Raw genomic sequence first — 72,089 nt, 5'->3', positions numbered from 1 at the left:
GATGACACTGAGTCTCTTGGTTGACAAGGTACAGAGGGTAGGAGCTAAATAAAATACGCTCCCGTGGACAAAGATCCCCTTAATGGGTTGGTCACACTAACTGACCTAGCAAGAAGAAGATCGTTCTCTGTTGTAACCCAGTGGGAGTGTCCGGAACCTGTGTCGTAGTTTCCGACGACGCAGGCCACGGCTGATGTGAGCTTGCTCTGCCTTGGTGTCTTGGTGGCTCTGTCTTGGTGTAAGTTACAGCAGTAGATCGGGAGCCAGCCACCTCGGGCCTTGATCAGGGAGTACGCAGTGAGTGCTAGAGATGAAAATCTTCACCGCCCCGAGCGAGTCTAGTCCGTCCGTGTATTCCGGGACTGGCTAAGTATCGGCTAGGCCCCAGGGAACTGGGGTAGGAGTACTATCTCCGAGGGTACACCCGTTCCTAGTTATGACAACCCGCTCCACTCCGTACGATGCGCTGGTAAATCAAAAAAGTATGAGTAACCCACAGAAAACAAACAAGAGTGGAAACGGGCTACATGCCCAACAAGCAGCGATTGAAACGAGCGCTGAAATGAAGCGGTCACAAGCGTTGGAACGCCTAGAGAAACTGACTAGCGAGTTAAATGTTTTCGTTCAGTCAAAGGTCAACATCTACAAGGAGATAAAAAACAAGACGACTAGTGTAGCGAACGCACTTCAACGTTTCAAAAAACTGGACGAAGAATGGCGCTGATCATTACACCGCACCCCTTGTGCTACATCGGAGAGAAACAGTCAAGTGGTCGTTGAAGAAGCGATGGACACTGGAGCCGAAGGTGACGGAGAATCAGTCACTGAAGAAGAAAGTGAAACTATCACAACGGCAGAGACTGAATCCTTTGACCAAGACGGCCGCAACCTGAGGAAGTTGAAAAGAAAAATTCGTTCTTCCGAAGGCGGAGCTTTTCATACTCCCAAGAAGCTGAAAGACCTTGGACCTGGTCATCCCATTAAGAAGCAGGAAGTGGTTAAGGATCTTCCACAAAACTCTGGTAAACAGACTAAGAAGCCAGGCTGGGAAAAGGTGCAGTCCAGAAAGGACAAGAAGAAGGAGCGCAGGAAACTGCCCCCAGAAAAACCTCTGGTGCCTCCACCGAAGCCGAACCAGAAGCCAAGAAGAACAGCAACGAGACCGGAGGCACTTATTATCCGTCCAGCGAACAAAGATAAGTATTCTGAAATACTTACACGGATCAAGGCGGACGTTCGCCCGGATCAGGTCCGCAACACAGTCGAGAAGATACGCAGGACCGCGACAGGGAACATTCTCATCACGCTGTCGAAAAGCAGTAGTGATAGAGGTAAAGACCTGCAGAAGACTATCGCGGGAATACTTAAGGAGGACGCAAATGTCATTAGTACAGGACCTGAAGAAGACCTGGAAATTCGCGATATTGACGATACTACAACTAAAGATGACATTCTAACAGCTTTACAAGAGGTAGCTGGAAACGATTGTGGTATAACAGTAGAGGCCATTAAAATTCGTAAGGTCTTACGTAGCAGAACACAAATTGCGTCGGTGACTCTGGCAGCAACGGTAGCGCAGAAAGTGGTAGGAGAATACGGCAAGATTAGGATCGGCTGGACCAATTGTCGTATTAGAACAGTACTAAGACCAGTCCGATGTTATAAATGCTGGCATTTTGGACACCGTGCGGTTCAGTACACAAGTGAAGTCGACCGCTCCAAACTTTGCATTAAATGTGGAAAAGAGGGACACAAAATCGCCGAATGTAATAAGCCTGCTAAATGCGCACTGTGTGCGGATCAATCCAGTACAGAGAATAACGCCCATCATGCCGGCACAAGCAGATGCCCAGCATACCAAGAGGCACTCAAGAAGATAACTGATAAACGAAAATGAGAATACTGCAGCTAAACATCAACCACTGTGAGGCGGCACATGATTTGCTCATGCAGACAGTACGTGAACAGAAGCTTGACCTTGTGCTTATATCGGAACCGTATAAACACCTCGGCGGCCAACCATGGGAAACTGAATGTACCACAAAAGCTGTCATATGGTACTGTCGCAAGCTCCCCTTCCAAAGTGTCGTTAACAATGGCAGCGCCGGCTTTGTAGCAGCATCGGTAGATGGCATGCGCTTTTACAGCTGCTACGCACCACCTAGCCTCACTATTGTTGAATTTATGGACTTTCTGGATCGACTGACGGAGGACGCGAAGCAGTACTACCCAGTGGCAATAGCTGGGGACTTCAACGCCTGGGCAGTGGAATGGGGCAGCAAACACACCAACGCTCGAGGTAAAGAACTACTGGAAGCTTTTTCTACGTTAGATGTAGTATTGTTAAACAGCGGCGATGCGCCGACGTACACTAAAGGAGACGCAAATTCTATTGTGGATCTTACTTTTGTCAGCAGCAGCCTTATCAGAGGAAACTACGACTGGACGGTGATGGAGATCTACACGGCCAGTGATCACAATGCGATTCTCTGTGAAGTATCAAAGGACCAGAATCCTAGAAGACCGGCTAAGAAACTTGACATCGTTGGGTGGAAGGTGAAATCCTTTGACCCAGGTGCTCTAGCAACTGCCCTAAATAGTGAACCGCTTACTACTGGATCTGCAGAAGAAATGACCAAGGACTTGATGAAGAGAGTGACCCAGGCTTGCGACACCTGCATGCCCCGTAAACGGGGCATGAACCAAAGACCTTCGGTGCACTGGTGGAACTAACCTATCAGCTTCCTACGGAAAGAGTGTCTCAAGAAAAGAAGAATATCTCAGCGTGGTTATCGGCGGCCTGACTCAGCGGAACTAGTCGCAGAATATAAGAAAGCTCGTCGACATTTAAACAAAGCCATCAAGGATAGCAAGAAGAACTGCTGGAAAGAGCTAATCAACGAGGTGGACAAAGACTTGTGGGGTAGACCTTACAAGGTAGTCATGGCACACCTGAAATATCAGCCAATGCCGTTTCCTACGTGTCCTCAACTCTTACAGAAGATCGTGACTGCGCTGTTTCCACGACAGCGCGTTTTCAACTATCTGTTGACACAGGACGAACTGAATGATATTCCACCTGTCACGAAAGAAGAACTGATGGAAGCTTGTAACCGCGTCGGGAATAATAAAGCACTGGGATTGGACGGAATCCCTAATATTGCCTTGAAAACATCTATTAAAGCAGCGCCAGCGTTATTCCTCGACGTCTACAACATCTGCTTGAAGGAAGGGATTTTTCCTCGGAAGTGGAAACAACAACGGCTGGCACTACTTCCTAAAGGGAAAAAGCCACCGGAAGAACCGTCATCTTATCGTCCACTCTGCATGCTGGATACAGCTGGTAAGATACTAGAACGTATAATCCACCAAAGGATAGAAGCAGTTGTCGATCCACTCTTAGCAGAAAATCAGTACGGATTTCGGAAAGGACGATCAACCCTGGACGCGATCAACCTGGTTGTCAGTATAGCCAAAGACGCAATCGCCGGTACCAGATGGAAGGGGGGAACGAAGAAATATTGCCTGGTGGCAACTTTAGACATAAAAAAATGCCTTCAACTCCGCCAACTGGGATTGCATCATGCAAGCCCTTCAAGAGATGAACGTACCAGGATACCTACGAATGTCATGTACAACGGATTGCTGAGACTGAAACTACCAAGAAATATCAAACTGGTAGCGTACGCGGACGACGTAGCCGTAGTAATCATCGCCAAGCATCTTGATGAGATAAAACATATGTTCGCTATCACCTTTGAGCGAATTAACCAGTGGATTGACACAGTAAATCTACGACTGGCTAAACAGAAGACCGAGGCTGTACTTATCACTAGCAGGAAAGTGGTGGAAACGATTAATCTAAACGTCGGAGACCAAGAAATCACATCCCAACCATTCATTCGATATCTGGGAGTGATGCTCGATGCCCGACTTAACTTCAAACAACAAGTTGAACACGTGACCGCCAAAGCATCAGCAGTAGTAGCCAACCTAATACGATTGATGCCCAACATCGGTGGCCCGAAGCAGACAAGGAGGTCATTGCTATCATCAGTAGTTACATCGGTCCTCACACATGGGATATCCATTTGGGCCGACGCACTTGAGATCCAAGAATCATGGAGGAAAGCATGTCCAGTTTACCGACTGAGCGCGCTAAGAGTAGCCAGCGCTTTTCGAACAATATCAGAACAAGCAGTGTGTGTCATTTCCGGAACTTTGCCGCTCAGAGTCCTAGCTGAGGAAAGACGGAACCTTTACCAACGAAAGAGGACAACCACACTAAGTGCCGAAGAACTCAGAGCTAAAGAACGGCAGAACAGCATCGCACGATGGCAATCGCAGTGGGACGCTGCGACAACAGGGAGATGGACACACCGTCTCATACCGAAGATCGACGTTTGGCTGAACCGAAGTCATGGCGAGGTCAATTACTATCTGACGCAGTTGTTGTCAGGACATGGATGTTTTCGGACGTATCTTCACCGCTTCAAGCATGATGATTCACCGGAGTGCCCGTCCTGCCCAGGAATCAATGAAGACGCGAAGCACGTTTTCTTTGAGTGCCCACGATTTTACCCACAGCGAGATGAGCTGGAGATGATCCTAAAGAAGAAAATCCAACCAGAGACAATAGTAGAAGCAATGTTGTCATCAAGAGCCTCCTGGAACGCCATCAGCACATTTGCAACAGAAGTCCTCATAGACTTGCGTTCCATCGAAAGAAGAAGAGCAAATGACAACAACTAGAAAAAAGGTAAAATAACACCTTAGCTACCAGAAGAAAGAGCAGTAGCTAGATCCTCCCCTCACGAAGTAATGCCTAACGGCGGTTTCCATGAGGGATTAGGGGAAAGAGGAGAAGGGGTTTAGGGTTTAGTGGGTAGGGGCGCTAGCGTCGAGTTTGAGTATGACACTGCATCGAGTCGCCACATATCCAGGCCAAACAACTATGCCTAGAATCCGTAAAAAGGATTCCCCCCCCCCCCTTAAAACAAAAAAAAACAAAAAAACACACACATACATACATACATACAGACATAGTGACACACTCGCGGGGATAGTCACGGAAGCTTAATGTGACCTTCAAACGTCGAGATCTGATGAAAACTGGATTTTTGTAAAACGGGGTAAAACCAATAACTTCCAAATTTTTGAAAATCTGAGATTTTCTTAGCGGGAAGTTAAAAAATTAGGAAGACGGTTGACCCTAAAGGCCATACCTGCAATTTCCCGCTAAGTCCATACCTAAACGCTTAAAATTCCACTGATTTTTGTGTTATTTTGAGCTCTCCGAGCTCGAAAGGATAGCTATTCTATGCTTTTGAACTCTTCGAGCTCAAAAGTCCGATGAGACTTAGATACAATACTATTTCTGGAATTTTCAAACTAATTTTTAACAAATTTTTAAACTTTTGAACGGATCAACCGATTTTCACGTGGTTGGCAGCGATCAATGTTAATTTTTAAGCTCTATCAAAGATTTGCAATGATGAAAATTGATCTGATGAAAAGTTTCGCACTTATTTTGAAAAAACACTTCTTTCGAAATTTTTCGTTTTCGATATCTCCCGACCGAATCAACTGATTTTGACGGGACAGGCAGAAACCGACGTGGTTTTTCAAGTTTAAGAGCGGATTAGTTTTTGGGATTGATCGGTGCAGCCGATTTTTTTGGAATAACTTTGTTTAGAAGTTATTCCAAAAAAACCATTCTTTGAAAATTTTATTATTATTTATTTTTGACATTTCTCAAAATTTAGCAAACCTAATCGATTCAAATTTTCACGAAATTTAATGACACACACACACACACACACACACACACACACACTCGGGGCAGAAGAGATACTGCTACCGGGCGCGTCTCCCCGAGCGGATGGGAGAACGCTCGCTGTCCTTGGATGACACTTAATCTCTTAGTTGATGAGGTACAGCGGGTAGGAGCCAAGCAAAATAACCAAACAATATACGCTCCCGTGGACAAAACTCCCCTTTAATGGGTTGGTCGCACTAACTGACCTAACAAGACGATCGTTCCCTGCTGTGACCCACTGGGAGTGACCGGAACCTCGTGTCGTAGTTTCCGACGATGCAGGCCACGGCTGATGTGAGCTTGCTCTGCCGAGGTGTAAGTTGCAGCAGTGGATCAGGAGCCAGCCACTTCGGGCCTTGATCAGGAAGTACGCAGTGAGTGTTAGAGATCGGAATCTTCACCGCTCCGAGCGAGTCTAGTCCGTCCGTGTATTCCGGGGCTGGCTAAGTGTCGGCTAGGCCTCAGGGAACTGGGGTAGGAGTACTATCTCCGAGGGTACACCCGTTCCTAGTTATGACAACCCGCTCCACTCCGTACGATGCGCTGGTGAATTTAAAAGTATGAGTAAAATTCAGGAAAACAACAATAGTGAAAACGGGCCTCATGCCCAACAAGCAGCGATTGAAGCAAACGCTAAAATGAAGCGGTCGCAAGCGTTTGAACGCCTTGAAAAGCTGACCAGTGAGCTAAACGACTTCATCCAATCTAAGGTCAATATCCACAAGGCGATTAAGACCAAGACGACCAGCGTAGCCAATGCCCTCCAGAGATTCAAGAAACTTGATGAAGAATGGTGTTTAACAGTACGACGCACTTCTCGCACTACACTGGAGAGAAGCATTCAAGCAACTGTCGTGAATGAAGAAGCAATGGACACTGGAGCCGAAGGTGACGGTGAATTAGTCGCGGAAGACAGACTCAGAACTAGCAGCAAGTCAACTAAGAGAAAAGATCGATCTTCTCCCGACCCAACGATCTGCCAAGTTGTGAAGAAAAAGGACCTGAAACCAAGCCCTCCGAAAAACACGGCAGTGCAGAACGTCGGAAAAAAAAAGGTGACTGAATGGCAGAAGGTCCAATCCAAGAAGGAGAAGAAGGAGCAAGCGAGAGAGCGGTTACCAAAACAACCGGTGAACAAATCTCGGCCGGAGCCTAAGCGGGAAAAACCGCGAAAATTCACCAAACCAGATGCCTTAATTATTCGACCCGTTGAGAAGGCAAAATATGCCGAGATACTGCGTCGGATTAAAAAATGTCCCACCAGATCAGACCCGTGACGTCGTTGACAAGGTTCAAAAGACAAATGATGGGAATATGCTCATTACGCTTTCCAGAAAGACCGCAGACAAAGGACAAGCTTTGCTGAAGACCATCAAGAGCATCCTTAAAGAAGAAGCGCAAGTCATCTGTAAAGGCCCAGAGGAACAGCTAGAAATCCGGGACATTGACGACGAAACAACTAAAGACGATGTCCGGAAGGCCTTACAAGAGGCAGCTGGAAATGACTACGAAATACCTGAAGATGTCATTAAAATTCGTCCGGCCTACAGAGGTACTCAAACTGCTTCGGTACGATTGCCAGCAGCAATAGTGCAGAAGATACTTGGAAAGACAGGCAAAATAAGGATTGGCTGGGTAAATTGCCGTGTCAGAGCAATTAAGACACCACTACGATGCTATAAGTGCTGGCACTTTGGGCACACTACTGCCCAATGTAAAAGCGAAGTCGATCGATCTGGGCTTTGCATCAAATGTGGGCAAACAGGTCATTAAGCTGCTCAATGCCAAAATAAAGTGAAATGTGCGTTATGTGCGGAAAAACCTGGCTCTCAGGACACTGCTCACCGGTCTGGTTCTGGCCGATGTCCAGTCTTCCAAGAAGCACTCCAGAAGCTGACAAATAAACGAACATGAGGATACTGCAGCTTAACATCAATCACTGCGAAGCTGCGCATGACCTGCTTATGCAGACAGTACGGGAATTAAAGCTCGACGTTGTGCTTTTATCGGAGCCATATAAACATTTAGCTGGACAACCTTGGGAGACGGATATCACCACGAAAGCTGTGATCTGGGCTTGTGGTAAGCTCCCTTTCCAAAGTGTAGCTACCAATGGCAGCGCTGGCTTTGTAGCAGCATCAGTAGATGGCATCCGTTTTTACAGCTGCTACGCACCACCTAGCCTCTCAATTGCTGAGTTTACTGACTTCTTGGATCGACTGACCGAGGACGCGAAGCAACATCATCCAGTGGCAATAGCCGGAAACTTTAACGCCTGGGCAGTGGACTGGGGCAGTAAGCAGACTAATGCACGAGGAAGAGAGCTGCTAGAAGCTCTTTCTACACTAGATGTAGTCTTGCTCAACAGTGGTGACACGCCGACCTACACCAAAGGTGACGCAAGCTCGATTGTAGACGTCACTTTTGTCAGTACCAGCCTTGCTAAAGGTAACACTAACTGGAAGGTACTGGACATCTACACTGCTAGTGACCATTATGCGATACTCTGGGAAACGTCGAACGACCAGAACCTCCGGGGGCCTATCAAGCAATTTAACACCGTCGGTTGGAAGGTGAAATCTCTTGACCCAGAAGTATTGCTAACAGCCCTCGATAGTGATCCGATAGAGACTGGATGTGCAGAAGAACATACTAAGGCTCTGATGATGCGAGTAACACAAGCTTGTGATGCCAGTATGCCTCGCAAACGTGTTATGAATTCAAGACCTGCGGTACACTGGTGGAATGATCATATCAGCAACCTCCGTAAAGAGTGTCATCGAAAGAGAAGAATATCACAGCGTGGCTATCAACGACCTTACTCTGCAGTGCTGATCGCAGAGTACAAAAAAGCTCGTCGTGAACTTAATAAGGCCATAAAAGAGAGCAAAAGAAGATGCTGGAAAGAGCTCATATACGAGGTCGACAAAGACGTGTGGGGTCGGCCGTATAAGGTGGTCATGACGCACCTGAAGAAACAACAAATGCCGTCACCTACGTGTCCCTAACTCCTTCAGAAAATCGTCACTGCGCTGTTTCCACAGCAACACAGTCTCAATTATCAGTCAACGCAAGATGAACTGGACGACATTCCACCTGTCACTGAAGAAGAATTGTTGGAGGCCTGTAATCGGGTAGGAAATAATAAAGCGCCGGGATTGGACGGAATCCCTAATATAGCCTTGAAAACCATCATAAAGGCAGCACCAACATTATTTCTAGACGCTTACAACGCATGCCTCAAGGAGGGGACTTTTCCTCGTAAGTGGAAACAGCAACGGTTAGTACTTTTACCTAAAGGAAAGAAACCGCCAGAACAACCGTCATCTACCCGACCACTCTGCATGCTAGATACGGCGGGTAAAATATTTGAGCGTATCATCCATCAGCGAATAGATGCAGTAGTCGACCCACTCTTGGCAGACAACCAGTATGGATTCCGGAAAGGACGATCAACTCTGGACGCGATCAACCTGGTTGTTAATACGGCCAAAGAGGCAATCGCAGGAACTAGATGGAAGGGTGGAACGAAGAAGTACTGCCTGGTGGCTGCCTTGGACATCAAAAATGCTTTCAATTCCGCTAATTGGGACTGCATCATGCAAGCTCTCGACGAGAAGAACGTGCCATCATATCTTCGCAGACTAGTGATTAGCTATTTTACAGATAGAGTGCTGAAATACGATACAAAGAATGGTCCAAAAGAGTATGATATAACCGGTGGTGTGCCACAGGGCTCTGTTCTTGGTCCACTTCTGTAGAATATCATGTATGACGGGCTCCTGAGACTGAAGCTTCCAAGATGTGTCAAACTGGTAGCGTATGCGGATGATGTTGCCGCAGTGATCGTCGCCAAACACCTCGACGAGATTCAACATCTGTTTGACATCACTTTTGAGAAGATCAACCAGTGGATGCATACAGTGAACCTACAACTGGCCAAGCAAAAGACCGAAGCAGTGCTTATTACCAGCCGAAAAGAAGTTGAAACAATTAAGATTAATGTCGGTGACCGAGAAATCACATCACAACCTCATATACGATATCTGGGAGTGATGCTTGATGCCCGACTCAACTTCAAGCAGCAAGTGGAACACGTCTGTACGAAAGCGTCAGTATGAGAGCTAGTCTCGCACGATTGATGCCGAACGTCGGAGGCCCAAAGCAGAGCAGGAGGCTACTAATGTCATCAGTAGTCACATCGGTGTTCACCTACGGAATATCAATTTGGGCTGACGCACTAGAGGTGCAAGATTCATGGAGAAAAGCTGGACCAATATATCGTATGAGTGCCCTACGAGTTGCAAGCGCCTTTCGAACAATATCAGAAGAAGCAGTGTGTGTCATTTCCGGAACTCTGCCGCTTAGAGTTCTAGCTGATGAAAGACGGAACCTTTACCAACGAAAGAGGTCAACCACACTAAGTGCCGAGGAACTCAGAGCTGAAGAACGGCAGAACAGCATCGCACGATGGCAATCGCAGTGGGACGCCGCGACAACAGGAAGATGGACACACCGTCTCATACCGAAAATCGACGTTTGGATAAACCGGAGTCATGGCGAGGTCAATTACTATCTGACGCAGATGTTGCCAGGACATGGATGTTTTCGGACGTATCTTCACCGCTTCAAGCATGATGATTCACCGGAGTTCCCGTCCTGCCCAGGAATCAATGAAGACGCGGAGCACGTTTTCTTTGAGTGCCCACGATTTTACCTACAGCGCGATGAGCTGGAGATGATCCTGAAGAAGAAAATCCAACCAGAGACAATAGTAGAAGCAATGCTGTCATCAGAGGCTGCCTGGAACGCCGCAAATACGTTTGCAACAGAAGTCCTTATAGACTTGCGTTCCATCGAAAGAAAAAGAGCAAATGACAACAACTAGAAGAAAGGTAAAATAATACCTAGTTACCAGAAGGAAGAGCAGTCGCTATATCCTCCCCCCACGAAGTAATGCCTAACGGCGGTTTCCATGAGGGATTAGAGGAAAGAGGAAAGGGGTTTAGGGTTTAGTGGGTAGGGGCGTTAGCGTCGAGTTTTAGTATGACGCTGCGTCGAGTCGCCACATATCCAGGCCAAACAGCTACGCCTAGAATCCGTAAAAAGGATTCCCCCCCCCCAAGGGAGAACACACACACACACACACACAGACGTATGGACATCATCGTCAAAATAGTCAGGAAAGCTTCTTAGGGCTTCAAAACGTCGAGATCTGTTGAAACCTCGATTTTTGCAAAACGGGGTAAAACCAATCACTTCCCAATTTTTTTAAAATCATTGATTTTCTTAGCGGGAAGTTGAAAAATTGTTTTCGTTTTTTGCAACTTCTAAATGAGGTAAAGTTATGCAAATACATAGTATTATAATTTTGAGCATTAAAAAATTAAATGCACGATATGGAAATATTAAAAAGTAAATTAATTTCAACTTTTTTTTTTATTTTTTGGACATATATAATCTTAGTCATCCTTAACGCATGATATAATTCATTATTTGTCCTTCCTTTACTTCATTTAAAGTTGTTGACGCCAGTTATCGTCTTATTAACATGGAATTAATTTGAAATTTGAGATTGAGAAATATTAATGTGCAGAAATTTGAAAGTAAACATGTATTCGAAAGAACGAAGAAAAGTTGATATTCTCATCACATTATTTCTGATTTTTATTGAAAATTAATGTCTGTTTTAGTTATTTGTCGTTAAAAACTGTTGTTGAAGTGAAGTAACGGACAAAATATATCATGCGTTTAAAAAATAAGAAACTGTATCATGCGTTAAACCTGACTTTAAGATTATGTTCAATAAATAAAAAAAAGTTGAAACTAAATTATTATTTAATAATTCCAGGTCGTGTATTGAATTTTGTAATGCTCAAAATTAATATACTATGTATTCGTATAACTTTACCTCATTTAGAAGTTGCAAAAAACAAAAAAAAATTTTATTCTGAATTCGAAAATTTAAATTTTTGAAAAAAAAAAAAAAAACAGTTCTAAAAATTTTAGGGTCTTTTAAGGTCAGTACAAAGTGTTATACAAAAAAAAATTTAGCCAAAATGTTCATGTTGATCGTCATTTTTGACGATGCTCAAAAATGCAAAATTTGGCATTTTTCCAAAATATTTATTTTTTCAATAGCCCCAAGTGTCCCTATCAAACAAACAAAAGTCTATTACTGTATCTATAATAACGTTCGAGATATTACAAAAACAAAATTGAAAAAATCGCGAAAACTTGAATTTGCATATCTTTTGAAAAAAAATTAGGAAAACGGTTGACCCTGAAGGCCATCTCTGCAACTTCCTGCTAATTCCATACATGGATGCTCAAAATTGCACTTATGCCGTTTTTGAGCTCTTCGAGCTCAAAGAGATAACTTTTCTATGCCTTTAAGCTCTTCGAGCTCAAAAGTATAATGGAAGTTTGATAAAACACTATTTTTTGAGTTTTCAAACCGCAATAACTTTTGAATGAATCAACCGATTTTGTTGCGGTTGGCGGGATTCGACGCAGTTTTTTAAGCCTTATAAAGAATCTTTAAGTTTGAATTGATCAAACTAGAAATTTCGGAGTAATTCCGAAAAAACACTTTTTTCGGTTTTCTTTCGTTCACGATATCTCTCTAACGAATTAACCGATTTTGACCGGACTGGTGGCGATTGACGTGGTTTTTTAAGGTTAAAAGCTGATTAGTTTTTGAAGTTGATCGATAAAGCCGTTTGAAAGTTATTTCAAAAAAACCACTTTTGAGAAAAAATTTTTTTACAGTTTTTTTTCAGATTTTTCGAAATCCATGGGTCCGAATCGGTCCATTATTATTATTGTTATACCTATAACTTAGTGAAAAATATCCCGATTTGGGTCTTTTTTTTCAAAATTCGTGATTTATAACGAATTTTCTAAAACATTTATGATAAAAATTATTCATGAAGCATTTAATCGTTTTTTTTTATTTTAAACTTAAAATAGCGATTTTAAGATTGTTTCCGACCTTCGATTTTTTTTTCAAAATTTTCAAAAATATTACTTCCCAAAACACGAATTTTGAGCCTAGTCTCGTAAAGAGAAAATTAAGGGTTACAATTTTTTTTTAATTTTGAAATTAATTTTTTTTTTTTTTTACTCTCCATGTATCATTGGCAATTTCCTACCGAAATTTTAATGTCAAAAATAATATTTGATAGTATCCTAATGTGCCAATTATATAAATTAATTATTTTTTTCTAGTTTATAGCAATAAAAATTTGTTTTTCATTTACTTTTTTTTTTTTTGGCACACTAGAATAATATTAGTTATTATTTTTAACATAAAAATTTCGGGAAAAAATTTTCAAAAAACTCAGATTTATGATGTAAAAAAGACGAAAAAGTGAGTTAAAGAATCGACGATATTTGAAAGAAATATTTCAACAAAGTCAAAATGAAACGGTAGTTTCATCAGAATTCATCAATGAATTTTGTGAATAAAGAACAAAACTTTTGCCTTATGCTTTTATTGCAAAATCGCAAGCAATATTCATGCAATGTCTCAAAGAGTCTTTTGTAACCGATGAATTTCTTGTAGTTTGTGATTTTGCCGAGAACTACAAATTCGTTATCCAAAATGCAGTACCAGGATTCCACTGGAATAATGATCAGTCGACAATATTTCCAGTGGTTATTTATTTTAAGAAAAATAACGAATTATTGCACACAAGCTTAGTGATCATATCGGACTGTAACATACATGACTCGACTGCAGTTAACGTCTTTTTCAAAATCGTTACTGATTTTATCAAGTCCTTGTCCGACACTGCTAAAAAGATCTACCACTTTTCCGATGGAGCTCCGCAACAATTTAAAAACTACAAAAACTATGTTAATTTATATTATCACACAGAAGATTTTAGATTAAATGTTGAATGGCATTTCTTTGCCAGTTACCATGGCAAAGGACCTTGTAACGGTGTAAGAGTAACACTAAAACGAGCTGCAGCTAGAGCTAGTCTTCAACTACCATTTGATAAACAAATATCAAACCCCCAAGAATTGTATCAATGGGCTGTGCAATCAAATAACTCGCCAAGAATCGTAGTAAAATATTCAACTACTACAGATTATGAAAAAGCAACGGAGACTAAAATATACGTTATTCTAAAGCTAAAACTATCACAGGTGCACAAAAGTATTATTGCGTTATGCCAAATACAGATTAATCTCTTACAATGAAATTGATTTCTAGCTCAATTGAGACTTATTCTTGTAAAATATTTAAACTCCAAAAAAAATAAAAAAACCTTGTAAAAGTTATAAATACAATTAAACCTAAAAATTCAAATTTTGACTTTAATTGCTAATTATCGTAATGTATGGTATTTTTTCAGATATCATCTCATAAAACCGCCAATAATACATAAATAGTAAAAAAACAAAAAAAAAAAAACAAAAAAAAATTTGATTTCAAAATAAAAAAAAAAAATTATAACCCTTCATTTTCCCTTTACGAGACTAGGCTCAAAATTCGTGTCTTGGAAAGTAATATTTTAGAAAATTTTGAAATCTTAAAATCGCTGTTTTAAATTTAAAATAAAAAAAAACTATCAAATGCTTCATGAATAATTTTTGATCATTTAAAAAAAAATCTCCGAAATCTTACAAAATTCATAACTCTTGATTGGGTGGATAAAAAAATTTGAAAAAATTCATAAAAAACTTTTTCGAGGGGTACAAAAAAGTGTCCAAATTTCAGCGAAATCGGAGATCCAAAATCCATTGGTAGGACGAGTTAGTATGGAATGCCCCATATACATACATACAGCCGCACGGACACCATCACGGGAACAGTCAGGACAACTTTCTAGGACCTCAAAACGTCTAGATCTGATGAAAACTCGATTTTCGCAAAACGGGGTAAAACCAATAACTTCCCGATTTTTTAAAAATTTTCAATTTTTCTTAGCGGGAAGTTAAAAATTTTGAATTTTTTTCCAATTTCTCCACAAAATAAAAATAGTTATTTTCGATACATATGCACAAAGGTAGGGGGTTCTGTAACAGTTCAACCGCGGACATGTCAACCGCGACATTGCAATCGAAGGACAATTCAACCGAAGAAAATTTCAACCGTAAGACAATTCAACCGATGACAGTTTAACTGCAGTTTTCCTGATGAACTGATCACGAAATGACGTGAAAAATTACGACCGGACATTATGAAAAAAACGGAAAATCAACACCTTTTACAACTAAGGAGCTGCAAGACGTGACTAAGTCTTACAAGACAGGAAAGGCATCTGGCCGTGATGGCATTCCGGCATCGGTGTTTAGGACTGTAGCTCTGGAATACCCAGAGAAGCAAAAATGTTTTCTTTGTACACTGGACAGAGATGCTCAGGATGGATTATGCCATATTTATGACTCCGGGGCTTGTAAGACATTTCGCACTGCACCTGCCGAAGCTACAAGAGGGCAAAAATGACGCGCACACTACAAGGCAACCTGAAAAGGTGCGCTTTGGCGCAAAAACTGCTGCGTCGGCGTGTCTGAAGATAAAATCAACGTCTGCTTTATTTGCGAGCAAAATCTAAACTTCCAAGGTAGAACATGGTTCGCTGATAAATCCGGCGCAGCAGCGATCTGGATATTAAATTCGAAGAAGGTTACCGTCAACAACAATGGAAGCGGAGCAGGCTTCGTCTGGATTAAGATCCCCACAACCTACTTAATGACCGAAAGGTACACCTTTCACCTAATGAAGGGATCAATGTGTTCCACCAGAAAATGGCAAACATAAACGATGTCATCGGCAAGCACGATGGTGAAGTCATCGTAGTTGGTAATTTCAACGCCAAATCAGCTGAATAAGGAAGGCGCTGATTTCTCTGACCTTTAGCAGCGCGACTTGGGGAGATATTTTAGACGCTTGGAGCACAAATTTGACGCGGATCCAGAAAATCTGAAAATAATCGATGACTATCTCGATGAAAGGACGCTGATCACAGAAGCCTCGGAAGGCCCACAGGAACATGATATAGCAGCAGGCCTACCGCAAGATTTAATTATGGGGCCTGACTTATGGAACGCGGACTACGACAAGCTCATAGGAATCCCGTTGCCGAAATAAGTAGAGCTTACGGGCTTTGCTGACGACATCGTGGCCACGATAGTAGTAGAAGCGCTGTGGAAGCAGAACTATTGGTTTGAGAAACTATTGACGCCGTCGAAACCTGACTCGAAAAACGCCACCTGAAACTCGCCAAGTGTAAAACAGAGATAGTTGTCCTGACTCGAAAAAAATGGTTTCCTAAACCTTTCGCTGTGGACATGGGCGAGAAAACATTGACGTCAAAAAAGGCACTGCATCAGTTGGGAGTAGTGATAGACAAGAAGCTGTCTTTCTGAGAACACCTCGAAAACGCATGCACGAAAGCAAACAAGACAGTATCCAACCTGTCGAGAATCATGGCGAATACGAGGTGACCACGAACCAAAAAGAGGAAAGTCCTTTTGGAAGCAGTCCATTCAGTAATACTCTACGGAGCGGAGATATGGGTAGGAAACTCTACGTGACTGGCAGGACTGATGGACATCGAGGGAGACGGGCAGATAGACAGCGCGTCTGATTCCAGACATCAGCTTCTGGCTCTCTTGGAAGCACGGGGATACGGACTTCTTCCTTACCCAGCTATTGACAGGACACTAACAGTTTAACGCCTATCTCTCCAAGATGGGTCTGCACTGCACGCTGACGTGCAAATACTGCCCGGACAAAATCGACGACGCCGAACACACGTTCTTCGAATGTGTACGGTGAAAGGACTACAGAAGCAGCACCGAAGAAATTATAGGTACCATGCTCTCCCCCGCGAGCTTGGTGACCTGCATGCTCAAACAAGAAAACAAATAGTCAGCTGTCGCAGCCTACGCGCAGCGACTCTTAAAAGAAAAAGCCACCGAAAGGGACCAGTAATCAAGAGCAGGGGTCGTGAGACGCAACACGTACTGGATTGAAATAATGCTAACGTGGTTCCGATCCAGTCTTCTTCGCACCCTTTGTTCGAGGAACATTGGCTTCCACCGCTGACATGGTCAGCTGCCCTCGGTGGGCTGCCACCCGTACCGTACTCTGACCAGGTACTGACTCCCGGCGAGGTCGGTCAATCCTCGTCGGAGCCAACCAAAAAAACAAAAAATGCCAAAAACGACATACCGGTTCCAGAGCCTCAGCCAAATCCCTTATACTGGAGCGCTGGCATTACAGTCAGACTTATAGTTCACCAGGAGTCTCAGAGGGCTAGATTTCTAGCATCCACGAGGCCGGGTGACTCCTAGGTCCCGCTTCACGACAACGCGAACTCGTCCACAAGCTCGAGACGCTAACTTACTTTACACTTAACTTTAACCTTCTACTTGAACTGACTCTTCCAAAAATATAAAATTCTGAAAGAACAATAATAGATGTAGCATAAACAAAGCCTTTAATACAAACAAAACTGTACCTAAGATGGCTGAAAACGAATAGTCGCCAACGACTCTCCGCTGTATACTGTAGCATACGACTATTCGCTGCGAAACCTATAGCTTTTTCCAACTACACTCGGCAAAGATTGGAACGTGAACCTTCTGTATTCTGCAAAGACCGGAACACGAATCTTGTTGCTGCGCGACTATACCAAGTGATATTTACTACTACACTGTATCCCTACCTATAGCCTTACTTGATTTCCGGAATACCTGCTTTATCCACCACTGTATTATCATAATATTATCAATTATGAACTAGAACCAAATAAAATAATTTTGAGTTATCACTAGAGGCAAGAAAAGACAGCTTATAAGACTGCGCTTTTGTGACGTTTACTTAGCGTAGACCCCTTTAAAATAAATAACGTCACAACGGATATATCATGTATAAGATTTGAATTACTGGAACAAGTTTCAAAGATATCTTACCATCAAGGTAATTCATTGGGTCAGCAGCTAGAGGATCAGTTTAGAGAGTGCGAGATCTACGGTTCGAATCCTGCTCGAACTCGGATTTATGTTTTTTTTTGTAGATCTTGCCTGATCAAAGATAAACAGGCCTGTTTAGGTGTGATTAGACCTGCTCATGCCTGGTTATTTTTCATGTCTGATCAGGTCTGATGACTCATACCTGTTGTAACGGAGTGATCGTTACCCGTTTAAAGTCCTTTTATCCGTACTCAGTTAGTTATCGACGGATCACAGTGCGCCGTGATCTTAAGCCCTCGTAGTCATAGTTTGAGACTAGTAAGTGAATCCCCAAGGTGGAGACGCCGGCATAGTGGAAGTGGGGAGAGCAGAGAAAGAAAGAAACGCACCGACAAAATTCTTAAGAGTTATTGTGACTGAGCTTTTGCACCAAGCTTATGCACCAACAGAAGCGGCAAGCGAATATGATATCGAAGAATTCTACACTACAATCGAGAAAGCCTTGAACACAGCACACACAACCACAATACTAATGGGAGACTTCAACGCCAAGATTGGAATTCCTAAATCCGATGAATATTTGGTTACTAAAAAATACGGATACGGCGAAAGAAATGATAGAGGACAGAGACTGGTAGATTTTGCGCTCTAATATAAACTAATGATAATAAACATTTGCCTTAAGAAAAAACTAAGTCGAAGATGGACCTGGCGATCCCCTAACGGACAACACAGAAACGAAATCGATTTTATTCTGTCAAACTAACCAGGAATATTCCAAAACATAGAGACGCTGAACCTGAACTATCATTCAGACCATAGAATAGTCAGATCTACAATAACACTAACCAAACGAAAAATATCTAGAGCCAAAATTACAAATAGCCAAATCAGTCAACTTAAAAGCGAAGAATAAATAAACAAGTACAACAAAAACCTAACATCACAGTTATCTGCAACTCCAACTATATGCATAAACAACTCGGTACAATATTACTACGACAGGATAGAAAAGGCTAACACTTTTAATTTAAAACAAGCCCGCCTAAAGAGTAAAGAAAATAAACAACACAAAATACTATCAGCAAATACAATAAGGCTACTAAAAAGAAGAAAGGAACTACAGAGTACTAAAAACATATTACGAAGCAAGAAAAATGAACTAACCGCACTGTATAAAGTAGTCAATAAATACATAAAAGCAGATTACGCAAAATATAGACAAGACACAATAAATGAGCATGTACGAAGCACTGGAAGTACAAAGAAGGCCTATAAAAAACTCAGAACTAATACAACATGGATAGAAGGACTGAGAAAAAAAGACTCAGAACTGTACACCAGAGGTGACATCATTGATACTGCAACAGAATTTTACAGAAACTCATACAGCACCAGACCCAACAAACATAATTTTCGACACAGAAATAGATGACACACAAGAAAGAAACATTAAACCAATAGATGCAACAGAAATAATTGAACCAATAAAGAAACTAGAGCTAGACGAAAGCCCTGGTTCAGATAATATTACAAACGAAGCACTGAAAAAAGGACACATAACTTTGGCTGTGCCATTAGCTGAACTATTTAACATGATTCTGCAAAATTCTGAAACACCGTTAAAACAGTTATACCTTAGCAGATTTCGTGACCCCCTAACCAAGGTATACTATTTCGCGCCAGAGATGATCTGGACGCCACCAGGAGAATTTATCGATGTTGAATTCACTCGGCCTCCTGGAACCGAGTTACTTCAGCCAGCTTACACTCAGGGAGTGGGTAATCCAAAACTTGATTCGGTCACAGAATATAATTTAATTAACTAATTATTACTAAGTGAGAGGAAAGAGGCTCGGTTGTTGAAATTATTGGCACAGATATAACAATAAAGAAATTTATTTCCAATGACTCGACAATTAACTACTTAATCAAATTCAATAAAGGAGAAGGCTCGCAAGGAACCCCTCGGATCTACTCCTCCTTTGAATTTACGCGACGACTTTATTTTTAATTAACAAACAAAGGATTTTATCAATTTAGTTAACGAATTTAATAACAATAAAAACCCAAATAATTGATTAAACGAAGTTAAGGCAGCTTGCGTCGCGGTTCCGTGAAGTTAAGTCGTCCTCAGCGGGTAGGCTCTCCATGAACAATCCCTAGAAATAGAATAAATTAATTAATTACCTGGTCTTGGCCATAGCCTGATTAACACACAACTGAACAACTTTTAGGATGCTAACCAGTTAGCTTGCAGACCAAAAACTAACTGAACTAAACTATCACTAACTGAGCCGACCCCGTCTTCGCTAATACAACTCGCTCCGTCTGGATAATGATTTGCCTTTGACTACTTTGGAGATTCTAAGAGTTGGACGCTCGAAGATCGACTCTAACGACTCGCTCAACTGACTGGAGCTAGGCCCCAAGCTCCCCACTCCGAGAATTAAGACTAGCGACAGCGCCGCCGATTGGCTAAAAATGAAACTGACGAAGGCCGGTACGCAAGGCTTCTGCACGAGCACGAGTATATCAAAATGCACTGGTACACCGTCCCAACAGTCCGAATCCAACATCATATTAATATATAAAAAATCTGGAAAACAGTTGACCCTAAAGGCCATCCCTGCAACTTCCCGCTAGTTCCATAAATAACATAAAATTGCACGTATGACGTTTATGAGCTGTTCGAGCTCAAAAATATAATTTCTATATTATTTCGAGCTCTCCGAGCTCATAGAGTTACCTGTTCTAAGCTCTCCGAGCTCAGAAGTCTGAGAGAAGTTTAATAAAACAGTATTTTTTGAATTTTCAAACTGCAATAATTTCTGAATGAATGAATCGATTTTCACGCAGTCGGCAGTATTCCACGCAGTTTTTCAGAATATATGATATGCTTTTGAACACAAACTGATCAAACCGAAAATCTTAGAGAAATTTGAAAAATTCACTTTTTCCAAATTTTTCGACAACGGTAACTCATGAACCAATCAACCAATTTTCACGTTCTTGGTGGCGATCGACGTGATTTTTTGGGCTCTAATAATTATTTTGTTTTATCGAAAACAATCCAAAAATAAATGTCGAAGTTATGTGAAAAAAACATTTTTTTCGAAATTTTTCGTTTTCGATAACTCTCGAACGAATCAACCGAATTTGACGGGACCGGTGGCAATCGACGTGGTTTTTTAAACTTAAGAGCTGAATAGTTTTTAAAATTGATCGGTGAAGCAGTTTAGAAGTTATTCCGAAAAAACGATTTTTTGAAAATTTTATTTTTGAGATTTCTCAAAATCTAGCGAACCGAATCGATTCAATTTATACAAAATTTAATGGCAATGATACTCTTTGAATCGTTACCAATTTCGATCCGATCGGCTGAGCCGTTCAAAAGTTATAAGAGGCTTACACACACACACACACACACACACACACACACACACACACACACACACACACACACCGTGTCGGGCAGCTGGGCCCCGCATCGGGCGTCTCCCCAGGTGGCGGATAGGGGAATGCCCGGCAGAAATGTCAGGTACCGAGGAAATAAAATACTCGGGGTGGACCAAACCTAGCCAACAACAATATGGAAATGTCACAGGACTTTCAAAAATCGTTTACCACACAGGGGAGGGATACCTCAGTGCCGGCGAGGGAAGGCGTGCAAACGGGCCTGAACTTGTCGTCATCAAGCGACCGTTTGGACAGTAGGGTGGACCCCATGGCTCTGCTGTCTAGTAATGCTACAGGGAGTAAGACAACTACCCAGATGGAAGTAGATGGACAGCTATTAAAAGTTCCTCCAAAAAGTGGAGGATTTTTTGCTCCCGTCACTATGCAAACCTACCGAGAAAGGATTAACTCTGTACCGACCGTCACTGGCCAACAGTCACCAATGTAACGGTTTGGCAGCAAGATCGAAGAGTTAGCCGACTTCATCAAAGACAAGAGGAATCTCCACCATGAGATCAGGAAATTAGTTACCTCTATCACCACGGCATATAGGGTGGCCAACAAATCTCCAGGCATGTCGGCGTCAACGACTCAAACAACTCCGAGTCTGACCAAAAAAACACAGCCACTCTTGGTCACTCCTAAAAAAACACCACAGCAAGGAAAAGACAACAACAAGAAGAGGTAGCTGTCTACGCCCAGCCCTTCTTCAGCAATTGACAAGCCAGCACAGAAAAAAACAGCCCAGGATGATACCTAGACCAAAGTGACTTGGCAAAAGAAAAAGAAGCAAAGTGAACAGGAGCCAGCGGCAAAACCTACTGAAGCTCAAAACCAGCCAAGTAAGGTGTTCAACCGATAGAAAAAACATTCAATAGAAATTTATATGAGGAGTTGCGCCTTCGGGCTTGATCGCTCCAACTCGTGTAAATTCGTGTCACACCATGGCTGTCGCTCATGCGCGCCTTGGTTAGCGGGAGAGAAGCCGGCTCGCGTGGCCGGCGGAAAGCAGTTGTGCTTGGACGCTTGTACTAGTACGACTACTCTGAGTCTATCGTTTCTGATTCACTATATATACTACGCATTTACTATAAAACTAAAGATATTCATTAAATATTATTAATTTCATTAATTTCAATTACCAATTAAATTCTCGAATCATTAAATCTCATTAGTAACTATTCAGTGAGTTAAATAAATCAAAATTAATAAGTGACGCCACGCGGTTATTGCGCGCCATTTTGAGAAAGGATTGCATCAGCCACGCGGCTTTAGTCAATCCATAGTTAATACGCAATACTTATAATAAATTACATTAAATTCATCGTTAGACATTTAACCATCATTCTATCAAATCAAATTTCATCAACTATTTAATTCTGACATCAAATTATCTAATTAGTTCCTACACTAATAATTATAATCTATCAGTATTTACACTGACGTTGTACGTCAATTAATTAGTATTGCACTATTAATCGACTCTAGTTAACTTAAAGGTTAGCGTCAATTCACGAATTCTGAATTAATACATTTTACGTTTCTAAGAAGGTTGAGCTCACCTCGTTGTGTTGATTGCGACGGCAATTTACACATAATCTTATTCGCACTACACGCTTTGCGTTCTTACTTGTACACTTTTTCATTCGAGGAGGTTTTTTCTCAGTGCAACTGAGTTTTCCTCCTCTGGGGATAAATAAATCTTCATTTTATTCCCCTACAAATCGACGCACAATTTATTTAATATCCTAATCCCAAATTAACTATAATTTTTAAAACAATTACGGAAACTATCCTAAGTGGATAGTTTTCGACAAAACATAAGGGTAGTCCAAAGAAACCAAGGAAGAAAAAAACAAGAACAAAGGCTGTGCTTGTCCAACCAGCTGAAGGGCGAACGTACGCCGACCTCCTCAAGGAAATTAAGGCCAAAGTTAACCCGACAGAGACTGGAGTAGACACGGCTGTTTTCACGGCTGCGATAAAAACAGCCACCACTAAGATCGGTACAGTCAGAACGCTCACACCAAAAAAACGATCAAGATCCTTGACTTGGATGGAATCTTCACCGAAAACGACGTCCGTGAAGCACTCAAACGTGACTTTACCGACAGCCTGGAGATAAAACGTGTTAATTCGACAAAACCTACACCAGGAGGAAATCGGGCAACCTTCTGCGAGATAGATGAGGCTAGCGCGATCAAGATCCTTGACAAGGCCCGTATAGTGATCGGATATGTTAACTGTCGCATACGCCCAGTTGCAAAAGTAACCCGATGCTTTAAATCCCTTGGTTTTGGACACCAAACAAGAAAGTGTACGGGACCGAATAAATGCAAATGCTGTTATAAATGTGGCGGAGAAAACCACAAATCTGCAGACTGCACGGAGAAGCCAAAATACTTCCTCTGTACACCGGACAAGGAAGCTCAAAATGGCTTATGTCACATTTCTGGCTCCGGGGCTTGTAAGGCATTTCGCACCGCACTTGCCGAAGCTACGAGAGTGCAGAACTGACGCACATACTACAAGGAAACCTGAATAGATGTGCATTGGCGCAGAACTTACTTCGCCAGCGAGTCTTTGAAGAGAAGATCGACGTTTGCTACGTCTGCGAACAATATCTAAACATCTAAGGTAAAACATGGTTCGCTGATAAGTCTGGCACAGCGATCTGGATAGTAAACTCGAAGAAGATCATCGTCAACAACAACGGAAGCGGAGCAGGCTTCGTGTGGATAAAGACCCCTACGACCTACTTGATGGGCGGGAGTAACTATGACTCTCTTAAGGGAGTGAGGGCGAACTTAAGAGAACATAGTTAAGCAAGCAATTCCCTTTCCGTGGGTCCCGCCATAAGTAAGGTAACATTGAAAGGCATCCCTCGATGCGTTACCCCAAACCAAGAATTGCCACTGCGCTTTCGGTTGTAGGTGTTACCAGCTCCTACAACTTAAATAAACCGGTCAGGAAAATACGGCAAAGCCTCGGATAGGTGACGCTCCCACGTTCGGTGGTCACCAAACTCTTTCGACCGTTCGACGGAGCGCCAGAGTAGCCAACCGCGTTTCTCCGAACGAGCTGCTATCTGACGCTCCCGTCCATCGCCGGCCCGCGAATTCGGCATCGCGATCGCGTTCGTGTAAGCTCGCGGAAGCATTGCGTATAGAACAGCTAATGCCTCTAGCTACGCGACCCTGTTTGGTTAAACTCACGCGATTGAACCTAGAAGAGGTAAATCCAAGTAGAAGGGGGGTTTCCGAATCTTACTCGCGAAGCATCGACCGGCGAAGATGCCTAGGGACGACTAAAAACACCCTCAGAGGGTCCGCGAACTCGGCAAACTTAGATGGGCTCGCGCCGGGCGTTAGGTCGAATCGAAAGTCTCCGCACGCGACCCGGGGAATGGAGGCTGAAGGTTTTCGGGTTTTGCAGGCGAATTTGCGGAACGACAGAGCAGGGACCCTGGAGGCAAGTCAGTTGTGGGAGGAAAAACGTATTGATGTTCTCCTCTTGCAAGAGCCATACGCAGCGTACAGTAAGAATAATAATAGTTTCAAGATACCTGGGTTCGGTTGCGGCATACAAGTCGCTGCCGAAACCAGGTCCAGGCCATATGCGGCTATTTGCTTAACAAATCCTAAGTACCAACTGCTGGTTCTTTCACAGCTTAGTACAACTCACTGCGTATGCGCTCAGATCGTGGGACCTGACACAACGTTCTTCGTAGTCTCAGCATACTTCCAGTATAAAGACGAAATAGAAACACATTTGGAGCATTTAGAAAAGGTGGTCCGAGCACTGAGAGGGAAACGGGTCTTAATATCAATGGACGCGAACGCGAAATCCGAGAGATGGGGATCCAAGACTGACGACGCGCGTGGCGAAAAGTTAGAGCAGTTTATTGACGCACACGAGTTAGAGATAGTCAACAACGCGAGGGAGGGTCCGACGTTCGAATCAACAAACGGGAGTTCGTATATCGATGTGACACTCGTCACGCCTAAAATCGCGAGTAGCATTCTAAGCTGGTCCATTAAGAGGAGTTGGGTGCAGAATACTGACCACTACCCGATTGAGATCACTCTGGGGGCTAAATCGGGGGAGGAGGATGGCGTACAGGCGGACCCCAAAAGGTTTAACTTAACGTTGGCCAATTGGGAAAAGTTTGACGAAGTCCTCTTCACGTGTGCATGCACAAACCTTGAAGGCCTTGGAGTGGAATCAGTTGAGGACGTGGAAAGGTATGCCTCTGCGCTTGGCAAATCAATTTTAGAAGCTTGCGAAGCCGCGATACCACGTAGAAAAACCCATGTAAAATCATACCCATGGTGGACCAGAAAACTAACACACGCGAAGAGGCTAGTGCACAAAGCTAGGCGGGTATACCAAAGGGAAAGGGACGAATTAGTCAAAAATACCCTAAGCGTCAAATACAAAACATTACGGAAACAGTACTCGACAGACATAAAGCGAACGAGAGAAAGCAGCTGGCGGGACTTCGTTACAAAGAAAGGGAATCAAGAGAAGTGGGGTCCTGTTTACAGGATCTGCGCTGAAAAAGTTAGAGTCAAAAGTGCAATGTGCACACTAAGTCGTAACGGAGTATCCTCGGAAAACTTTAAGGAAACAGCCAAGTGCTTTCTCAACACGCATATCGTAGACGATGACCAAGACAATGAAACCCTCGATCAGGAAAAGATTAGAGCCAACACAATTCTACCACCTGACACCGCGGACGCCGAACCGTTCACCCCGTGCGAACTGGACAAAGCCCTAAAGACATTAAAGAACAGGAAGGCCCCGGGGCCGGATTTGATAGAAAACGAGGTAGTTAAACGCGCAGGGGTTATCCTTCGCGATCAGTTTTTAGAATTGTATAATGCCTGCCTGGCACAAGGAGTATTCCCAACAGAGTGGAAGAAGGGGGCAATAATAATGTTAGTTAAAAGCACCGACAAAAACGCAAATGACCCTAAATCTTACCGGCCAATTTGCCTCCTTTCGGGGTTAGGTAAAGTTTTCGAAAAACTTATTAAGGCGCGATTGACTACCACAGTCTTAGCAGAAGGGAACATTTCGAGCCGGCAGTTTGGCTTCACAGCCAAAAAGTCGACGGAGGATGCAATCGTGGAGATGCGCCGACTTGTAGACTCTTCAGAGAAGAGGCTAGTGGTCGGGCTTCTCTTCGATATCTCGGGCGCTTTTGACAACGTGTGGTGGCCGTTAGTACTCGAAGGTCTCAAGGCCAGAGGCTGCCCTAGAAACATATACGAGGTTATTAGGAATTACTTTGAGGACAGATCGGTCGCGCTGTCATGGGGATTTGGTAGTGAGTCGAAAACGCCGACGCGAGGGTGCCCACAAGGATCAGTGCTGGGACCATTATTTTGGAACGTGATGTTCGACGCTCTCCTTCAGAGACTCGAACAGACAGAACACGGGAATAAATTCGTTGCATTTGCTGACGATTTGCTCGTCATGATAGAAGGCTCCTCAAGAAGTGAACTGGAGCGTAAGGGTCAAATAGTAGTAGATATGATACTGGAATGGTGTAATTCCGCAAAGCTCGAACTGTCGAAGTCGAAGACTGAAGCCATCTTCCTCAAGAATAAGCTTGTGTATCGCGGTCCACGAAAGGACAAAAAGAGCCCGCACCCCTATGAGGCAAAAGGAAAACAGAGGAAGCCCAAGTACGATAAACCGCCAAAAATTACGATAGGAGAGACCAACATTAAATTCAAGAAAAGCGTTAGATACTTAGGGGTGCACTTCGACGAGGGCCTTAAAGTGAAAAGTCACATCAAAACAAGGTGCGCGAAACTGAGTAGGGTATTCGGGCGCATGCGGCGTATTGCGCGAGCGGAATGGGGGTTGCGATACCCAGCTATGTCCACAATATACAGGGGTTTCTTCATGCCTATCGTCACGTATGCGGCGGCGGCTTGGAGTGACCGTTGCGATAAGGAGGACTGGAGACATCTTCGTGCACTACAGCGTCAAGCGCTCATAGCAACAACTACTGCCTACAGGACAGTGTCGCTTGACGGAATTTGCGTAGTCGCGGGTGCGATACCCATTCAACTGGTAATAGACGAACGGTGCGCTCGATACAACCTTCGTATTGGCAAACAGGCGACCCTAGGAAACGTTACCGTGCAGCCTGATGCGGAGGATCGCCTTGGAACCCTTAGAGCTGAAACCATACGTCGGTGGCAAGAACAGTGGAACATATCAGAAAACGGTCGCGAAACTAGAGTCTTTTTCCCAGACGTAGCAGAACGTCTGGCAAACAAATGGATCAGTCCAAACTTTTGGCTGACCCAAATCCTAACTGGTCACGGTTGTTTTAGGGAATATCAATTCAAATACGAACACACGGAGAGTAGGTTCTGCGACGAGTGTAGGGAGAAGGGAAATGGAGAAAGGGTCGACAACGTGGAGCACTTAATGCTCGAATGCCTTGAGTACGAGCCTCAACGCGAGGTGCTCAAGGACATATGGGGTGGGAACGCGGAATGGGTGAATGTTGCGCGTGCGATTGCCACATCCCAAAGTAACTTCAAGCTTTTAAAAGATTTCAGCAAAGTAGTAGTATGTTGCAAACTCCAGACCCAACTAGCTAATGAAAGCGCGATTAGGGACGAAGCTCAGGCATCCACCTAGGTAGAGTCGGAGCGCCTAGGCAAAAGCGATATGCTCCACACAATTGTGAGGATAGTATAGAGCTTTGGATGACTGCCGTAGAATAAGATAGGGAACCAAAAACTACACAAGTGCCCGGGCACCCCACAGACGCAAACACTTACTCGTAAAGTCAATTTACACACAACACACTACACATACAACACGGTCTTCTATCGACTCCGCCTCCCCGTGGTCCCCGCTGGATACTGCTCATATTCTGCGGGTATATTTCGATGTACCCACAGGGAATGGGCTGCCAGAGGAGTCGATGAGAGTTGCACACATTTGCAATAACACGTAACTCTCAAATGCTGTTCAATGAGTGTGTGCAAACACAAGAGGACAGCGGTTTTTCCTTGTCAGCGCTCTTGGTTGTGTATTGGTTAAGGTGAAGGTAGGACAAATATACGTGCGTGTATAGCTCTTTTGAGCCCAGGAAACGGCCTCTTCGGAGGTAGGCGAAAGCCTCACCATATATTCTTCGACCTACTTGATGAGCGTCTATCTTTCACCTAACGAAGGGATTAATGTGTTCCGACAGAAGCTGGCAGACATAGAAAACACCATCAGCAAGCTTGACAGTGAAGTCATCGTAGCTGGTGATTTCAACGCCAAAGCGGTGGAATGCGGTGCTGACTTCTGTGATACTAGAGGTAACGAAGTAGCAGACTTCGCAGCAAGGCTTGACCTCATTGTACTGAACACTGGAACAACCATAACCTTTAGAAGACCGGGGTACAAAGAATTCATCCTTGACATCTCGCTGGCAAGTCCAAGGATAGCCAACATGGTTAAGGACTGGACTGTATCCGAAGAATACAGTGGTAGTGATCACCAGTATGTAACATTCTGCGTTGGATTGGCACCTGTTTCGGCTCCACAACGAGTCCTCCAACAACGGAAGTGGAACACTAGAAAGCTTAATCCAGAAGAACTACGAATGTCACTTACACGGAGTTTCCTGCGGTCTGGAAGTGGCAGAGATTGGTTCTCTAAGACAAAGGTAAGGGAACCCCCATAACACCTTCGTGGTTTAGACCACTCTGTATGCTAGACATTGCTGGAAAACTGCTCGAGAAGCTCATATAAGGGAGACTTCGCAACGACATAGACCGTGCTGGAGGTTTTGCCTCCAACCAGCATGGCTTCCGGAAAGGTCGTTCGACAGTCGGAGCGATCGAGAAAGTCATAAAGACAGCAACACAAGCATGGTCTGGTAGACTCAAAGCTCGTAAAGTATGCATTCTCCTCACGCTAGATGTCAAAAACGCATTTAACAGCGCGAATTGGGAAGATATCCTAGACGCTCTGGAACACAAATTTGACGCAAAGCCAGAGAATTTGGCACTAATCGACAACTACCTCGAAGAAAGAAAGCTCACAGCGGAAACTACAGAAGGACCACAAGAATACGCCATAACGGCTGGCGTGCCGGAAGGCTCAATAATGGGGCCTGATTTATGCAACGCGGACTATGACGAGCTTCGTAAGATTCCGTTACCAAAGCATGTAAAGCTAACGAGCTTTGCAGACGACGTCGCGGCCACGATAATAGTAGACAGCGTAGAGGAGGCCGAACTACTCGTTTGGGAAACCATTGATGCCGTCGAGACTTGGGTCGATAAACACCACCTGAAACTCGCCAAGCACAAAACCGAGATGGTCGTTCTGACTCGTCAAAAATGGTTCCCAAAACCATTCGCTGTGGACATGGGAGGAACAACACTAACGTCAACAAGGGCCCTGCGCTATCTAGGGGTAATGATAGACGAGAAGCTGTCTTTCCGCGAACAACTCGATAGTGCATGCAAAAAAGCCAGCAAGACTGTGTCTAGCCTAGCACGAATTACGACCAACACCATGGGACCAAGAACCAAAAAGAGAAGAATCCTTTTGGAAGCAGTCCATTCATTACTGCTTTATGGAGCGGAGATATAGGCAAACATATTAAAGCAGAAGACCTATCGGCGAAAGATGGCGGCAGTACAGCGGCGAGGTGTCCTCAGGGTTGCATGTGCCTACCGCACGGTTTCCGAAGCGGCTGTATTGGTCATTGCGGGAGCCGCGCCCACCGACCTATTAGCGTTCGAATGAGCAAAACTCTATGACGCCAAAGATAGTGACGAAAACATGAAGGACGCAAGAACGAGTATAAAGGCGGAAACGCAGCAAGAATGGCAGGACCGATGGACATCGGGAGAGATGGGCAGATGGACGGTGCGCCTGATCCCAAACATCAACGTCTGGCTTTCTCGGAAGCACAGGGACACGGACTTCTCCCTGACCCAGCTATTGACGGAACATGGGCAGTTCATGCCTATCCTTTCAAGATGGGTTTGCACAGCACACCAACGTGCAAATACTGCCCAGACAAAATTGACAACGCCGAGCACACGTTTTTCGAGTGTGATCAGTGGAAGGACGACAGAATCAGCACCGAAGAAACAATAGGCACCACGCTCTCCCCTTAGAGCTTGGTAACCTGCCTGATTAAAAAAGAAGAAAACTGGACAGCTGACACAGCCTACGCGCAGCGCCTTTTAAAAGAAAAAATCGCAGAAAGGGATTAGAAACTAGTAGTAACAAGAAGTAGGTGTCGTGAGACACAACATGGACTGGATTGAAGTAATGCTAATGCGGTCCTGATCCAGTCTTCCCTGTAATATCTATGGGGAACGGAGAGAGGAGCCTGTTTAGTCGGTATTGTTGCAAAATAATATTGACTTCTAAGTCCGACATACCCAGACAAACACCTAGTCCTGGCACCAACACGAAGTCCTGGCATACGTAAATGTATTTTACCTCCTCTATAAAAAAAAAAACACACACACACACACGCGCACACACACACCCACACACACACACACACACACACACACACACACACACACACATATATATATATATATATATATATATATATATATATATATATATATTTATATACATATATATACTAGGGTGTGCCAAAAAAATCAACTAATTTTTTTTTTCAAAAAGTTCTTGAAATTTCGTTACAAGATACCAAAATGAAAATTCAGTCAAAATTTGAACCCTTCATATCAATATTTAGAGGTCACGAACTGAATTTTTCGATTTTTCATTTAATTAACACGAAAAAAAATTTCTAGAAAGTTTAGATTTTTATTTCTCTTGATTGAACTAACTCCATCGAACGAACAATCATTATTCTTACAGAAAATTGAACGCTGAATAAAAAAGGTCTCTTATCATTTTTCGATAAATTCAATTCTCCGAAAGTTATTCAAGGTTGAAGTAAAGCTTATTGGAAATTTGTGGATTATTTCGCTTTTACGGTAAATTTATTACACCGGCACAGAAAAAAAAATTTGTTTATAATTTTGACCGAACCCACCTACCAACATGTTTTTCAACCCGCTGAATCCAAATTTGGAGTCCGTTCCGCCCGGTCACCGTCTAGATTTGAGTAAAATTCAAAAAAACCAAAAAAAGACAAACAATTGCAGTCACAGCGATAAAAAAATTTTTGAGGATCCGGATCAAGTATGATTATTATGTACTTCAATTCACTGAATCTGAATCTAAACGTTAATTAGCCCGTTGAGTCGTTAAAATTTGAAAAAGATTGCGAAAAACCGAAAAAAATTTCAATAAATCATGAAAAATCGAAATTATTGATGTAATAAATTTTTTTGATTCAGATTGAGTATGAGTTTGAATCTTAAGTTTTTTTTATGCCAGTAACCTTTCAAAATCTTAAAAAATCGGGAAAATTGCAGTTATAAATATGAGAAATTATCAATTAAACACGATTGTTAATGACTTTCCGGGAAAAAATGATCAGATCTGATCAGATATGAACTAATCAGATAAGAACAGGCATGAGTCTTCAGGTCTGATCAGATATTAAAAATGACCGGGTCTGATCAGACCTGGCCAGACATGTTCCTGTCTGATCAGATCTGTTCATGTCTGACTCGATCAGGTCTATAAAAAAAAAAAAAAGATTGGTAACGGCGGGGATTCGAACCATGTACGTTGCGCTCTTTAGACTGATACTTTACCTGTTGACCCAATGACTTATCTTAACTCTAGTGTACCTTTCAAACTACTTTAAGTAATTTGAATTTTATACATGAATTGTCCTTATAGTTAAAGAAGTTCTATACTTAATTTATTAATTATTAATAATTAATTGTACACAGTAAAAAATTTCGCGTCATTGCGTCAATAAATTTTGTGTTAAAAATTTTCATGTTAAATATTTAACACTTTTTTGTGTTGATTTAACAGAATAAATGTTAAATTTATACATAAAAGTGTTAAATATTTAACACAAAAATTTTTAACACTTAGATTTTTGACGCAATGACGCAAAATTTTTTACTGTGTATATAAGAGTGATTTATTTGGGACGGCTATGTATTTTTTTTCACTCCATTTACATATGGTTCTATGTAAAGTAAAAAAAAAAAATTTCTTCAAGGTTTATTCCGTAATTATAATTTTATTGTTTTCTTTTAAAATTGAAGTTTTTTTTAATTAAAACGTATAGGAAATGAAGAATTATTTGTGTGTTCTACAATTTAGCAGCTTTTGACACTACTGCAATGGACCAAGGCGTAGCTTAAGATAATAACAGACACTTTGAAAGGACTTATCGCCTATCGATATCAACTGATATATTTTGGTATTTTCATGCTATCAAACTCAAAATTTTATTAAATAATTTTATTTTTTGCGTATTCAATGGAATACAGTAAAAAATTTTATGTCATTGCGTCAAAATTCATCGTTAAAAATCTTCGTTTTGGCATGGAAAATTAAAAAGTTCATGCTTATATAAGTCGAAATTTTTGATGAAAGTTGTTCATTTAAAATTTATAAGGGGATAGAAACTGATACGTCATACGGAACAAATTAATTTTAAAAATAGAACTGCAGTTTATAGTTCGATAAAATTTTTCTTCCAGACTTAAAATATCATTCAAGAGGGCAAATCATGCATGAACAGTTCTTGTCAGCTGATAAATGGAGTTTTAATCCTTATCTATTTTAGGCTAGATCAGACATGATCAGACATGGACAGGTCTGACAGGTCTGAGCGTATTTAACGCTTCAGACATGAACAGGCATGGACAGGTCTGATCAGGTCGGAGCATATTTAATGCTTCAGGCTTGATCAGGCCTGATCATACATGAACAGGTCTGATCAGGTCGGATTTCAGGCCTGATCAGATATGAACAGGTCTGATCAGTCCGGATCATTTTCTCCCGGGTTGAGCGTATTTTCATGGATTGAATATGATCTTAGAATTAAAAAATTGACATTACATATTTTACGCGATATAACCAGAAAAATTAATCGATTAAATCGGAGACTTCACTGAGTACAGTCCAAAAATAATTTAGTATACTTTGAAGGATATTGACTATAGTCTGAAATTTTTTTTCACTACAAATACCACGGAGTATACTATACGAGGATGTAAAGTGGGTTATTGTTCTTTCCGTGCAGAACATGGTAGAAACTCTACACCTAGCTAGTATAAAATTGGGACTAGAAATGAATATTACAAAGACTAAGACAATGACAAATAGCTTGAAAAAGCCAATAATAGTAAATAGCAAACCATTAGAATACGTTGAAACGTATGTCTACCTGGGCAAAACTATAAGTTTCGACAGAAAAAATAAAAACGTAGAAATTGAGAAAAGAATAAAATCAACATGGAATAAATACTGGGGTCTCAAGGACATCTTTAAAAGTAATGTACCACAAACCATTTAAACAAAAGTTATGAACTCAAGCCTCTTGCCATGTTTGACATATGGTTGCCAGACATGGAAATTCACTGCTGAAACAAGAAAAAAGAGGGGTCTGTCAGAGGGGACTCGAAAGGAGTATGTTGAAGATAAGGAAGCTGGATAAAATACGACACACTGAAATAAGAAAAATAACTAAAGTAACAAACGCTCTAAGTTACGCACAAAAATTGAAATGAAAGTGGGCAGGACACGTTGCGCGGCTAACTGATCATAGATGGACCAAAATAGTAACATTCTGGAATGGTCCACAAGGCAAAAGAACAAGAGGCAGAGTTATATTTATAAATATAAATAATGCTGTGAAGCGGGAAAGAATAGGAGTTACGGTAATTATTACGTGAAGCGTTCCACATTCACGTAACAGGATATTGGTAGGAAAGGATTGAGAAAGGAATGTGGAGAGGATCATCTTAATGTGAGTTTATAAAATATGCGAGAAAAAATTATTAGATAGCTCGGACTGGGATTCGAACCCAGAACCTTCCGAAGACATGTCGGCTACTCTACCATTTGAGCTATCCGGTCTATACTAAGTTTCCTTTCGCTTATTCTATATACATTAAGCCACACCGTCCATCTTACGGTAAGCATTTTTACAAACATAAATAATGCTGTGAAGCGGGAAAGAATAGGAGTTACGGTAATTATTAGAGCTATAACAAGATGGGAAGACGATATTAAAGCAATAGCTGGTCAAAACTGGGGACAAGTAGCTGAAGACAGAGACAAGTGAGCATCAATGGAGGAGGCTTTCACCCATTCTGGGGTTCTAGTAGTTTGAATTAGAGAAAAAAAAAACTAAGTAACTATAAGTACTACGATATAAATACATAAAAATGCACATAAAAATTATACTGAGCAAGAGATAAATAAATAACAAAGAATAATCTAAACACAACTAACATATATATATATATATATATATATATATATATATATATATATATATATATATATATATATATATATATATATATATATAGTTCTTAAGAAATGTATATTTAAGGTAAAAGCCCCAATAGATGATCACGTACCAGTATATGATCACTCCATGTATTTGTATACCTATATTCACAAATATAGGTGTACAAATACATGGAGTGATCATATACTGGTACATGATCATCTATTGGGGGTTTTACTTTACTGGAAATAAAAAGGCTTTTTATTATTTATTATTTTATTATTGTGACTGAGCAGCCCAGCTGAACAACAAGCCGAAAAATTTTCAATCAAGGTAATTATTTATTTACAACACCTGCTCTGGAAGTTGACTCGCCTACGGCTCGTAGCGACATCTACCACACTCGTCTTCATACGAATGCCCCATAAACCTTACGCTCATGTCGCAACAACACGACTGTCAGATTATTTGCTACTTATCCCACATGAAGCATAAATAACTATTATTTCGCTCCACCAAAGTGGAACGAAGTGATGAAACTTTATTGGCTTAATTGCTTGCTAGGCCATTATGTTAGCTTGCTTAAATTAATCTTAATTTGTCATAAGTTCTAATGCCAATTTGCAGTTATAGGAAAAATAATTATCAAGGCATACAAGACGCGGTGACCGAAGTTTTTTCCGCTAACCAAATATATCTCACCGAGGGAAAATCTATACCAGCACCTGAGACAAGGAGTTGCAGCTCACCGAGGGAGTGCAAATAAAATTTATAAAAAAACTCTAGGCACAAATATTATGTCTGAATAATTTCTCGGGTGTGCGGCATCAGCCAGGCCGTCATGTCGGCTGAAGGTCACCGCCATTTCGCGATCGGTCACAATCACTAGGTTTAATAATATATTTAGAATAATTTTAAGATTAAAATTCCGGATAAAATTTAAGAATAATTTAGAAAAAGTCAGAATAAAATTAAGAATGAATTTAAGTACAAATCAGAAATAAATTACTAAATTATTAATTAATAATACCAGGAATGATTTCGGGTTATTAACTATACATGTAGGCAGAGTCTGGATTAATATTACCAGGAACTATTTCGGTTTATTAATTCATGACTTCAGTGCCATGTGAAAAATTGCCGATTAATGCAAAGTAAGTATTAAATATTATTATCCGAGTTATTCTACTAGAATTGTTTCTCAAACTTTGAACACGTTTTTCTCGAAACTACTTTTTTTGGTTGACATAATCAATATCATAATTTTTTAGTAGTACTCAGCATTCATCCTAATATCTATATACTTCTAATAGTCCAAGAGCTAGTAACACCCGTTTCATGACGTGTTTGATGCACAGTGAAATTTTCATATTTCATTTATATCCGATTGAGAGGTAGATTTACCTGTGTTTGCCTGACCCAGCCTGGGACACCAGGAACTGCGCATAATTAACAGGTATAAAAAAATTAAACCTAAAAAAAGTGTTTGATTCAGAGGCCAGCAAACAAAAATTGACAGTTTAGAATATTTTAAAAATAAAATAAATCGAGGCAGACTTTTTCGAAGGGGTTGATATTGGATAAATTCACCCCAAAGTTGATTTTCTTTAATTTTAATTTGGAGTGTTTGATTCACGCTGCCATTTTTTTTAACGTTCTAATTAAATATAAAAAAAATTATATGCAAAAAGCCAGACACTTTTTCCGGGGTTTAATCACTGATAAATGCGACAAAAATGTTTCAAAATTATAGAAAGAGATAGGTTGCGAGCAACCGTCGGTGTGAGTGAGAGCGCCGATCGCTTTACGGCGGCGGTCCCTCTCTACGCTCTCATTGGCTGTTAGTCACGTGTTCATGTACAGCTGTACATTTAAAATTATATTTTGGAGCAGGATTAATAAATATATTTATCTTTATATATATTTTATTTTTTAAGGTCGAAATGGAGTATAATATCGAAAAGAGAACATAAAGGTTAAAGTATTTATTTCTAAGTATAATATTTAAATAGTTATTAAATCGTTTATTCAATTTTCATCTTCATCGCTGCTGTTATCTGATTCTTCTTCTGTCGAATCATCACTTGAAAACATGTCTTCATCGTAACAATCGCGTTCATCAGCTGGAAAAAACAATCATGATTAATGATACGAGTAAATATATGTGAAAAGAAAATAATTAGTAAATACAAACCTTCGTTAACAGAATCTTTTTCTGTGGATGAGCCGGTTCTAATAGCATCCAAGACAGTTTGTGGCATACAATCACCCTCGAACCATTTAAATTCATAGGCGTCATCTTGCAAAATCCAACCATGGGTTCCAGGGAACAAATATGTAGGAGTACATAGATGAGCGTTTCGCCAAATACTCGTGATATATTGAGTTCTTAAGAGGTGTTGGTGTAATTCAGCTTTACACGGTGGTAAATTTGAAGCGTCGTATTTCATAATAGTTTTTTAAAAAGGTTCATTAACATCCTTTGATTTATACGTAAGGCAAAACTTCTCGTAACGTACTTTATTTATATCCGAAATGTTCTTGTGCCCGTACAATTCACATACAAATTTTTCAAGTGTCGCAAACGTTTCATACGGTAATCCAGGAATTTTTGAATTTCCAAGATCAGTTAGCGCTTTCTGATAATCAGGATTTTCTCGAATCAATTGAAAAGGCCTTTTTTTGCCTTTTTTGAAAAAAGATGGATTATAATCGCACCCCGTAATTGCATGAAACCCGGGTAAACTTGAACAAACAGTCGGACCTAATTCAACGTAAAGTTGTGTCAGATTTAAAGTTCTTTTTTTGTTTGCAGCTCCATACTCCATGTAGATATTCAAGCTATCGCATTTTAGGTTGTCCATATTGCCAAGCATGATAATTAGAATATCAGTATTACATGATTTAATGAGAACGTTGGTAGTTGATTCAGATTCAAGTTGACAAGCATGGTAAACTAATTTGGTATCAGCTTCTTCATGATTTTCACAATATAAATTATCATCTATTGTTTGACTAATATTATTGTTTTCCAGCCTGTAGGAATAACAAAAATCATAATTCAAATTTATTATAGTTTGGCCAATGAAAGGCACCATTTCAGGTTGACGCCAATGTTCGATTAAAAAGGTTACCAAAGCCTGTTTGAATTTTATATTCTTTAATCCTTTATTAAAATCAGTTGGTCGAACTTGCATTGGTCCACTTATATTGAAATCGATTGAAGTTGTTTCATTTCTTAAATGACGTTCATAGTCTTTAATTGAGGGAGACTTGTACTGATCGAAAACGATATCAACTCGAGGAGCTTTTGTAGTTGTTAAACATGACATGATTTTTTTTTATATATTACCAAATGTTGCTGGAACATCACGTAATGTATGTATAAGGAAAAATCCATCAACTAATACAACATCAAAAGTATTAGGTATGTCCCCTGGTTGGTGATCCTTTTCAAACACCGCTACAATTGCCGATTTCTCTGTTTTGCAAATTGTACCATCGAAATGGCACAAAGACATTGGTACTGGTATTAAGGGATAACATAAAATTTCTTCAATATTTGGAGAATGATCGATCGATAATCCCAGCATTCTTCCAAATAAATCTCGCTGCATGGTGACTTCTTGAACTTTTCCACCGTTTTTAATAGTCTTTTTAGCTACTTCCGAAGAAAAATTCAGTATTTTTAATCTCGGTATAGGTTTCTCAAATCTTTCTTCAGATTCTAAGCATTCTTTAATTTAATTTTTTACGTAATTCATCACCCTTAACGTCAGCGTTTAGTAAAAACTGTTCGACTTCAAGTGAAGCAACTTTTCGAGTAGAAATGTTGAACAGTTGTTTGTCATCAAAACCAGAATCGAATGGGTTCACAAACTTGGAGAATCCATCGATAAATTTTTTGAGTTGTTTTGCATTTTTTTCTATACGATTATTTTCCAAATCAGCTGTAACATCTTGACGTTTACGTAAACCAGTTATCTCATAAGCGTATGAAATAATAGTTGATCTTATCTGATGACTTAAACTCCAGCGCTGACGAGCTGAAATTGAATTAGTAAAATTTATTATCCCAACTAATCGTTTAGCTGCATCCGCGTTAATCGTTTGTTCGAGTGTGAGATCAATCGGTTGCCTTGAAAATGATTTTTCTGTGCGCTGTATGCCAAAGTATCCTTTTTTTAATTCTTCCATTATCTCGGGATTGATTGTATCAGCATTGCATAAGTTATTATGATATCGAACTAACCATCAAGCGTAATTTTGTTGATTGAAAGCAAAAAATAAGTTAGTGATGTTGGGCATTATATGCTTATACAACGAGAAATCTCCGGTCCTGATACTGCGACTTAGCGTTAGGTAGTATTGATGAAGAGAATGTACATCATATAGTATTGCGCAGTTTTTCCATACTCGCCATTCACGCAAGCTTCTCGATATTGCATGTAAGAATCAATCAGTTTTGATATTTCAGGGTTGCCTAACAAATCAGAAAATGACAGTTGACCATTACCAAAATGCATCAGTTCAGAGCGCAAATCGTCTTCAATGACTGTTTTCTTTGTTTAAAAACGACCGAAAATTCATAATTTCCAAGCCAAGTGCCATGAGTGGATGTAGTCTCTTGCATCTGTTGAAATGCTTACCATCTAAAAATGAATTGACCGATCCTGAAGCTAATAATTCAGTGTCTACGGCAACAGCTTTAAAATAGGCAAACATTATGTGAAAAGCACCTAAGTAGATAAATAAATTATCAAACCTAAGCTTCTCTGTTGCCTGTATTTGCATTACCATTTTTGCAATTGCTAAATCATAAGTGACGTTGATACATTTTTCACCTATCTCTTTTGCTATTTCTTGACTTTCTTTCAAAGTCTGAACAACCACGTCCTTTCCTGTCGGTGACTCGTTGATAGGAGCTAAATAACAAATTTTCTGTTGTGCAGTGTTGAAGTCTCCAATAAGTTTAAAGTTGAATCCGGCCCACATGGGTGTTCTGGGTATCTCCAGTGCATGTGAAAACATCCATAATACATCAATCGTTTGTGCTAATTCCAACGTAGGTGGAGCTGATAAAGATTCTTCATCCGCAGTCGAAATTAAAGTCTCAGACATTTTAATTTTCTTGGTATAAGGTTCAATTGTCGGAGTAATAACGTCGATAGATCTTCTTCTTTTTCTACCACCTTTCGCCCAAATCCCTCTTTGCTCAGAATCCTCAGAAGCTTCATCTATTTCTAACGACAATTCTTCATCAAATACTGCTGCATCTTCTTCCAAAATACGGTCTACATTTTGGTAAATAATACCAACAGTATCATGGAGAGTATCTTTACCAGAGGAAGTATCAACAAATCGATCAAAGTTATCGAAAGCAAGACCAGTATGCAATCCTTTAGTTCTTATGATACCTTCAGGACATCTAGTCGAGCGTTGGCAAGAAGTAGAAGTCATTTCTGTTTCAATTTCTTCAGCCAAATTATAGGAACAACAATGACCATACCTGTTGATTATCTCAACAACTTTACGGCTGCTCGTTAAACTTTTTAAACTCAAACCTAAAGTTAAATGCTTTTTTGTCTTAACTCTTCCATTTGTTACGTTGAATATCGCATCTTCAGCTAATGAATTACTAATTCTATTCGTTTTCGCGTGTTTTCGCCGTCTACTTCGAGAACCAGCTAGCAACGTCAAGTAGAAGTCTTTCAATACACCTGGAATTAAACACTCTCCTCTCAATACATCAGTTGTACGAAGATTATCTGGCAATGAATTTTTTTTAATATTTAGTATTTTTTGGCGTAAAATAATTGCGGCGCTTTGAACTATATTTTTTTTTTCTATTAAAGAATATAAATGTTCATCAATTTTTCGACCCTTCGGCCCTACAATTTTTTTGTGATGCATCAATGTTACCTCAAGTAAGTCCCCGTATCTATCTTCCAATTTCCGCTGGAAATGAGTTTGTCCCATATCTTCATTATACTCTTCTCCATGATCAGCAGTTAATTGATAAATAGTGTCTTTATAATAATTGCATAGAGAAGAGAAAAAAAAACACTTTTTGAGCTTGGCAATATTTTCATCAATGAAATAGCAAACAGCTTGAAAAGCTTTTTCGCGATAACTTATTTTTTTGTGGTACTCAGTTTTTGGTTTGTTGTCATAAATACGCAAAGAGTTTAAGTATTCAACTCTACAAATACGGTGAGCTTTCAGATCTTCGGTGCTTTGTAAATATTTATAAACTGTTGTATCGTCTATAAATTGTTTGTAAGGTTGAAGATTTTTCAGCATTGCATCTTTTTCAATTGTGTATAATTGTATGTGCTTGCCTTTGACTTTCCGGCGAGCTTTAGTGCAAAAAATACAAACATCAGAATTAATTGATAATGCGTGGAGATCAGCTGTTATAGATTCAGGAGTCGGGTCTACATTTTCTTGCACTTCAATTTCAACAGCTTTATTAAATATTTCACTGCCACTCCCTTGAAGTTGAGGTTCAGTTTGATTAGTTTCACCAGATTCAACGACTTCTTCAATTACATGATTATCTGAAAATAAAGCACCGTCTTCAAACTCAGAAACTACCTGAACAATTTCAATATTATCATCAACTTTATAACTTGTTGGAAGATTATCTAGAGGTAAAATAATACTGTCTTCAAGTCCTGGATCCACCGGGATAGTGTCTACGTTTACTACGTCCACATCACTTCTTACAGGAATATCTAGGAAAAAAATTTCAATTAAATGTTGATTCAATTTTTTATACAAACTTGAGATCTATGTTATAACATAATACATTCAAATTCTGATAATTATTTATGAGAAATACCTGATCTAGAAGGAGATTCCACATGGCTCGTTGACAAATTCTCCTTATATTTTTTTTTCAGACTTGTAAAATTTGATTAGCATTGCCGATGATATCCTTTATCAGCAGATACTTCTAATGGTAAAATCACATCAGAGTATTTTAATTTACACTTTTGACGGATTTCTGATACGGTTTTACATTTATTTAATGTCGTCTCGGTAAATAGATTAACCTTTTCAGCATTATGTTGCTGACAAATTACACACAATACAGGTTTCATTTTTTCAAACTGAATTTAACTCACAGACGAACTGTAAATTAGATACAACCAACCTATAGAAATGTTTTGTAACTAATAATTTTTTTAATTCACACACAAACAATTTTTAATAAACTTTATAACATTGGCTCACAATAACACAGAGGTTAACTCAAAATATGATGCGATGTATACATACGGAGAAGTACTGCCGGTAAAGCTGTACATGAACACGTGACTAACAGCCAATGAGAGCGTAGAGAGGGACCGCCGCCGTAAAGCGATCGGCGCTCTCACTCACACCGACGGTTGCTCGCAACCTATCTCTTTCTATAATTTTGAAACATTTTTGTCGCATTTATCAGTGATTAAACCCCGGAAAAAGTGTCTGGCTTTTTGCATATAATTTTTTTTATATTTAATTAGAACGTTAAAAAAAATGGCAGCGTGAATCAAACACTCCAAATTAAAATTAAAGAAAATCAACTTTGGGGTGAATTTATCCAATATCAACCCCTTCGAAAAAGTCTGCCTCGATTTATTTTATTTTTAAAATATTCTAAACTGTCAATTTTTGTTTGTTGGCCTCTGAATCAAACACTTTTTTTAGGTTTAATTTTTTTATACCTGTTAATTATGCGCAGTACCTGATGTCCCAGGCTGGGTCAGGCAAACACAGGTAAATCTACCTCTCAATCGGATATAAATGAAATATGAAAATTTCACTGTGCATCAAACACGTCATAAAACGGGTGTTACTAGCTCTCCGACTATAAAAGCATCAACGTTTATTGGTAACTAAAATTATTTATAGACGTTAGATAGTTATAATTAATCATGTTTTTTATTAACTAATTTGAGAAAAGAATGCAGTTGTAAGCATAATCTCATTATAAAATTGAAATAAAGTGTATATGGCAACAATTCATTCGTAATGTGATTAGTCAAATATCAAATATATCATAAGGATATAAACATTTGCAATTCTATACCACATTCAGGCGCAAGCATATTATCCCTGATTAAGAAATCTAATTTAACATGATTTGAAATAATTCAAAAGCATCTGATTTGAATACTATATAGATATACAATTAACATAAAGGTAATCATTTCAAATCATCTTTCTGAATCAAGGATATTTTAGTAGATAAATTAAATATGGACAGTGTACGATAATGTTTTATATACTAAAATAGAGATATCATTATAAATGAAATCTAATGAAAAAATAACAAGTAAACGATTCAAAATAAAGATTAATAATACAAAAAAAAAAAAAATTCTTTTTCTTAACTATTCTAAAAATTTTAGAGCAATAAATATGTTTTAAAAATTTTTAGAATTGTATAAAAAATCGAATATTTGACACAGGGAATAAAAAAGAGATGCGGCATAGCCGGATCGCTCACCATGTAACGTACGACAAATAAAAGAAATAATTCTTATCAGAGTTTTTCAAGCATCACAAAAATGTTGAAGTTTCATCGAGGTTTTAGTAAACATCGACGTTTCTGAAAGAGTTTATGCATATCATGAAATAATAAATTTCACTAAAAAACTGTTATCTATAAGACGACCCAAAGTAAAAATCTGGGACGTCGCTCTCAAAGCATCCTAATCTAGATATTTTTCACTCGGTGACTAAATGATACACTACTACTTTTAGGCTGAGTATTGATCGGTATGTAATAAGAAAGATGAGATATCAGTTTAAAAAGTGAATTAAATCTTCCATTGTTATTTTGTTCAAACTTTTTTCATGAAGCTGCGATTTGGCTATAGAAATGCGATTTATAGATGTTGTATGTTTATTAAATAATCAATATTATTGTAAGATAATTCAAAAGCACTCTAATCAATGTAATATAATAATACAACAAAGAATCAATTAAAAAATTTTTAAAATTACTTTTCAGAAAGCTTAATGGTATTTACCTTAGACGTGTAATATTGCAAGCAAATGATTTTCCTGTCCTTTGGTTTGTCACAAGAACGAATTCTACCTGATCACCCGGCTGAAGTGTTGTGTGATCTTTAACTTCAGTCATGTGGAAGAATAGCTTTTTTCCATCGTCAATTTCATAAGTAAGGAAGCCAAAAGCCCCTTTAACTGCGTCTACTGTAGCTATCCGTTTTTTACGAACAGCTACGATATTACACGCATGGCCTTCAGAGTCAACTTGAAATTGTACTGGATCACCCGTTTGCAATAGCTCCCGTCTATTTAATAAGCCCATAATACCAAATTCATATTTTTTTGCATTATTTTCGTCAGTGATCACACTTAATTTTATCATTCCAGCATACTCCGATTGCTCAGGATTCGCACTTCGTAACGGTCGAATAACAGTTCCATCTAATACTTCACTAACTATTGCAGCACGGGGAATCGTGCCACGTGGCACAAGATGAACAGATTCAGCCGCAGTGCATCCTCCAGTACTACGACTATTACCAGATCCGATTGTGCATTCAACTTCAGCGCCAACTTCTAAAGTACTTGCATCTCCATCGAATGTACTAAAAAAATAAACCAAAGTCAATCATTTCAGTTTATAAGGTAATATACTACATAAAAAAAAAACAATTAAATATGCAAAGCAAAGTTATTCTCAAAACTATGACCCTGTAATTTCAGAAAAACTAAGTGATAAAAAGACTATTAATAATCTTATTGTTATTTTTTATAAATGATAACAAAAGTTCGAATTCTTCGCTAACATAGAATTGCAATCACGTTAATTATATCACTAAATATTTTTTTATTTTTTTGGGATTTATTTCACATTTTAACTTAATTTTAGAGTGAATAAAAAAATAATCGGAGAATGTTAGAGGAGGATTTATTAATACCTTGACTAAATTCAAATGGTTTATTATTTGAGAAAATTTTCAGCTGAGATATAGTGAACACGGCAAATTGTCTTTTTTCAAAGGCGCTCTGGGAAAAGCTCTGTCACCGGCTTGTTTGTGAATATTTTTACATCAAAATTTTGCAGAATATTCTTAAAATAAACTTAATAATGTACAAAAGGTTTCAATAAATTTATTCAAACCATTTTTCTAAAAAAATTTCGTACAAAAAGTGTATTTTTTACGCTGAATCCCTCCCCCCTCTAAAGAATAGCGACAATATTCCAGAAATAGTTTAGAAATTCACGTTATTTAAGTGAGCGATTTCAGGGGCGATGGAAATCTAATTCAATTGACGTTTTATTCATCATTGATCCAACTTAATATTTAGAGAACTACAATCTTCTTATTATCGTCGATATAATATTATACCTATTAATGTTTGTATACTCATAATTTAAACCATACAAAAAATTTGTTATTGTGGTTAGCTATGGAATCGATTTTACTCATTAAATCCCGATACACACATAAATATCCAATCCTGACATTGTAACAGGGTAAATATAAATTTACTCTGTTGGCGGTCTAGTTAGTCTAATAGGCTTGACGGTGCGCTAGCTGCTCGAACTCGTACCTAGGTTCAACGATAGTAGTCGTGATCTTGGAGTGGGGAGCTCAGGGCTTCCCATTTACAAACAAACATGGACAACAAACAAATCTTTCGTCACGATCTGTTCAATGATAAACAGAAACTTATTCCTTCCCAGGACCTAGGTTAAGTAATCACCTCTTCAGCTTCCGTCGTTAGCATTCAAGTGAAGATTTCATTCATTTACCTATAAGCCAATGGTAGCATTGTTCTGATCTTACAACACTTCAAGTTTCACAAGTGAGAATAACGGTTTAGTTGTAGTAATGTATGCGGTCTTTTATACCTTTTTTTTACCTTATCTTGCAAAATAGACTGTAAAATTTAGAGTTGGAATTTAATTTCGTTGAATAAAAGCCGTTACGATTTTTGTAAATCTTTTATCAAGACCGTAGAAAACCTCAAGTAAGAAATTCTGTTCAAAGAATTTTCATTGTAAATTTAAAAAATAAATATTTTTAATCTTAAAACTAACAAACAGTAAGTATGAAATATTTTCTGTTTAGGAATAATTTGATTCTGAAATTACAGAAAAACATATGCACTCTTATTAAGATAAACAATTTAAAATGATTCTCTCCTAGCAAAGTGTATATCTGTATAGTAGTCAACTTAATTGCCGGTCCCTATGATTGTAGCTTTTCATTTCTTGTCTAAACAAAGAAGATTTTTGAAAAGAACGCTCTGCTACGTAATAGATTTTTTTATTATCTATTTTATATCAGAGCGTTTTTTTCGAAATTCTTATTTGTTTAAAATAAAAACATAAAACTGCAATTAGCTTTATCATCATGAGTGCAACAAGGATAGTACCGTTTCTCGCCGTGAGTGCGACGCGAGAAAAAGATGGGACCGGTACTTAAACCATTTTAAATTATTTCAGAGTGTTTTCAATGATAATTTGTTTTGAAATTGTTTTCTTTAAAAAAGGCAAAGATAATTTTATTAATTAAGCTATTTCATTTATAATGTAAATATATTAAATTACCTAAAGTGAAAAAATATCTCTCTCTCGTGATTGAAAGTTTCGATGAAACCAAAACCATCCTTAAGTGCAGCGATGAAACCTTGACATTCTAAACCACTTACATTATTTGCATTTTCTGCTTTTTCTTCTTTTACATCCAATAGTGATATGTCAACTGCTACTAATTCTTTATTTCTTTTTACCTGACAGATACTGAATTTTACCTAAAAATCAAATAAATTCAGTAATTAAACTTTGAAAATTATTGTACCATGTGATTCTTTGAATTTTATACTTCAAAAAACGTATTAGTATATTACACACCTAGGGAAGTAAAGTAAGAAATGTCTCAGATCACATGTAATTGTCAGCCGAGGCTGACAAACATGTGATCTGAGGCTTTCTTATTTACTTCCCGTGGAGTGTATACTATTTTTTTGCTCGACGAAGGCAGAAAGCGGCACTTTCGTTTAGCGCAGCGGGCCGAAAGTTGACGCTTTCTGCCCGTCGAGCAAAAAAATAAATTTTGTCATATATGTTGTTTACATTCAATAGTTAATGAATAAACAATAGTTTTTGCGGAAATTTATACAAAAAATAACGACAATTTCTTTCGTTATTTTTAGTTGCTTGAGTAAGTATGTATTAATTTATAAAATATTCAAATTTCTACAATAGCTTGACTGAAGTTACTTTTGTCCTACTTTCCATAGGATCATTCATTACCAAACTCGGTATTTTATATAAAAATTAAATACATCATTATTTTTATAAAAATAAAATTACACTGTAAGTGTTCAGTGAACAGGCCCAGCCACGATGAAGTCGCCCCTGGGGGACTCCCAATTTCACGAGCCGCACCTGTCAACCGCTAGTTCCCGTTTAAAGTAGCCGTCTGTGCAAAACTGAGCTTGACCGATCACGCCATGTCTCGAAGCTGTGATTGGCTGATCGCTCCGCAGACATGCGCAATCAGCCTTCTTCCCCAAGTCGACGAGGAAGAAGACGCATTATTATTAGTATCTTTCGCTACAACGACATTGAGTTTTACGCTTCGCTATCCCGCTATTTTAATTCGCTTGAGTTATAAAATTCCGCTTTTTCGCTTAATTGATTACTAATCCGCTTTAATAAATTGTGCTTATTTTATTTTGAGTCTGTTTCAGATAATTTGTGTTATTTGTGCAGTAATTCACCGCTTTCTCAGTGCCAGCTGTGTGTTCAACCACGTGTCAACCGGCTTCGCTTTATTACATACGCTTTCATTAACTTATCCGCTTTATTAATTATAATCCGCTAACATATTAAATAAATATTAAGTGTATATTATGTAAATAAATTTCTAGTTCACATTGTTAATTATATTTCCGCATTTTAAGGTAGTACCCTCGCGACTTCCGTCGTCAAAAGTTTGTGCTAGAGTGTATGGTACATATACTTTAGAGTCATTATTGACAAGCCTAAAACTTTTTGCTGTTTATGCACTTATTTTAGCTAATCACAAACGAGAAACTGATCGTTTGAAAAGTCTGGCAACACTGCGTGAGCGTTAAGATATTTTATAGTGGTTATACTGTAGTGTTTTGGACTAACTGTAGATTAACCTCTGTTTTGACACATGCGTTTATTTATTTATTTACATACATTTATTCGGAAATATAATTACAATGTCTGAAAAATTGTCTTATAAAGGACGATTCATAAAAAAAAGTCCTTGAAAAACGACAGAAATCACTAGCAAATATGCAAATAACAAATAGAAAAAAAATAATTGACAATATTGTTTTGTTTTTTCAGAAAAATCAGTAATTGAATTTTTTATGTTGATGTATTTTCGGATTTTAAATTTTAGTATTTTTTTATTATTTCATCTGACTATTATTTTTATAACTTATGAAAGATTAATATATATTATTATATTCAACTTATTAACTTTTTGAATTTTTATAAATATAGAAAAATACTTATTTTCATAAAATAATCATTGTTACTTTTTTTTTAAATAAATAAAATTAATAACTATAATGTTACACTTAAAGTAAATTAAACTTTTCAAATTTTTCAGCGCATGCGCGTCTCATATTTTTCGCGGCTCACAAAACTTGCGTTGTTGCCACAGTTTTATTAACGTATCCCCTCCTCGGCTAAAGTCTGGTAAATTTTTCATTACTTATTAATAAATATCTCTGAAACTGTGTGGTAATTATCAATGAAATTATTTTTAAAAAATTGTTTAGTTGTTAGTTAACGTTACTCTAGTTTTTTAAAAGAATCCTAAGAAAAGTTTCTGAGATATAAAAATGTTTGTAGGTAAACTTTTCGATATCCCGTATACCGCAATGTAAAAGAGCGTTCAAAACTCAAACTTTGAAATTAAATATCTCTGAAACTAAATGGTCAAAAATTTTCAAATTGCGCCAATCGACGCAGAATTATATGAATATTAATCTGCCGAAGTTAAAAAAAAATCCTAAGAAAACGACTCTGGCGAGGGTACTACCTTAAATGAGATATCCAGACCAAAACCTGATCCATAGTTTTTTCGCATTTCCAGCATTTTACAGTAAGAAAACTACTCGATTCAAAAAAAAATATTATATTCGAAATTTTACTCTTGCTTTAGAATATTCAACTCTCTCAATTATAAGCCGGTCCTTACGATTGCAACTTTATATTTCTCTTCTAAACAAAGAAAAGTTTTGAAAAAAAACGCTCTGCTACGTAATAGATTTTCTAGTTATCTATTTCATGAGTGCAACAAGGATAATATCGTTTCTTGCAGTGAGAGCGACGCGAGTAAAAGAGGGGACCAGCTGTTGAAGAGATTCCTCTAAATAAACATACATGAAAATCTTGAAGTTAGTAATAGGTCGAAACTCGCAAAAACCGGGCCACGATTCATTATTGGTTAAAATTAAGGCGCGCGCGTGGCGCGCTATTCAGATTTCTAGATACGGTTGAATCGAAAAAGTATCATTCTAGGATGATGAAAAAAAGTTTTCATTCAAGAATTTTACTATTTAACGAAACAATTTACTATCTTTAAACAAAATTACCCATATTCCACCCAAGAAGTTATTTCTTTTGGATTATGATAAATAATAACATTGGTTCGTGATAATAACATCCTCAACAATAAGTCTCCAATATATTACAGAGCGAATTAAAGTAAATAGTATATTACGCACCGAGAGAGGAAAGTAGGACATTCCAACCAACGTGTAGAATGCTCTCCCGAGCCGAAGGCGAGGATGACAAACACGCGGATTGAGATGACTTACTTTTTCGCTGGTGCGTATACTATTTTTCATCATATTTGTAACCAAAAATTTATACTTTGTGCGCTTGTTTTTGTGGGAAGAAAGAACGAGTAACAGCAAATATGCGACGTTATTTTATCACGACTTTTATTTATTTAAATTATTGTAAATTCTTACTATTTCATAAGAACCTTTCATTCAGTTAACCGCACGAAGCTCTCACAAGCTGCTACTACGAAAACGACGCTCTGTCAATTGGTAGACCGACGTTTATTATTCATCATAGACTCCAACGTTTAGAGTCCATGATGTAGTTTTACGGTTACTTTATTTGATTTTTTTTTTGTTTGAATCGTAAAATAATACTCGAGGATTCAACGCTTTACGAATTATGATTACAAATATTGTTATATTGAGTGTTTGATGATGTACGAATGCAAGAGTGATGTACTGCTTGAACAACGATTGAGATTACTTGTGGAGTAATACGAAGTACGATTCCACCCCGAAAACGATTCGAGTAACGAAACAAGAAGAATATTTGAGTTGAATCGGAGGTAATTTGATTATTTCGATCGTTGTTTTTTTTTTTTTTTTTTTTTTTTGTGTCCGACGTGAAATTAATGTTTTCGAGAAAAAATCCGAATTTTTGTCAAATGTACGTTTGAGAGTCAAATCACATTATCTTGTAATACCGAATGATCTTGATAGTCTAACGGTGTTGTACAAATAAGTGCAAATGATTTCGCTAAAACGACGATATTAATATCGACTTCTGAACTTTTTTTTTGTCAATGAATTGTTATTTTATTTTTTGTTAGTTCTATTCTTTTATTTTGAAAAAATTCAAGTGAAGAATTTCATTTCTTCTTATGACGCGAATCCTCAACATAACCCGCTGCCCTATAGGTGAGGTAATATCGAACTAGCCGTAGTCAAGTTTGTAATTGATTAGACATTATTATTTAATCATGTTGATCATAAAACTTGATTTGTATGATTTAAAAATTTTTCTTACTTTGTCACCCAATTTTGGAATAACTTTAGAATCACAATCTTTAGTAAAGAAAATAATATTATTTTGCTGTCCATTTTTTGTATATCCAATCAATCCAGGGTCCATACCGGAGATATCTTGTATAACAGTTCCTACTAAATCACTTTCGGTAACAGTTTCAAATTGAACAGTGCCAGACGGTAAATGTTTCAGTCGAATCGCACTTTGACGAGTATTTGAAAAGAAAGTCGGAGGATCCTATTAAAAAAAAAAAAAAAAAAACATTATTAGTTTTTTTTTTCAATAGACTTTTTAATAATTACGTTAAATTGAGACAATTACTTGTATCACAGTGAATTCCACTTCATCACCTACAGCTATCTCTCTATCGATATCGAGAACTTCATTGAAATGAAAGAATAGTCTAGCATCTCGATCAACACATCTTATAAACCCAAAACCGTCTTTTAATGCCGCAATGATACCTTGTTCTCGTCTCTCACCCGATACGGTAAATGATTCCGGCAATAATGATATTTCTGTTGCTCGTTTTAATTGATCTCTAGTGTCTGTTGCAATTAAAAACTGAACCCAATCGCCATGTCTATGAAAAAAAAATTTATAAGCTTGAAAAAATGTCATTAAAATGAGATTAGAATACAGTTTAAATTGGTTACAAGCAATTTCCATTTTCTTTCACTCATTATCAAAAGCATAGCTTGCATAACTAACAATTATCCATTAAATAGTTCTCAAAAATTGTGCAACTTTAGTCACAAATGCAATATACTTTCGGGATTTTTTTACTTGATTATTTTTTTATTCGCTTAATCTAATTTCATAATATATGTTGGTCTGATAGGAAAAACATTTTTACAAAGTTTAAACCCATTCTGATATCGTTGACATACGCAAATACTCGACTGAAAATTTTAAGTAGAATTACTTGAATTTTATACGACTCATAATGCGAAGCATCAGAGAGTTCTTTACGATCGAAAAATATTTTTTGCCTCATTTCGACAATTATTTTTATTATACCCTTGTTACTTCACGGAATCAATATACTTTGCATACTATTATGAAGACAGTTTAATGAAGATTAATTCCATACTTTTCAAAAATTGATTCAGTGCAATAAAAATGGAAAAAACATCAAAAGAGTTCAAAAAATTTTCCTGTCCGTCAAGTATGAAACCGTCAACACTGTAACTAGGCAAAAAATCCACGAATTGAGTGAAATTAAAAAAAAAAATTAGGAAAACGGTTGACCCTAAAGGCCATCCCTGCAACTTCCCGCTAATTCCATACCTAAGCGCTTAAAACTGCACTTATGACGTTTTTGAGCCCTTTGAGCTCATTGAGTTAAATATTCTACGCTTGTGAGCTCTTCGAACTCAAAGGCTGATAGAAGTTTAATAAAACACTATTCTTCAAATTTTCAAACTGTAATTACTTTTGCATGAGAACACCGATTTTTACGCAGCTGACAGCATTCGAGGCAGTTTTTTGAATCCTATGATTTACTTTTAAACACAAATTGATCAGAGCGAAAATTTTGGAGAAATTTGAAAAATTCACTTTTTTTTATTTTTCCGACAACGATAACTCACGAACGAATCAACCGATTTTGACCAGACCGGCGGCGATCAAGTGGTTTTTGGAGGTTAAAAGCTGATTAGTTTTTGGGATTATCGATGATTCCATTTTTGATGAAGCTTGAAAAATTTCCTACATAGTTTTGAGCATTTCGAGCTCAAAAATATAACTCGTTTATATTTTTGAGCTCAAAAATCTAGTGGTTGTCGGAAACACTTTTTTTCCCCTCAACGATATCTTTCGAACCAATCAACCGATTTTGACGCTCTTGAAAACGATCGACATGGTTTTTTGAGCTCTCATAGTTATATTATTATCACATCAAAAACGATCCAGAAAGACATGTCGAAGTTATGTTAACCCTTCGTCACTCGCGTCATGAGCAGATCGCCGTCTAACAACCACCCAACCTATAGAGACTCACTATAGTGCGAGCGAGAAACTAAAAAAGACGCGAGTGACGAAGGGTTAAAAAAACATTTGTTCCCAAATTTTTCGTCAACGATATCTCTCGTACCAATCAACCGATTTTCACGTTCTTGGTGGCGATAGACGCAGTTTTTTAAGCTCTAATATTTATTTTGTTTCGTTTAAAAGTTATTCCTAAAAAACAACATTGGAAAATGCTGTTTTTCTTAGTTTTTTTTTTAGATTTCTCGGAATCTATCGGTCCGAATTCACAAGAAATCTAAGTTTGAGGGAACTCTTCGAAATGCCGCTTGGTAGGTTCCGATCAGTTTAATTGTTGAAAATTTCCACACACACACACACACACACACACACACACACGCGCGCGCGCGCGCGTACGGTCAAGATACTCACGCCTACAACAACGATCGAGATCCTCGACTTGGATGGAGTCTCTACAGAGGGCGACGGCGGTGAAGCAACGCGAACGCGATTTCACCAACAGCCTGGAGATCAAAATTGTAAATTGAACAAAACTTACACCACGAGGCCAACGGGCAGCGTTCTGCGAGATAGACGAGGCCAGCGCGATCAAGGCCCTTGACAAAGCTTGTATAAAGATCGGATGGGTTAACTGCCGCATTCGCCCAATTGCGAAAGTAACCCGTTGTTATAAATGCCTTGGTTTCGGGCACCAAACGCATAACTGTTCGGGACCTGACAGAAGCAAGTGCTTCATCTGCGAGCAACATCTAAGCCTCTAAGATAGTACATGGTTCGCAGATGAAACTGGCATGGCAGCGATTTGGATTGTGAACACAAAGAACGTTACCACCAACAGCAGCGGAAGTGGAGCAGGTTTTATCTAGATTCAAACCCCCACAACCTACTTCATGAGCGTCTATCTCTCACCTAATGAAAGGATTAGTGTGTTCCGTCAAAAACTGACAAATATAGAAAATGCTATTACTAAGTTCAACGGCGAAGTCACTGTAGCTGGTGATTTTAACGCCAAATCGGCCGAATAGGGTGCTGCTTTATTCGACATCAGAGGTAACGAAATCGCTGACGTCGTAGCAAGACTCGAATGTATAGTGCTGAACACCGGGAGCACTACGACCGTTAAAAGACCGGGATACCAAGAATCCACTCTGGACATAACGTTGGCGACTCCAAGGATTGCCAACATGATCGAAGACTGGACTGTATCTGGAGAATACAGTGGCATTGATCACCAGTATGTCATATTCAGCGTTGGATTGGCACCTGTTCTGGTTCCACAACGCGACTTTCAAAAGCGGAAATGGAACGCCAAAAAGCTTGACCGAGAAGCACTGCGAACCTCACTTACACGAAGCTGGTCTATGCAGAATAACCCGACTCCAAATACCCGCAGCAAGACGGAAAAAACAGCGCTAAATGCGATGAAAGAATTCGCTGTCTCATGTGACGCCTTTATGCCGCGGCTGAAAAATCGGGGTTTTCACAGGCCGGCGTATTGGTGGTCATCAGACACAGCAAAACTTCGCAAAAGATACCCTGAGCTATGTCGCCGCGCAACGAGAGCTGCGAAACGCTCCCCAAACCAAGACTTATATTCGAACGAGTACAAGCAGGCCAAAAAAAAGTTAAACAGAGCCATCAAAGCTAGTAAAGCGATGTTATGGAAAGAGATCTGTAACGATCTCGACAAGGACATCCAGGATAAAGCCTACCAAATTGTCGCTAAACGACTTGGAAAGGCCTCACCAAAAACGCCAAAGTCTCCTGCCTTAATGAACAGCATCGTAGCGGAGCTGTTCCTCATACACCCGCCGCGAGAGAAAAAACACTATGCTAAAAACGGCGCAGTAACACCCTTTACAACCAAGGAACTACAAGACGCAGCTAAAACTCAAGACAGGAAAAGCATCTGGCCCTGATGGCATCCCGACATCGGTGATCAAGATTATAGCTCTGAAATACCCAGACATGCTCCTGAACGCCTACAATACATGCCTGACAACTGGCACGTATCCCACGGTCTGAAAGCGGCAGAGATTGGTTCTTTTAGACAAAGGTAAAGGAAACCCTGTGACATCTTCGTTGTTTAGACCACTCTGCATGTTGGACATCGCTGGAAAACTGCTCAAGAAGCTCATACAGGGAAGACTTCGCAACGACATCGATCGTGCCGGAGGCTTTGCCACTAACCAACATGGCTTCTGGAAAGGTCGATCGACAGTCGGCGCGATCCAAACAGTTATAGATACAGTAACAAACGCATGGTCGGATAGCCTCAAATATGGGGCCCATTATATGTCAAGATAGCAGTGTCTTTGAAAGATTTTTCCTTCTCTATAGAAAAAAAAAATTACACACACACATACATACATACGGACATAGTGACATCTTCGGGAAAATGATACTAATCGCTTTCTAGGACTTCAAAACGTGGAGATCTGATGTAAACTCAGTTTCGAAAATCGGGGTGAAACCAACAACTTCTTATTTTTGAAAATTTTCAATTTTTTTAGCGGGAAGTTAAAAAAAGGACGAATCAGAAACTTCTTTAAAAGCAATATTTTACAGGGAATTTCATGCTTTACAAGGTTGAATCAATAAAATAATCTCTAGTATCAATTCACATCAGGTCATTTTAAATTAAAAATCGAAGTTGATAAATCTTAAATTATGTAGAATTCATTTTTTTTCCTCATTTTCTGTCCAACGAGAGTCAAAACTTTGAGAGGAGTGTATTGTTTTTGGATATTCTAAATAATAATCTACACCTAATCTCGTTCACATATGGTAATCAGGAATGAGCTTGGATGATTCAAAATAAAAGATAATTGTAAAAGAAAACTAGAAAATCATTCCCCTACACCTCTAAGTAATTGCTTAGAACCAGAATAGACTGTAAAAATATAAATATAATTTTTTAAAGCTGTACTTAAGAGTAAAATCGCCTTTTTGATCTTTATCACCAAATGGTATTTCTTCTTCAGAATAATCAGCAGCTCTGTAGCGAATACGTCCCGGTAGTGGATCATTGTGATGACGCGCTGTATTTCCTCTCTCTAATGGTTTTAATACTTGACCTTTAATAATTTCATTGTTGATTTCTTCAAAGATGATAGAACCTGGCGGTAATTTAGTAATATTACACGCAACTTCTTTTCCCTAAAAAAATATATAGTTTGATTAAAAAAAGTGACTGTTGCAAATAGAAGAATTTTTTAATGTTATTATATTGTGACACATTATTACATTACGCGTTTGTATTATGAACTCAACGTCATCTCCTAGTTTTAACTCTTCTTTTAATGATTTGGCCTCACTAAAGTGGAAAAATATTTCTTTGACTACATCTGCGCGTTCAATGAATCCAAAACTTTCTTTCATTGTACATATCACACCGCGATAACGAACTGGGTGTACTGGATTCTCAAGTCTAACATGACAAGCACCTAAATTTCCTCTGTAAGAAATATCATGCATAGTTCGTACTGTTTTCAATACTTATATCATATAACTGAACGAAAATAATAAATACCGTTGGTTAGTTGCAATCTGAAAGGAGACTTTATCACCAGCTCTCAAAGTAACATTCCCTTCGACATCATCTTTGGTATATGGCAGAAAAAAACATTCACCTCGATTCTCATAACTAATACGACCTTGAGAGTCACCATTAGCCTGAAGTTCAGTAGTTACATTTCCCGTCACTCGTTCTTCACTTAATACCTATGATTAATGAAAAAAAAAAAAACAAAAAATAAGTTAAAAAAAAAAATTATGAACACATTTCTAACGATCCAAAAAACAAAATCAAATATTTTTAAGTTATTGAACGCCTCATAAGTGAAGCGTTGAGGTTGTGCTCTATCTCGACATTTCGAAAAAAGCAGTTTTCTTGAAACTGAAATTGATTTTTTGTCATTTATATCGCACTTACAGGTTAATATGAGTACACTTATATCTAGTCAAATAATTTGTCAGGCACATAAATTATATTTCAATAACAATTTTTTTGTTTAACATAGTAAATAATAACATTAAGAGCGGTTGATAGTTGATTTTCAAATGAGTTTTGCTCATGAATAAGATAAAATTCTGAAAAAAACGCTTCGCTCTTCGATAGATAATTAAATTATCTATAGAAGAGCGATGCGCTTTTTTAGAAAATTTTCATTTATTTATGCATAAAATGCGTTTTAAGATTCCATAAGTTGTACAAGTATGACAAAGATACTTTCGTTTGTCCAATAGAGGACGAGAGAGAAAAAATGTAAACCCTTCTTAAACATAATCTTTTCTGGACGTCCGTGTATAAATGGGTGTATGTGGCAGGGAAACTGGTCGAAAAAATGATCGTACCGGAATATTTTTTTTTTTTTTTATTATCTAAAGTAACACACGACGGATTTTCTTAATTAATGAGCGTTTAATTCACTGCCGTTAAATTATTATTTATAAAAAACTAATATATGACTGTGGATTTTTTTTTATATCTATCTATACATATTATTATAGTATTTTTTTTTCTCACCTTAGAGTGAGAAATCCGGTGCCCCTAAACCATAGCAGTTTTCTGTTTTTTATCATTTTGCTTTTTATATTTTATTATAATCAATTTTATTGTAAAAAATGAGATTATGAGGCGTGCTCTTTTGGATTTTCCAAACTTTTTTTTAATACTTTAGATATAAATGTTGGCGATCCAGCCTATACTCGATTTTTTCTCTAATTATTCATAATATCGTTAGCCTGTATTTCCTACCAGGCATAAACAATTTTTAAAATTCTTATCTAAATTTGTCATTAAAGGTAAATTTTATTGAAAAAATAATTCGGACGGCCCGTTATTTTTTAATGTTAATTTTTGAAAACGAGTTTCAGATTTTTACTTTTAACTACGCGCCATTTTGTCAAATATTTTTTTTTTTTATTCTAGTTCCGACGATAACTATACTTAAACTAATTAAAAATCCGTCGTTTTTGTTTATTTTAGATCAGAGGGAGAGATCAATCGACACGCACCAGTCAGGTCCATTTTTTTTTTTGGAGAGGGGAACTTCAGCGCCATTTTTGTAATTTAGAAAAAATTATTTTTTTGTCTTAATTTTCATTTATGTGTAGTTAATAAGTGATAGAATAAGTGTGAAAAAAATTAAAAGCATTAGTCATTAACTTAATATAAAAATAAAATTTTTTAAAATAGCTCAAATTTTACGCTGCTAGACCACTGGTCCCCTTAAGGCTCGGAGACAGACATTTATTACTAATAAAGAAGCGTTTTACCCATTTATGGTTTTTGTCGGACCCGTTTGCAAGCCTGTCGACTTTTACGGTTTAATTGATAACACAAAATTGAAGGTAAATACCGCACTTGAAGCTTTAGACGTGACTATTAAAATATTTTTTATAACATCTTGCTCATTTGCAAAATTTGTGAGTCCTACATACATACTTTTAAAGACAGTTATTTATCAAATAACTTTGCCAGCAAAATCATCGATTCAGTTGCAAAAAGCTCTATTATTTTTTGAAAAAAAAAATTAGAAAAACGGTCCACCCTACAGGCCATCTCTGCAACTTCCCGCTAATTCCATTCCTGGGCGCTTAAAATTGTACTTATGCCATTTTTGCGATTTTTGAGCTCAAAATATAACACCGGCACACAAAAAAAAAAAAGTTGTCTGTACTTGGGACGCGCCACATATATTCCCATGTAATTTGACCCGCTGAACCCGAATTTGAGGTCCGTTTGGCCCCTACACCCTAGGATTTTGAGAAAACTGTAAAAAACCGAAAAAAAACGGGAAAATTGGGGGTTTTGGTGATTGAAAAATTTTTTTAGATTCTAACTATGCATGATTTTCATGTATTTCGATCTGCTTTATACTTATCTGAAGTGTACTCAGACCAGCAGCCATTAAAAGTCTAAGTAAATCCCGAAAAACCCATGAAAATTGCGAAAAAAAACAAAAAATTCCCAATATTGTGATAAAAAAATGTATTGAGCTAAATATATGATGATTTTCATGTAGGTTTATCGACGACATATAAATCTCCAACTTTTATAACTCAGACGTCTCGAAAACATCAAACAAATGTGCAAAAAACCCCGAAAATTGGAAAAAAATCAAATGTAATATAATAAAAATCGAGTTATTATTCAAAATAAATAAAAAAAATCATATCATTCGATCTGTGGTGCATAAAAAAAGTATTTCGTCTTAAGACTTAAAAAATTAATTTTTCGGAAAATATCATCAAAACCCTTTGGATTTGAATTTTTAATTCGTTCTCCGCTTATATCTCACCCTTTTATCTTCAAACGTCCTGCATAAAGGGTTTCTCTTTCGTTTCCTCTCTTCTTCGGGTAAATCTCTCTTCAGAGTCCAACAATGATCTACCATCATATTGACATCCACTCATGTTTTGATGGAATGTTTCTTCTCTTTCTTCACTGAAATTACCAAGATTTTCAGGAAAGTGTGAAAGATGAGATTGTAAATAGTGCAATTTTGTATTCACATTCCCTAAAAATTTCGAGATACTTCCTTAAAACTTCCCCAAGCTGCTCTCTCAATCTTGTGCATCTCATACTCAAGATTAGCATCCTGGAATTGAGTCCGAATTTGGGGTACATAAAAAATTCCTTCTTTCAATTTATTGTCACTTATAGCTGGAAATTTTTCGTCCAAGTACTTAACACAGTTGCCATTTTTATCGAGAGCTTTGACAAAATGCTTCATAAGGTCAAGCTTGATATAAAGTGGTGGCAGCAAGTACTTGTAAGGATTAATGAGAGATTCTCGCATAACGTTGTGAGAACCATGATTCAAATTCTTTCTTGTTGGCCGTTCTTTTCTACTGTAGGGAATTTTCCGATCGTGACTATCCTACAAACATACAAGAAGGGATATATTGTGAACCAGATTGTTGGCTTAACTAGTGTAGCAATTTTCAGATCACCACAAACTTTTCAATGATTTTTGGTCAAATGAGCTACTGGAGTCGGTGCTTTGAGACTTCGCTTAGACAAAGCAATGAAAAACTTTCACTCCTCGTCCTGAAAGTGTTCGGCTTTAACTCATCAATCAAACTTCTTACATCTGAACAGTCCACTAATGAATTTTCGCCGTTTTAAAAATGTTATCAGATTTTTTTTTCCCTATCACGATAAAAATAAGCTGTTGTATTTTTAGTTAATAAATTCTTTTCTTTAAGGTGATGTTTCAGGGTTTTCACTTCTAGGAACTTGGGCTCAGAATCGATTTCTTGCTTAAATGCTTGTGCCTGTAACCAGGGCACCTCCACGTGGTGACGGCGGGCAACAGGACCGTCTGGCATAGTCCCTGGGTTAACGGCTTGAATGCCGTCATGGCAGGCACAAGTAATAAGTGTTTTACGATGCAGGGACCCGGAATCCCAGTATCGGCGTCTGGTCAGAGTGAGAAAGCAGGCTCGCAGGCGTCGTCATCAAGTGACTGCAGCTCTTCATTAGTGGGTGACTTGGCTTCTGAAGCGTTTAATATGACAAGAAGTGTCTCTCACATATGTAACAAAAACTCCAATTGCTTCTGTTACATATGTGGAGGAATTTGAAGTAACGAAAAGTCGTAGATCTTTTTCAAACAAATTGAAAAATGTCTACGAAACCTGCTTCGGTATCCAGATTACGAACTGGGAAGCAACTTGGGTACCACATTCACTTTGCAATCGGTGTCACACGATGCTTACTCGTTGGGAGCAGACGAAAAGTAAACAGTGCTTGAAATTTTCAAAACCTGTGATTTGGTCTGCACCAACGAGTCAAAAAAACTGCTATTTTTGCACGACGGAAGTTTCAGGGTTTTCTTCGACAACCAAACATAAAATTCAATATGCCAACGTAACATCAGTTGTGCCAGCAGAAAAAGTTTTGAATGTCGAAGAACCTGCAGCTCCTGAACCAGTGAATGAACATGAAGAGATGGAAGTTGAAGATAACTTTGAAGAAATCGATCCTGAACCCGAAGAGATCCATTCTGAGGATGAAGAATACATCCCGAGTTGTGTTCCTAGAAGTAAAGACCCTGAAGTCTTCGATCAACTTGAATTGAATGACCTTGTACGAGACTTAGGACTATCTAAGGTAAAAGCTGAACATTTAGCCTCAGCTTTAAGGAAAAAAATTTATTAGCTAAAAATACAACAGCTTATTTTTATCGTGATAGGGAAAAAGAGTTCCGGAAGTATTTTACAAAAGACAGCGAAAATTCATTTGTGTACTGTTCAGATGTAAAGGACTGATCGATGAGTTGAAGCCAAACACTTACAAAGACGAAGAATGGAGGCTTTTATTGACTCCTCTAGGCGAAGTCTTAAAGCTGTGCTTCTTCATAATGGAAACTTATTGGCACCGATTCCAGTAGCTCATTCGACTAAACTAAAGGAGACTTATGACAATTTACAGGTTGTATTAGATAAAATAAACTATTCAGAACATCAATGGAAGGTTTGTGGTGATCTGAAAATTGCAACAATATTGCTAGGCCAACAATCAGGGTTCACAAAGTACCCCTGCTTCTTATGTTTGTGGGATAGCCGAGACCGAAAAGAATCATTACATTCAAAAGAATGGCCAACAAGAACAAATTTGAATCCTGGTTCTCACAATGTTACGCGACAATCTCTAATTGATCCTTCCAAGTACTTGCTGCCCCCACTTCATATCAAGCTTGGCCTTATGAAGCAATTTGTCAAAGCTCTGGATAAAGATGGAAACTGTTTTAAGTACTTGGGCGAAAAATTTCCAGCTATAAGTGACGCTAAATTAAAAGAAGGAATTTTGCTTGGACCCCAAATTCGGACTCTATTCCAGGATGCTAATCTTGAATATGAGATGAACGAGATTGAGAGAGCAGCTTGGGGAAGTTTTAAGGAAGTATCACAGCAATTTTTAGGGAATACGAAAAGTGATAACTACGCAACTTTAGTTGACGAGTTGTTATACAACTATAATACTTTAGGTTGCTTAATGAATACAAAATTGCACTATTTACATTCTCATCTTTCACACTTTCCTGAAAATCTTGGTGATTTTAGTGAAGAGCAAGGTGAGAGATTCCATCAAGACATTAGTGTGATGGAAAAACGATATCAAGGAACGTGGGATGTAAATATGATGGCAGATCATTGTTGGACTCTGAAGAGAGATTTACCCGAAGAAGAGAGGAAACGAAAGAGAAACCCTTTATGCAGGACGTTTGAAGATAAAAGGGTGAGATATAAGCGGAGAACGAATTAAAATTCAAATCCAAAGGGTTTTGATGATAATTTTCGAAAAAATTAATTTTTAAGTCTTAGGACGAAATACTTTTTTTATGCACCACAGATCGAATGATATGATTTTTTATTTATTTTGAATAATAACTCGATTTTTATTATATTACATTTGATTTTTCCAATTTTCGGGGTTTTGCACATTTGTTTGATGTTTTCGAGACGTCTGAGTTATAAAAGTTGGAGATTTATATGTCGTCGATAAACCTACATGAAAATCATCATATATTTAGCTCAATACATTTTTTTATCACAATATTGGGAATTTTTGTTTTTCGCAATTTTCATGGGTTTTTCGGGATTTACTTAGACTTTTAATGGCTGCTGGTCTGAGTACACTTCAGATAAGTATAAAGCAGATCGAAATACATGAAAATCATGCATAGTTAGAATCTAAAAAAATTTTTCAATCACCAAAACCCCCAATTTTCCCGTTTTTTTTCGGTTTTTTACAGTTTTCTCAAAATCCTAGGGTGTAGGGGCCAAACGGACCTCAAATTCGGGTTCAGCGGGTCAAATTACATGGGAATATATGTGGCGCGTCCCAAGTACAGACAACTTTTTTTTTTTTGTGTGCCGGTGTAATTCATGTGATATTTTGAGCTCGCTGAGTTCAAAGAAATAATATTTCCATGCATTTGAGCTCTCCTAGCTCAAAAATCTGATAGAAGTTTCATAGAACACTATTTTTGGAATTTTTAAACCGCAATAACTTTTGAATGGATCAACCAATTTTCACGCGGTTGGCGGCATTCGACGCAGTTTTAGTATCCTTATAAGTTATTTTCAAATTTTAATTGATCAACCGATTTCGACCAACTTGGTGGCGATCGACGTAGTTTTTCAAGCTTAGGGGCGGATAAGTTTTTGAAGTTGATCGATAAAGCCGTTTAAAAGTCATTCCAAAAAAACCACTGTAAAAAAAAATTTTTTTCTTATTTTTTTTGAGATTTTTCAAAATTTCTCAAAATCTATCGGTCTGAATCGGTTCAAATTCACAGGAAATCTAAGTTTGAGGGAATTCTGTCACACACACACACACACACACACACACACACACACACACACACACACACACACACACACACACACACACACACACACACACACACACACACACACACACACACACACACACACACACACACCTGCGGCAGAGGAGAAACTGCTACCAGGCGCGTCTCCCCGTAGCGGATGGGAGAACGCTCGCTGTCCTTGAATGACACTAGGTCTCTTAGTTGATGAGGTACAGAGGGTAGGAGCCAAATAAAATACGCTTCCGTGGACAAAACTCCCCCCCCCCCCCTTTAATAGGTTGGTCACACTAACTGATCTAGCAAGACGACCGTTCCCTGCTGTAACTCACTGGGAGTGTCCGGAACCCGTGTCGATTATTTCCGACGATGCAGGCTACGGCTGATGTGAGCTTGCTCTGCCGAGGTGTAAGTTGCAGTAGCGGATCAGGAGCCAGCCACTTCGGGCCATGATCAGGAAGTACGCAGTGAGTGTTAGAGATCGGAATCTTCACCGCCCCGAGCGAGTCTAGTCCGTCCGTGAATTCCGGGACTGGCTAAGTGTCGGCTAGGCCTCAGGGAACTGGGGTAGGAGTACTATCTCCGAGGGTACGCCCGTTCCTAGTTATGACAACCCGCTCCACTCCTTACGATGCACTGGTAAATCAAAAAGTATGAGTAATTTACAGGAAACAAACAAGAGTGGAAACAGGCTTCATGCCCAACAAGCAACGATTGAAGCAAGCGCTAAAATGAAGAGAACGCAAGTGCTGGAGCACCTTGAAATGCTGACCGTTGAGCTGCAAGAGTTTGTCCAAACTAAGGTCAATATCCACAAGGAGATAAAGACCAAGACAACCCGGTGTAGTCAATGCTCTTAGAAGATTCAAGAAACTGGACGAGGAATGGCAGTCATCACGATAACACATTCAAATTGAAGTTGAGACGGAAGAAGCAATGGCAGACATAGCACTTATAAGTGAGCCTTATAGACACCTGAGTAACCAACCCTGGGAATCCGACAGCAGTAATAAAGCCGTCATCTGGTCCTGCGGTAAATGTCCTTTTCAGAGAACAGTCAACAATAAAGAAGCCGGCTCCGTAGCAGCATGGGTAGATGGCCTCCGCTTCTACAGATGCTATGCACCACCTAGTCTCTCTAATGAACAGTTTGAAGACTTCCTTAATCGGCTAACTGAGGACGCAAGAAAACACTTTCCCGTGGCAATAGCTGGTGACTTCAATTTCTGGGCAGCAGACTGGGGCAGCAAGTTCACTAATACACGTGGAAAAGCACTTCTCGAGGCAATGGCCACACTGGACGTGATCCTTCATAACACCGGTGACACGCCAACGCATACTAAGAGAGAGGCAAACTCAATTGTCGACCTTACATTTGTCAGCAGTTGCTTAGCTCGAAGAGGTTTTTCTTAGAAAGTATTGAACATCTACACAGCCAGTGACCATAGTGCGATACTATGGGAAATATCAATTGGCCAGAATCTAACAAGAGTCAACAGGAACGCCAGCGCGGTTGGGTGGACAGTTAAATCTCTCGACCTCACTGCTTTAGTAGTAGCCCTAGAGTGCGATCCGATCATCGTAGAAACTGCTGAAGAGAAGACCAAGGAACTGGTGGAACGATCACATTAGCATTCTACGTTCAGTGTCTTAACAAAAAAAAGAAAGTCTCAGCGTGGCTACAGACGACCTAACTCCGCAGAGCTGTTGGCAGAGTATAAAAAGGCCCGTCGAAAACTAAACAGAGCCATTAAAGAAAGCAAAAGACGCTGCTGGAAGGAACTGGTCGCAGAAGTAGAGAAAGATCAATGGGGCAGACCGTATAAGGTGGTTATGACCTACCTGAAATGCCAGCCAATGCCATCACCTACGTGTCCACAGCTCCTAGAGAAGACTGTTACTGCGCTGTTTCCCCAACAGCCGGTATTCACCTACAAGTTGGAGCAGCTCAACCCTGGAGACATCCCAACTATCACGTTGGACGATTTGATAGAGGCAGGCAATCGAGTAGGGAATAATAAGGCGCCGGGATTAGATGGAATCCCTAATATTGCCCAGAAATCAATCCTTAAGGCAGCATCGACATTATTCCTGGATGTTTACGATACATGCCCGAAGGAAAGGACTTTTCCCCAGAAGTGGAAACAGCAACGGCTAGTGCTACTTTCGAAGGGGAAAAAGCCGTCGGAAGAACCGTCATCCTATCTGCACGTTAAACATGGCCGTCAAGATATTCGAGCGCATAATTCATCAGAGAATAAAGGCTGTAGTCGATCCACTCCTGGCAGAGAACCAGTTTGGTTTCCGAGAAGGACGGTCAACTCTGGATGCGATCAAATTGATTGTTGATACAGCCAAGGATGCAATCGCCGAAACCAGATGGAAGGGTAGAAAGAAGAAATACTGCTTGGTGGTTGCTCTGGGCGTCAAAAATGCCTTCAACTCCGCTAACTGGGACTGCGTTATGCGGGCTCTAGAAAAAAAAAAACGTACCAGGATGTACCTTCGCAGAATGGTAGCGAGCTACTTCACGAATAGGCTCCTGAAATATGACATGACGAATGGTACGGAAGTGTACGAAATCTCCGGAGGAGTGCCACAGGGATCAGTCTTAGGTCCTCTGCTATGGAACATCATGTATGATGGCCTCCTGAGAATAGCATTGCCTACGGGAGTCAAACTTGTAGCATATGCGGATGACGTAACTGTCGTGATCGTCGCAAAGCACCTCGAAGAGATAGAAATGGCATTTGATATTACATTCAGACGAGTCAATTTGTGGATGAACATGATGAACTTGCAACTAGCCAAGCATAAAATCGAGGCAGTGCTCATCACTCGTAGAAAAACGGTAGAAACCATCAAGTTGAGAGTCGGAGAACAAGAAATCACATCACAACCTTATATCCGATATTTGGGAGTGATGCTTGATGCCCGACTCAACTTCAAGCAGCAGGTGGAACACGTCAGTGCCAAAGCGTCAGTAGTGAGGGCTAGTCTCGCACGGCTGATGCCTAACATCGAAGGCCCAATGCAGAGCAGGAGACTACTATTGTCATCAGTAGTCACATCAGTACTCACTTACGGAATATCCATTTGGGCTGATGCACTGAAACCCAGAAATCATGGAGAACAGCTGGACCAGTATATCGACTAAGTTCATACTATATTCAGAATTGAGTTTGTCATTAAGAGGTAACTGAATGGTAATTCTGGACAGTGTCTCGGATAGCTTAAGGGAAGAGCAGTTGGCGCGATACCAAAAGATCCAGGTTCGATTCCTGGTCTGGGCCGTCCGAATTATTTTTTCAGTTAAATTTATCCCTAATGACAAATTTAAAATAAGAATGAAAAATTATTTATGCCTGGAGGGAATTCAGGCCAACAAAAATTATAAATAATTAGAGAAAATTGTGCAATACACTAGACAGCCAATAACAATTGTAAACATAGTCAATTTACAATTGTAAAAAATATATATAATAAATAATAGTTTAAAAAAACTAAAAACACGCTTTTTATAGAAAACCAAACTAAAAAATAGAAAATAAATTTAAATTAAGAATAGTGTTAAAAATTTTAATAAATATAAATTAATAATAGTGTAAATAAAAAAAATGTATTTTATTTTAAAAAAAGCGTGAGGTGCATGGTGTCAATAGTTATAAATATTTTATTGACAGATATGAGTAGAGTGATTATCATTTTGATAATATCTTAAAAAGCACCCCACGCTTTTTTAAAATAAAATACATTTTTTATTTACACTATTATTAATTTATATTTATTGAAATTTTTAACACTATTCTTAATTTAAATTTATTTTCTATTTTTTAGTTTGGTTTTCTATAAAAAGCGTGTTTTTAGTTTTTTTAAACTATTATTTATTTTTTACTTTTTAGTTTGGTTTATTTATAAAAGCGTGATTTTTTAGTTTTTTTAAACTATTATTTGTTGATTATCAAAAATATTCAGGCGCGCAAATTACCCACGGAGAGTTACATACTGACATACTGACATACAAGTGAAGCTAATAAAAAATAATTATTTATAAATATTATAAACACGGGGAATCAGAGTTCGATTTCGGAGAGCGAGCCTGAGAAACGGCTACCAGAACCAAGGAAGGCCGCAGGCGCGCAGATTACCCACGGAGAGTTACTGACATACTGACAAACTGACATACAAGTGAAGCTAATATAAAGCGTGTAAAAATACAGACTAGTCTTTAGGAAAATGATTTGGAAAATGTTTTTATTGCTATCGTTATGTAAGCGTTATTATTACTATTATTTTTATAGTTATTATTATGACTAGCTGTTACCCGCTCGCTCCGCTAGGCACTTTATAGAATTATATTTATAGATCTAGACTTGAAGTTTAATTGGAATATTGTTTTGACTTGCACAGATTTCAAATTTCATCGGATCGGCCTGTACCTTTTATTCCTGTGATTATTCTATAGCTAATATTCAATGTAACTTTCAATGCGCAATCACTAAAATATTCCCGAGGCTTTCTTCTAAAAATGAATAATAATTGACACGAAGAAAAAAATTGGAAATGATCATTGAAAGTTTCAATTAAAGTAATAGCAGGTCTCATAAGTGAAGTTGAAATCTGCCTAGCTGAAAGTGCGACGAATTTTGCCGTTATTAATATTTCCTCCGTATTATATGTGTTTTATAGAAAATTATTTGTACATGTTTTTTACGAATTCTCTTGAAATAAGTAACCAAATTTCTTTTCCACATTTCAAGTGTTTAGAAAATGTATTCATTTTAATTTGTTACATTCCCAAGATTCCGTAATAAGAACAATTCATCGGTTATGTGATCAGCAAAAATAAAATGTTTGTAAAATTCTTAGTCCGTTGACTGAATAGATACATGTAATGTAATAGCTACATGTAATGTTAAATTTTGGAAACGTTACAATGACTTTTTTACCGCTGCTAAAAAGACGATTGTTGTAAGAGATTATCACTATTAAGAAAGAAAAATATTTAAATCCATTGACCTTGGAGACCATCACGGTATTTGCCTGTTTCTCTTGAGATTCTATCAAACTTTGTATTTGTAGGATCTGTATTTGAAGAATATGAATTTTTTGACAATTATCACTCCCGCACTCCTATGTGGGGGAGGAATTTCGTAAGATCCTATTCGAGATAATTTCTTCATTATAAATAAAAGATTCCATCAAAACTTCGAGTCCATAAAAACTATCGATTGGAAATGAGAAATTTTAATTGTTAACGCCCTCACAATCCTTTTTGGGGTTAGAATTCGAGAAAATCCATTCTCAGCTGAACTTGACATCGTACACGAAGATTCCTACCAAAATTTAGAATCTGCAGAAGTTACAGTTTGGAAATTAAAATTTTAGATTTTAACACCCACCCCCGCAATCCCTATCGGAAGTAGAATTTTTTGAAATCCGTTTTGAGATGATCTCTTCATGACAAATGAAAGATTCCTCTACTTTATTTCGAGTTTGTAGAACTTACAGTTTGGAAATGGAAATTTGAAATTCTAACACCCACCCCCGCAATCCCTGTCGGAAGTAGAATTTATTGAAATCTGTTTTGAGATAATCTCTACATGACAAATAAAAGATTCCTACCAAATTTACAGCTTTTAGAAGCTATATTTTGGAATTTAAGATTCTTTTTTTTGTTAACACCCACCCCCGCAATCCTTATTAACGGTGATTCGTCGTAAAATCCGCTCTTAGATTATTTCTACATCACATATAGAAAATTCTTACCAAATTTGGAGTCTATAAGAGCTATATTTTACAAACGGAAAATTTTCATTATTAACGCCCCCGCAATCCCTTTTGGAATTAGAATTTAATAAAATTCATTCTTAGCTGAACATCATACATGAAGATTCTCACCGAATTTGGAGTCTGTAGAAGTTACAGTTTGAAAATAAAAATTTTAGATTTTAACACCCACCTCAACAATTCCTATCGGAAGTACACGGAAAAAAAATTGAAGGAATTTTTACTATTTCACTATTGTAATTTTTATTAGATTAAATAGTAAGGGTGGACTATATTTCTCATTTAGTAATTTTTACGATCTACTATTGTAAATTTTATCCAACAAACAAGGCTAGCAAGAAACTTAAAAAGTCGAATAATATAGAGCAAATTATAGAATATGTGTTTGTAAACTTTACAATTCAACTATTGTAAAAATTGACAGTCGGTTTTTTTAAAAGAGAATTTAGAGAGGGAGAGAGATAGGAGGTTGGACTAATTGGTACTTATACAGTAACTGAGAAAAAGATCGGAATTTTCGTCCTATCCGGGAATCGAACCCAGAACTTTTTGTCGGCAGCCAGAGACTCTCCCTCTACGTTATCCGAGGTAAACTAGTACCCATGTCCTTTAACATTTACATAAACTCGGAGTCTAGCGCTGTTCACGGCCATCGCTCACACTAATTAAGAAACATTCCAATTCAACTATTGTAAAATTTGTTATAGTTCTATTGGAAAGATACAGAGGCAGCAGTGGAAATTTTAATCTCTTACTTTTTACAATAGTAAGTTGTAAAATTTCGTGAATAAATGGTAAATTTTCTTCTAAAATATTTGAAAATTAATAGTAATAAAAGTATAGTCCAGCTTTACAATAGTTGTATCGTAAATTTTCCCAGAAATTTTTTTCCGTGTAGACTTTATTGAAATCCATTTTGAGGTGATCTCTACATGAGAAATAAAAGATTCCTACCAAATTTAGAGTTTTTAGAAGCTATATGGGTCATTCTCAGTTAAGACGTAAATCGCTTATTGATAAAACGCGGCACGATAAAAAATTTGAAAATTTAATTAAATTTTATAATGTTTCGATCAAAACAGTCATTCTAAACGTGTCTGCAAGGCGGTCAGTCAATTTATTAATTTTATATTTTATAAGAAACCACGGGAGATACTCAATCCAGGGGAGAGACTTGATAAAAAATATGTAAAAAAAAACATTATAATCGAGTTTTTTCAATGAACTATATTGTGAATATATTTATACGTTAAATTAAATAACAATATGCAACCTTTAAACAATAAAAAAAACAGTAAAAAAAATTCAAGTTTTCATATCTCTTCTGGACATCGTGTCTTTCCCCTGGCCTTTACAAGACAGGGGCGATATAAACAGGGGGGACACTTTTTAGTAACAAAAACAGAAGTAATGACAAATGTATCTATTGCACGCGATTAACCAAGAAAACTTAGAATCTATACACTGAGAAAAAAGTATTTTGCTACTAAGGATATTTTTTTCGATAATCAGAATACTTGGTATTGTGCTACTAAGAATACGTGGTATTTTGATTATCACAATAAATATACTGATTTTTACAATACCTAGGTATACTGATTATCAGTAAACCAAAGTCACAGACTATTAGATGTTTATAACCTCATTTTACTAATACAAATCAATTGATTTATAAAGCTAACAAAACAAATTAAAATTAAAATTAAAAATGTAATAATAAATTTTTTTCAAGCTAATATAATAAATATTAGTTGAATTCTATTTTTATCAGTGCATAAATCAAATAAACTAACTGTTAGTGTTAAAACGTCGATGGCAGTGACAGAGCATATTATAGTTTACTGCGCCGAGTGTAGGTCTTGAACTGACTTATATTCTGATAATCACAATACTTGGTATTTCGATTATCAAAATACTAAGTATTGTGATTATCAAAATACTTTTTTCTCAGTGTACACAACAAGAAGTAAATATACAGATGAATTAAAACTTTTAGATAAATATTTTTAAAATAAAATTAACCGGGGGAGAGACTCCATTCACTCGTTCTCAACTGTATCTACAGAGTATCAGTAATAAAATAAATAACAAAATGACTGCGCACCTAGTTCGAGTGGTGCTGACTACAAAGTATAAACTCAACGACGTTCGTTCAAGGTCTTTAATTTCCGCGAGTCGGTAATCTTGTTGACATATATAATTTAAATAATCTATTTGGTTTCTAAGCACTTTAAATTACTAATACATAAGCAGAATCAGCCCAGGGACAAGCCAGGGGAGAGATATTTTCTGACTTTGAGATGAAATTGTGACTAAATTAAATAAAATTAAGAAATGAATTTGAGTAACCACGTACATGAGCACGAGCTTTAAGAGAAAATTACGTTTTTTTTTTGAGAAATTTTTTTAAAAAAGATGATTTTTCACCGTGGACGTCGAATTTACGTCTTAACTGAGAATGACCCATATTTTGGAAATTAAGATTTTTTATCGTTAACACCCACCCCCACGATCATTACAGGAGTTAATTCGTTGTAAAATCCATTCTTAGATCATTTCTATATCACATATAGAAGACCTACTGAATTGGAAGTTTATAGGAGCTACAGCTTGGAAATTAAAAATTTTGATTTTTAACACCCACCCTCGCAAACTCCTGTGAGGTATCTTAAAATTATATCGAATATTATTTCTACATCTCTTAGAGAAAATTCCTACCCAATTGGAGTCTGTAGGAGCTATAGCTTGAAAATTAAAAATTTTCATTGTTAGTACCCGCCCCCGCAACCCTCTCTGGGGTGAGATATCGTAATATTTGTTCATAGATTATTTCTACATCTCTTACAAAAGATTCCTACCAAATTTGGAGTCGATAGGAGCTATAGTTTGAAAACGGGAATTTTTCGTTGTGAACGCCCCCGCAACCCCCCTTGTAGGTGGAATTTCGTAAAATCCGTTCTTAGTTAACCTCTACTCAGCAAAAGGAATATTCCTACCAAATTTCAAGTCTCTAGGTCTTATAGTTCCAGAGATATCGTGATGAGTGACTATATCCATAGAAAGTCTCCTATATATATATATATGTCGGATTAGCGTTGGGTTGAGAAGGGCGCATACTATTATTATTATCTTGAGACATTTTATTATTTAATCACAATATCTAGATGACACAAATATCGTACAACTTTATTAATACACAATTATAGTTTCTTGTAACAATGTTTTACTTAAGCGTAGCACACACACACACATACACACACAATGTTATCTAGTCACTACACTAAAAGTATAATTTAATATTATTATTTAATTATTAACAATTATAATTTATTTAATACACTGAACTAGCAATATGAACAATATTAACAAATAAGATATCGTTAATGTTAAACGTTAGAAATAATAAAATGACGACAGACTTGGATAAGAGAACGAATCCACGGTCAGAAGGACAGCAATCAGTTATCGCTCACTGTTCAGAGAACTGCCTCTTTCTCAAAACTTATTTTTCAA

At 38.3% G+C, this 72,089-nt stretch overlaps 1 protein-coding gene across 1 annotated transcript; it reads right to left on the bottom strand.

The window, feature by feature from the left end:
• Positions 1 to 19,856: 19,856 nt before the first annotated feature.
• On the bottom strand, positions 19,857 to 60,691 carry LOC123267921 (cold shock domain-containing protein E1-like). The gene is made up of 10 exons (XM_044732809.1): positions 60,679 to 60,691; positions 60,316 to 60,503; positions 55,973 to 56,163; positions 55,687 to 55,897; positions 55,370 to 55,599; positions 50,773 to 51,034; positions 50,452 to 50,688; positions 46,195 to 46,397; positions 43,637 to 44,221; positions 19,857 to 19,914 (listed from the first exon to the last, which is right to left on the bottom strand). The coding sequence occupies exons 1-10, from the start codon at positions 60,689 to 60,691 to the stop codon at positions 19,875 to 19,877; spliced, it is 2,160 nt and encodes a 719-aa protein (XP_044588744.1). The 3' UTR covers positions 19,857 to 19,874.
• Positions 60,692 to 72,089: the final 11,398 nt, after the last annotated feature.

This window comes from Cotesia glomerata, linkage group LG6 (assembly GCF_020080835.1).
Source record: "Cotesia glomerata isolate CgM1 linkage group LG6, MPM_Cglom_v2.3, whole genome shotgun sequence".
In the NCBI taxonomy this organism is placed as follows: domain Eukaryota; kingdom Metazoa; phylum Arthropoda; class Insecta; order Hymenoptera; family Braconidae; genus Cotesia; species Cotesia glomerata.
Note: the sequence above shows the minus strand (reverse complement) of the source record. Positions and strands in the feature narration are given on the sequence as shown.

What these genes read in the sequence shown, in the direction of transcription:
- LOC123267921 (XM_044732809.1), bottom strand. An exon ending in GCACAACTGATGTTACGTTG is followed by an intron (nt 56,164 to 60,315) that starts GCATATTGAATT and finishes CATTAATCATAG; the next exon opens with GTATTAAGTGAAGAACGAGT. An exon ending in TCATAATACAAACGCGTAAT is followed by an intron (nt 55,600 to 55,686) that starts GTAATAATGTGT and finishes ATATTTTTTTAG; the next exon opens with GGAAAAGAAGTTGCGTGTAA.